The 72089-nt window shown below is 41.4% G+C and overlaps 1 protein-coding gene and 1 pseudogene across 1 annotated transcript; one reads left to right on the top strand and one right to left on the bottom strand.

Moving 5' to 3' along the window:
- Positions 1-20554: 20554 nt before the first annotated feature.
- LOC138365717 (dnaJ homolog subfamily C member 17 pseudogene) lies at positions 20555-21304 on the top strand (annotated as a pseudogene).
- Positions 21305-44950: 23646 nt separating this feature from the next.
- On the bottom strand, positions 44951-47298 carry LOC138365558 (golgin subfamily A member 6-like protein 2). Its single transcript, XM_069326031.1, has 3 exons — positions 47187-47298; positions 45972-46235; positions 44951-45141 (listed from the first exon to the last, which is right to left on the bottom strand). Exons 1-3 carry the CDS (start codon positions 47296-47298, stop codon positions 44951-44953), a joined length of 567 nt encoding a protein of 188 aa, XP_069182132.1.
- Between the last annotated feature and the right edge of the window lie 24791 nt (positions 47299-72089).

Here is a 72089-nt window from a genome sequence, read left to right as displayed (position 1 = left end):
ACAGTCCGCATTCCACCAGGGAACGCACTTCCGTGGACCCCGAGAGCAAGAGCGAGGAATAGAGCGGAGGGCAGCGTTGAAGACAGTGTCATGAAAAAGGAGGAGAGCGCGAGAGAGAGGCAGAAGGGAGAGGTCAGGGAGAGCAGCACTGAGGGTAAAGAGGGTCCAGTCTGCCTTAGCAAACTGCCACCTAGGGAAAGAGAGGGAAGGGCGAAAAGAGAAAAAGGAAACAAGGATGGGGAAATGATCACTTCCATGGAGGTCAACAAGAACCTGCCACGTGAAATCTAAGTAAAGAGAAGAAGAGCAGAGAGAAAGATCAAGACAAGAAAGGGTGCGAGTCCGAGAGTCCAAATGAGTGGGCTCACCAGAATTCAGAAGAGACAGGGAAGAAGAGAGGAGAAACGGCTCAAGGAGGCGACCCCGGGTATTCGTCAGAACGTCACCCCAAAGAGAATGACGACAATTGAAGTCACCCAGCAGGAGCAAAGGCTCCGGCAAGGAGTCCAGGAGGTGTTTCAAATCAGGAAGAGAGAGCGGGACACTCGGGGGGAGATAAATGGAACAAACTGTGAACCATTTCCCCACAAAGATACGAGCAGCAGAACAATGGAGAGGCGAAGGAAAAAGTAAAGGAACAAAGGGAACATCAGCCCGAATCAAAAGAGCAGAAGAATTAGAAGCCCCAGCAATGGCTGGGGGGGGGGGGGTGAGAGAAAGGAATAGCCACGAAAACGACCAGGACGGGCACCAAGCATTGGCTCCTGGAGACAGACACAAAGGGGCGAAAACCGCGAAATCAGAAGTTGGAGTTCGAGGAAATTGGCGTAATAACCTCGAACGTTCCATTGAAGAATGGACAACGACGAGAAGAGAAAGGACAAAAACAGAGAACAAGGAAGAAACAAAGGCGAAAGAGCAACAGAGCACGTTAAAGAATATCAGGGTCGGGATCAGGGTCAGCAAAGTCAGGGTTAGGGGGAATTGGGTAAACTGAGCAAAGACGGAGGGAAGGAAACGGGAGAACAGAGCAGAGGTGGGCGGGCAGGGTCTGGAGGAGGAGGAGGAGGAAGAGGAGGAGACAACGGAGAGGAGCCGTCAAGGACAGCAGCAGGAGGAGGGGGAGTAGAAAGAGGGGAGCGCACCCCAGCAAGAGCAGCAACCAAAAGGGAAGCAGGGGCCAAAGAAACCTCCATAGCAGGAACAGGGGGCGCAAGCACTGAAACGGGAGGGGAAGGAGCAACAGAGCCAGGAGGAGGAGCTGAGGAAGAAAGCGAAGCTTTCTTACCCGCCGGGGAAGAGGAAGGAGAGGAGCCAGGCTTACGCTTCTGACTTAAAGAGACCGGTGTCCCAGCAACTACGTACCGGGCAACGGATTCCAGTGTCTCAACAGGAGAAGCCGAACGAGAGCACACACGACGGCCGTTAGGAGAGCGATGGACATCCGCCCGCACCGACAGGCGGTGGGGAGAGCCAATAGATGGAGGAAGAGGATGGGAAGGAGGATCGGAGGGGGACGAGGAAGAAGACACAGAAGACACGACAGACCGGGTAGAAGGAAGGGGAACCCCAGACAGAGGACCAGGAGGAGGATCCTTCGGGAGAGAACCCAAAGGAACAGAGGAGGGGGCAGTGGGCGCATCAGGGTCCAAGGCCTGGAAACGGTTGTGAGTCTGAGGAAGGCGGGAAGGACGAGGAGAGGAAGAGCGCAACACGCGAGCATAAGAGATATTAGCATAAGGCGGGAGTCGGCGAACCTGGCGCCTCGCCTCAGGAAAAGATAAACGCTCCCGGTGCTTCAGGTCGAGGACGGCTGCCTCAAGCTTGTAATGGACACACGCACGGGAGAAGGTAGGATGGGCCTCACCGCAGTTGAGGCAACGAGCCTGGGGAGAAGTGCACTCCGACTTAGAGTGACCTTCGCCACCACACAAAGGACAGAGAGAGACAGTCCCGGAGCAGCGGAGGGCACCATGCCCAAACCTCCAGCACTTGTTGCAGAGCCGAGGAGAAGGAATGTACTCCTGGACAGAGCACCTGGCACCAGCAAGAATGACAGAGGGTGGAAGGGTCCTACCATCAAAGGTAATCTTCACAACCCGGAGGGGTTGACGGCGACTACCACGAGGGGGACGAGTAAACGTGTCCACCTGGAGAATAGAATGGCCCTGGGCAGCGAGGATATGGCGAATATCGTCGTGGCAGTCGCGCAGGTCCCGAACACCGGTTGCAACATGGGGCGGGAGCAAAATAGTGCCAACACTGGCATTCAACTGAGCGTTCTTCGAGACCCGAACAGGGGTCTCGCCAAGGCAGGATAAGGCAGCCAAGCGGGAAGCAGCATCCTGAGAAGGAGCAGCAACGACACGTGTACCGAGACGAGTGGGGTTGAAAGTAATGGAGGCATCCACGGAATCAATGAGATGTCGATGAAGGGAGAAATCGTCAGGAGGCGCAGAATCAAGAGGGAGGAGATCAAAATATTTGGCCCACGAAGCGGGACCAAACAAGGCTTGATAGGTAGCAGAACTGGAAGGAATCGAGCGAGGGCGGCCGTGACGAGGACGGCGGTGAGAACTCCCAGAGAGAGAGGGGTTAAAAGGCGCAGTAGTTACAACTAGAGAAGGAGCCGCGCCAGGGGACGAGGTAGTCACCACTGGGGGCTTGGGGCTCGACCCAACCACAGAGAAGGGAGGGGAGCCAGGGGAAGGAGTCAGAGAGGCCAAAGGAGGAGCAAGGTCGGGGCCCAATGCAGCGGAGGCTACAGAGCCCGGTCTTCCAATACGGACCGACTCGGGGGCTTGGTCGCCCACCCCACGAGCCTGAAAAGGTAAGCCAGAAGCAGCCGAAACGGGTTATCATCTTGACGAAATTAAGAATTCACTCACGAATGTGCCCCCACACCCACCATGGAGCCACAATTAGAGGCAGGACACCCAACAAGAAGCTATCGCCGATCTTGTCGGGACCTCCTAGGGGTGCGTCGTGAGTATACGCCCCACAAACGCCACCTTAAGAAACCGACAGTCCGTCGAGATCGGGTTCAGTGACGAAGTGGGGATTGACAATAAAAGGTTCCCCTCGCTCTCGATGTCGGGTACTGCAGTTCTACGCGTGCATGAGTATGCCTCCTCAAGCACCCGGGCGTCAAAATAGAAGAAGTCCATGGAAGAACCAGAACGAGCAAAAGGTCGGCAGGAAACGGCAAGCAGATAGGAGAAGAGGGGGGAGAAAAACGAAACAGAAGGAAAAGAAAAAGGTGCCCAGCAGAATTGGAGAGGACGGCAGCAGGAGCACAAGGCTAGAAAAGGACAGAGGACTGTCCTAAGGAGCATCACACTCCAGCAGCCGCCCACGAAGCCCCCACACGGCGACAACGAGCTGAGCGGGGAGGGGGTCCCCGGTGAAAGGCCGCCATCATATGTTATCCTTATGCACTTATGTGGACATAAGTCATTAGCAAGACAATAAGTGATGAGGAAGGTGTCTTCTGCTCTAGAAATCAGTTCATCTGAGCAGTCGAAAACTCCTGGCTTGTTCCATCAAGGACAAGTGGTGGCTGTGTGTAGAGACAGTGCTTTGTCTTGGAATTGTTATTGGTTGGCCTGACGTTCCCAGGATAGGCGAAGTTCAATTACGAGACGGCAGGACTGGCCGTTTGTTGAGAAGTTTGTCTTAGTGTGTTGCTGGATACTTCTGCCAGGGTGCACTTCTGCCCGGGTGAAAAAGCACTTCGACTTGTAGAGACGAAGTAGGGTGTCTGACACAGTGACGTTACGATGTAGGACTAGCCCATGTTGTGTTGAGTAGGGTGAACTCACCTGTGTGAGGACCACTGAGCGTGGGTGACGTATAACTTAAGACAGTGGACTCCCAGCAGAAGAAGACTGCAGAATTTGTCGTATTAGTGTCCTGTGCAAAAGTGACACTCGCAATATTCATATGTAAATATATAGTGATTATACAGTATATATTATATCTGGGAAAGTGCCGATTAGTATTGTCTACCCCCCCCCCCCTTTTCCTTTCACGATTATTTGCTGCTGCCAATTCTCTATAACTTACTATTCACTTGAGGTGGGGTGAATGAAGAAGACACATCAAGCCCATTAGCAGCGACTGAGATAAAGAACCCGGTCACTGGTCGAGTGAGGCCATAACACCTTCCGTGTGAGGCATTGATTGTAGTGGATGAATAGGCATAATAAGGGAGATATTAATAAGGTATTATATATTTCACTGAAGAGAACGTGAAAAAATATATATATTGAACAAGTTTAGATTTAGGAAAGACCTGAGTAAATACTAGTTTGGTAACAGCGTTGTTGACTTGTAGAACAAATTACTGGGTAATATAACAGCATAGGATCTCTGGAGTTTGGGAGGATAATAATAGGAGCTGCTTCGTATGGGTCAATAGACCTTCTGCAGTTTCCTTCATTCCTATGTTCTTATGTTTTAATTCTTGTTGCCGATTTGTTCAGGTTCTATCAAAATAATTCCATGATTACGAGATTCAAACATACTGGAATAATATACACACGGCTTTAAAAACGTATCTTATAACACCATAAGTCACTTCAAAGAATATTAATAATTGAATATTATGTCCGCTTGACCTTCACTATGCTTGTGAAAATATTTAGTTTAATATTTGAAACATTTTCAGTAGATATTTCTTTTGTTGTCAGTCTTTGAACATTATTAACAGCATCTTCATCATTAATATAAGACTAGTAAAATCTCCTCGAGTTCTTTTACTGATGTCTAATGCACAATGATACGAAACATCTGAATTGATGTTAATACAACCAATGTTGTCCTCAATGATTTAAAACCTACATCACTTGTATACTTATCATACCTGCAATGTGTTCCTGCATTGTAACCCGAGCTACCTCTCACACCTCTAGCGTCCTCGCACATACCTGTAGTGATATACATATCATACTCGCACATACAGGTATATGCAGGTATGATATACATATACCTACAATGTGTTCCTATATTGTAACCTGAGCTTCCCCACGTGTTGCGAGAAGTGGTTTTAACAGCAGTGACCATGTGGAGGGCACGGTGGACATTACCTGTAGTTCCCTCATACACACCTGAAGCACCCTTGCACACACCTGCAGCTCCAACACACCTGCAATAGAAAAGCCCTTATAAGTATATTTCGAGCAAATTAATTAGTGCATAACATTTAAAATGTATATATAAATCATACAAGTACATAAAGAGAGAGAGAGAGAGAGAGATAAAGAGTTAAAAAGAGAGAGATAAAGAGAGAGATAAAGAGATAGAGAAAGAGATAAAGAGAGAAACAGAGAGAGAGAGGAGAGTGTGTGTGTACTCACCTAATTGTGCTTGCGGGGGTTGAGCTTTGGCTCTTTGGTCAGGCTCTTTGTGTGTGTGTGTGTGTGTGTGTGTGTGTTTGTGTGTGTGGGTGGGTGTGTGGGTGGGTGTGTGGGTGGGTGGGTGGGTGGGTGGATGGGTGGGTGGATGGGTGGGTGGGTGGGTGGGCGCGTGCGCGCACGCTCGCCTATTTGTGCTTGTGGGGGTTGAGTTCTGGCTCTTTGGTCCAGCCTGTCAACCGTCAATCAACAGGTGTACAGGTTCCTGAGCCTATTGGCCTCTATCATATTTACACTTGAAACTGTATGGAGTCAGTCTCCACCACATCACTTCCTAATGCATTACATTTGTCAAATAATCAGAAAACTTGTTTAGTGTCAAATATCTCTGTGGCTCACTTGGGCACTCATTTTCCCCCCGTCCCCCCTAGTGCGTGTGCCCCTTGTGTTAAATAGCCTGTCTTTGTCTACCCAATCAATTCCCTTGAGAATCTTGAATGTGTTGATCATGTCTCCCCTAACTCTTCTGTCTTCTAGCGACGTGAGGTTTAATTCCCGCAGTCTCTCCTCGTAGCTCATACCCCTCAGCTCGGGTTTGTCTGGTGACAAACCTTTGAACCTTTTCCAGTTTAGTCTTATCCTTCATTAGATATGGACTCCATGATGAGGCTGCATACTCCAGGATTGGTCTGACGTGTGTGGTATGCAAAGTTCCGAATGATTCCTTACACAAGTTTCTAAATGCCGTTGTTATGTTGGCCAGCCTGGCATATGCCGCTGATGTTATCCTCTTGATATGGGCTGCAGGGAACGAGTCTGGCGTGATATCAACCACCAAGTTTTTTCTCTGACTCGAAGAATTTCATCTCCCAGATGATACCTTGTATCTGGCCTCCTGTTCCCTACACCTATCATCAATACATTACATTTGTTTGGGTTTAACTTACAACCATTTGTTCGACCATTCCTTCAGCTTGTCTAGGTCTTCTTGAATCCTCAAGCAGTCCTCCTCCTGTCTTAATCCTCCTCATAATTTTGGCATCGTCACCAAACATTGAGAGAAATGAGTCTATACCCTCCGGGAGATCATTTACATAAATCAGAAACAAGATAGGACCGAGTACAGAGCCCTGTGGGACTCCACTGGTGATTTCACGCCAATCTAAGGTCTCACCCCTCACCGTAACTCTGCTTCCTATTGCTTAGGTACTCCCTTATCCACTGGAGCACTTTACCAGCTACTCCTGCCTGTCTCTCCAGCTTATGTACCAGCCTCTTATGTTATACTGTGTCAAAGGCTTTCCGACAATCAAAGAAAATGCAATCCGCCCAGCCTTCTCTTGCTTAATCTTTGTCACTTGATCGTAGAATTCTATTAAGCTGTCAGGCAAGATTTACCTTCCCTGAACTCATGTTGGCGATTTGTCACGAAGTCCCTTCCCTCCAGATGTGTTACTAGGTTTTCTCAGGATCTTCATCTCCTTGCATGGTATACAAGTCAAGGATACTGGCCTGTAGCTCAGTGCCTCTTCCCTGTCGCCTCTTTTTTTGTGTATTGGGACCACATTCGCCATCTCCCATATTTCTGGTAGGTCTCCAGTGACCTACTATACACTATGGAGAGTGGCAAGCAAAGTGCCTCTGCACACTTTTTCAGTACCCATGGCAAGATACCATCTGGACCAAGAGCCTTTCTAACATCCAGACCCAGCAGGTGTCTCTTGACTTCATCTCTCGTAATTTCGAACTCTTCCAAGGCCCCTGGTTTACCTCCCTTTCTCCTAGCACAGTGACCTCACCTTGTTCTATTGTGAAGACCTCCTGGAACCTCTTGTTGAGTTCTTCACACACCTCTGTCATTCTCTTTATACCTGTCCTCGCCTGTTCTAAGTTTCATTCTCTGTTCTCTCACTCTTGTCTTCCTCCTGATGAGACTAGAATAGCTTTGGTTCGGTCTTGGCTTTGTTTGCTATATCATTTTCATAATTTTTCTCTGCCTGCCTTCTCACCCTGACATACTCATTTCTGGTTCTCTGGTATCTCTCTCTGCTTTCTGGTGTTCTGTTATTCCGAAAGTTCCTTCACACCCTTTTGTTCAGTTCCTTAGCTTCCATACATGCCCTATTATACCATGGATTCTTCTTTTGCTTCTCGGATTTTTCCTTTTGGGCCGGGATGTATCTGCTTACTGCCTCCTGACACTTTTGGGTCACAGTCCATCATATCTTGTACAGACTTAGCTCTGAGGTCTGTGTCCCAAGATATTTCCCTTAGGAAAACTCATCTCCTAATTCTCCCTTTAATATGCCAGCCTTTTGTTTCCTAGTTCTTTTTTTTTGGGGGGGGGGGGAGATCTGGATAAATCTGATCTGATCTTTTGGGAAGCAGGATAAAATTGTGTGTGTGTGTGTGTGTGTGTGTGTGTGTGTGTGTGTGTGTGTGTGTGTGTGTGTGTGTGTGTGTGTGTGTGTGTGTGTGTGTGTGTGTGTGTGTGTGTGTGTTTTCGATCCCTTGTAACGATTGGGTGTGTGAAGCTTTGACAATCTAGTAAATCTTTGAGTTCACACTCATCAACATTGTGCGATTAGAATGGGCTGAACAGTCCAATGCATTGCATTTACATGCTTACAATGCAATGTATTTACATTGCAGTGTTGCATCCTCAACGGTGCTGTTTTCGACCTCAGTGTAGCATTCTTCCACTACATGCTGCGGCCGGGACTGAAGCAGGTGCTGGGGCTCTTCCTGGATGAGGAAGCGGGGCCAGTGTGGTCGTTGGTGCTGCCCATCCTCACACCATCTTCAACATATTGTGGGTCTAGCCACTCTTCGTGCTCTCCAGGATCAACACCATATGGTTCCAACACATAGCTGACAGTGCATATCGCGAGCGCCAAGGACGTCCCCACCTGATCAGCAGCATCAGTAAACTTGTAGCCGATTCTCATCTCCATCTTTGTCCAGTTTCTTTTTCTCATACAGGCTAGCTTGATGAAGCTGGTGCCTCTGGTGGGTGTAGATGTGATCCTGAACGGTATTCACCTGTGTATGCTTAATGCACTATGCCTTTGAGTACAGATGGTTCAACATGGGTTGGGAAATATACAAGAGATTATGTTTCATCGAGGATAACTGGTCGCACTTCATTGGCTTTGGCCTTCCCCTGGCACTTGTCACAATGTATCAATCTTCAATGTAGATTATTGGATGTCTCTTTGCTTTGTCACTTCCTGTTTTCATCATCAGTGCCAACGAGGCTGATCTAGTGTTCAACTCCAATGGTTGCCAAATGCATTTGTTTTCTTTGGTGGTTGGTGTGTCCAACCACATCATCCAGACTCTTGTCACAAGATATCCTCCACCGACCCCCAGCAAGACTCCTCAGTTATCTCCTCATCGCTCTACTTCCTTTCTTCCCAGTAGACGTTTGAAAGATTTTTTTACTCAATGGGAATTGCTTCAGACATTTGAAGCTGTTTTATTGTCTGTGACTAAAGCAAAAGTTGCTTCACCAAAGATGCAACAATATTTCATATTAATATTGCTTGGCCGGCAGTTGTTCTGCTGTATACTAAGAATTATTTTGACCACATGTTGATTGATGATGATTTAGAGATACCATCTCTCTTCCCCAGAAGAGAAGCTACATGTATTAATCCCCATGGATTTTTTATATCCACATAACTTGGTCAAATAGGTCATCGAAGGGGGTGATGTCTTACGCCCCCTTACTCACTCACTTGAACTTGTTCCATCAGCTAAGAGTGTTATTTGGCTGCCTCTCTTGCCATCTTGTGCAAGGGACTATAGTTAGCAATAGTATCTGAGGAAAATATGCGAGTGTATAGTAATTTTAAGGTTTTATGAGTGGCTTGTGAAGTCTATGAGAAATATAGAACAAGAATGTGAATGTACTTAAAATAGTAAAATGGAGCGAGACATTGACAGTATGTGAAGAATTTGTAAGCTGATAAATGACTCATGAGTAAGTGGATGTAAGGAAGCCAGACAGCTGAATGGACAGCGCTTCGGATTCGCAGTCCTGAGGTTCCGGGTTCGATCCTCCGGTGGAAGCGGAAACAAATGGGCTGAGTTTCTTTCACCCTGATGCATCTGTTCACTTAGCAGTAAATAGGTACCTGGGAGTTAGACAGCTGCTACGGGCTGCTTCCTGGAGATGTGAAACAAAAAATGAGGCCTTGTTGAGGACGCTAAGCCCCGAAATCATCTCAAGATACATGCCAGTTTATATAATCATAATATTAATTGGAGAGAGCCAAAACATATTGCTAAGTGAAGGAGTTTTGATGAACGCAATTTGATCAAGTCAGCCCAAATTAACCAATGTCACAATATTTTTAATGTTAACATTGACCTGCACAAACTAGACCATTATTTATATATTGTAGTTACAAATTGTAACTACCTACTTAGTGAGGAAGGCAGGCTCGTGATTCGTCTATCTTCACCTGACCACAGTACAGTGAGGTAACGACATAGGGGGGGGGGTCAGTTATATGAAATTTCTCTCTAAGCTCTTCACTCTTAAAATGTCAGCCCCCCTCCCATCCTGGCGTTTTATACCGGGAAGAGCCGGAAGGCCTTCGTCAGTGATGTGAATTGGCGATCGGAGCACTATACAGATAGAAAGCTTTCTTCCATTGGCACTGACCCGATGAAGGGGACTTTCTTCACTCCTGGTGCCAGTTAAACATCACCATGTTCCACCCAATCAAGGTTCGGTTCCGAGGAACCTACACCAAGGCCGAGATTCTAGCCCTCTTGACGGCGAACTCATAGGACAAGTATTATTTTCCGGGAATTGTCTTCCTGGGGTCTGGGCCTAACCTAACTTCCACTATTTTAGGAACTCCTTGACCTTAGCTATTACATAAGAACAAAGGCAACTGCAGAAGGCCTATTGGCCCATACGAGGCAGCTCCTATTTATAACCACCCAATCCCACTCATATACATGTCCAACCCATGCTTGAAACAATCGAGGGACCCCACCTCCACAATGTTACGCGGTAATTGGTTCCACAAATCAACAACCCTGTTACTGAACCAGTATTTACCCAAGTCTGTCCTAAATCTAAACTTATCCAATTTATACCCATTGTTTCGTGTTCTGTCTTGTGTAGATATTATTAATACCCTATTAATATCCCCCCTGTTATGTCCATTCATCCACTTGTAAACCTCTATCATGTCACCCCTAACTCTTCGCCTTTCCAGTGAATGCAACTTAAGCTTTGTTAATCTTTCTTCATATGAAAGATTTCTAATTTGGGGAATAAACTTAGTCATCCTACGTTGGACACGTTCAAGTGAATTTATATCCATTCTATAATACGGCGACCAAAACTGAACTGCATAATATAAATGGGGCCTAACCAGTGAAAGATATAGCTTAAGAACCACACCACGTGTCTTGTTACTAACGCTTCGATTAATAAATCTCAGTGTCCTATTCGCCTTATTACGAACATTCATGCATTGATCCTTTTGTTTTAAATTCTTACTAATCATAACTCCCAGATCCCTTTCGCAATCCGACTTCGCAATCTCAACACCATCTAGCTCGTATCTTTTAACCCTATCATCATTACCTAGCCTCAGAACTTTACATTTATCAGCATTAAACTGCATTTGCCAATCCTTTGACCATTTCAATACCCTATCTAGATCAACTTGAAGTGATAGCGAGTCCTCCTCCGAATTAATTTCCCTACCGATTTTCGTATCATCGGCAAATTTGCAAATGTTGCTACTCAAACCTGAATCTAAATCATTTATATATATTATAAACAACAGAGGTCCCAGGACAGAGCCCTGAGGTACTCCACTAACATTATCCCACTCTGACTTAACCCCATTTATACTAACTCTGTTTCCTTTGGAATAGCCATGCCCTAATCCAAGTTAATATAGCACCCCCAATACCATGAGCTTCTATTTTTTTAATTAGTCTTTCATGTGGCACTGTATCAAAAGCTTTGCTAAAGTCAAGGTACAAAACATCACAATCTTTACCACTATCAACTGCCTCAACTATGCTGGAATAAAAAGTTAGCAAATTTGTTAAACATGAACGGCCATTTGTAAAACCATGTTGCGACTCATTTATTAATTTATGCCTTTCAAGATGGAGACGAATTGCATCTGCAATTATTGATTCAAGTAACTTTCCCACAATAGACGTTAGGCTAATTGGCCGATAGTTTGACGCAAGTGATCTATCTCCTTTCTTAAAAATTGGTACCACATTAGCTACCTTCCATAACTCTGGCACTCTGCCTGACTCTATTGATTTATTAAATATGGTAGACAGTGGGTCGGAAAGCTCCTCTTTGCATTCTTTAAGCACCCTGGCAAACACTTCATCCGGCCCTGGGGATTTGTTTGGTTTTAGTTTTTCTATTTGTTTAATTACATCCTCCCTGGTAACTGCTAAACTAGTCAACCTGTCCTCATCCCCACCCACATAGACTTGTTCGGCTGAAGGCATATTGTTAAGTTCTTCTTTAGTAAATACAGATATAAAATATTTGTTAAAAATACTACTCATCTCCTTGTCATTATCCGTTATTTGACCTGTCTCAGATTTTAATGGACCTATCCTTTCCGTAGTCTTAGTTCGATATAACTGAAAAAACCCTTTAGGATTTGACTTTGCTTGCTCTGCTATGCGAACTTCATAGTTTCTTTTTACTTTCCTAATCTCTTTTTTAACATTTCTAACCAGTTGTATGAATTCCTGTTCTAACCTGACTTCCCCATTCTTAATCCTTTTGTACCAAGCTCTCCTGTTACCTATAAGGTTCTTTAAATTATTTGTTATCCACTTTGGGTCATTAGTATTCGACCTATTCAATTTGTATGGTATACTAAGTTCCTATGCTTTGTTTAGAATATTCTTAAATAAGTTATATATTATTTATGAGTGCAACACAGCACTCGTATTAGAGGACGAGTGCTGTGTTGTACCTGTTGTTCAACGAGTTGGCAAAGACAAAGTAACGAGGAGCATTAAAGCGCAGGTCCCTCAAACTGCTCAAAAGGAAAAGGGAGAATCGAAGGGAATTTTGGTTGTGGGAGATTCCCAGTTGAGGTATTTAGACAGAACGTTTTGTGCCAGAGATAGGGGGAACAGATTAAGGGTTTGCTACCCGGGAGCTGGAATTGGTGATATTGTTGGAAACATGAATGATATTATGACAGGAAATGGGAACAAACCCATTATTTGTGTTAGTGCAGGGGGTAATGATGTTGGACGAGTTAGGAGTGAGGAACTAATACAGAGATTCAGGACAGCCATTGAATTAGTTAGGAGCAAGGGAGGAATCCCGATCATATGTGGCATTCTTCCAAGAAAGGGAGTGGGAAATGAATGGATGTCAAGGGCACTTGGTGTCAATTGGCGGCTGGAAAGATATTGCAAATCAAATGCAATATCTTTCATTGACAACTGGGAACACTTCTATGGAAGAAATGAAATGTATGCTCGTGATGGGGTGCATCTATCGAGAGCTGGGGTTGTTGCTGTTGCGAACTCGTTGGAAGAAGTGGTTACAGGTGTTTGTTTGGATTTAAACTGTTAGTAGATAGAGGTATGGGAATTGATTTGAAGGAAGGAGATAATAAAAGTATGTGTTTGTGGGAGAAAGGAATTGGCAAAATGATCAGGGAAAGAGAAGGGCCTCAAAATAACAATTCACTTAGGGCATATTACACTAACAGTAGAAGTCTAAGAAATAAAATTAACGAATTAATTGCTCTTGTCTGCACAGAAAAAATAGATATTATTGCACTTACCGAAACGTGGATGAATGTAGAAAATAGAGAACTATTAGCTGAATATCAAATAAATGGATTTAAACTATTTCACACAGATAGATATATTAGACGAGGAGGGGGAGTAGCCATATATGTTAAGGACAATTTGAAATGTAGTCTCAAAGAGGGAATCAAAACTGAGCCACACTCAGAAACTATTTGGATAGAATTATACGAAAAAGCAAATAATATTATAATAGGAGTTAAATATAGGCCACCAAATTTAGACAGAATGGAAGCAAAGCATCTATGGGATGAAATATCTAGAGCATCTAGATTTAACAGTATTTACGTCATGGGTGACTTTAATTTTAGTGGAATAAACTGGTTGAACAAAACAGGGAATAGTGAAGCAGAAGATTTTCTAGAATTAATTGACGATTGCTTTCTTACGCAACACATTAAGGAACCAACACGGGAAAATAATATTTTAGATTTAGTGTTAACTAACAGGGAAACACAAATTAATGACATCGAAATAGGGAGTGAGCTAAGGAACAGTGATCACAAAGAAATCAGATTGAGCATAGAATGGAATAGACCTGTAGGAGAAAATTCTGTTTAAGTGCCAGATTTTCGAAAAGCTGATTTTAATAGCCTAAGAAATTCTTTGGGTCAAATTGATTGGAAAGTCTTGGGTATGGGGTGTGGGCCGGTCTTGGAGCGAGACATGAACCCAGCGATAGGTGACGTAAATGGAGATTTCAATGTGAATTCAATATATAACTTATTTAAGAATATTCTAAACAAAGCACAGGAACGTAGTATACCATACAAATTGAATAGATTGAATACTAATGACCCAAAGTGGATAACAAAGAATTTGAAGAACCTTATAGGTAAAAAGAGAGCTTGGTACAAAAGGATTAAAAATTGGGAGGTCACTTTAGAACAGGAATTCGTACAACTGGTTAGAAATGTTAAAAAAGAGATAAGGAAAGCAAAAAGAAACTATGAAGTTCGCATAGCAGGGCAAGCAAAGAAATCTTAAAGGTTTTTTTTCAGTTATATCATACTAAGACTAGGGAAAGGATAGGTCCATTAAAAACTGAGACAGGTCAAATAACAGATAGTGATGAAGAGATGAGTAGTATTTTTGATAAATATTTTGTATCTGTATTTACTAAAGAGGAACTTAACAATATGCCTTCAGCCGAACAAGTCTATGTGGGTGGGGACGAGGACAGGTTGACGAGTTTAGCAGTTACCAGGGAGGATGTTCTTAAACAAATAGTAAAACTCAAACCAAACAAATCCCCAGGGCCGGATGAAGTGTTTGCCAGGGTGCTTCAAGAATGCAAAGAGGAGCTTTGTGACCCACTGTCAACCATATTTAATAAATCAATAGAGTCAGGCAGAGTGCCAGAGTTTTGGAAAGTTGCTAATGTGATACCAGTTTTTAAGAAAGGAGATAGATCACTTGCGTCTAACTATCGACCAATTAGCCTAACGTCTATTGTGGGTAAGTTACTCGAATCTATAATAGCAAATAAAATTCGTCTTCATCTTGAAAAACATAAATTAATAATTGAGTCGCAACATGGTTTTATAAATGGCTGTTCATGTTTAACAAATTTGTTATCTTTTTATTCTAGCATAGTTGAGGCAGTTGATAGTGGTAAGGATTCTAATGTTGTGTACCTTGACTTTAGCAAAGCTTTTGATACAGTGCCACATGAAAGACTGATTAAAAAGATAGAGGCTCATGGTATTGGGGGTGCTATATTAAACTGGATTAGGGCATGGCTATACCAAAGGAAACAGAGTTAGTATAAATGGAGTCAAGTCAGAGTGGGAAAATGTTGTAAGTGGAGTGCCTCAAGGCTCTGTCCTGGGACCTCTGTTGTTTATAATATATATAAATGATTTAAATTCAGGTTTGAGTAGCAACATTTGCTAATTTGCCGATGATACGAAAATCGGTAGGGAAATTAATTCGGAGGAGGACTCGCTATCACTTCAAGTTGATCTAGATAGGGTTTTGAAATGGTCAAAGGATTGGCAGATGCAGTTTAATGCTGATAAATGTAAAGTTCTGAGGTTAGGTAATGATGATAGTGTTACAAGATACGAGCTAGATGGTGCTGAGATTGCGAAGTCGGATTGTGAAAGGGATCTGGGAGTTATGATAAGTAAGAATTTAAAACAAAAGGATCAATGCATAAATGTTCGTAATAAGGCAAATCGGACACTTGGATTTATTAATCGCAGCGTTAGTAACAAGACACCTGGTGTGGTTCTCAAGCTATATCTTGCTCTAGTTAGGCCCCATTTAGATTTTGCAGTTCAGTTTTGGTCGCCATATTATAGAATGGATATAAATTCACTTGAACGTGTCCAGCGTAGGATGACTAAGTTAATTCCCCAAATTAGAAATCTTTCATATGAAGAAAGATTAACAAAGCTTTAGTTGCATTCACTGGAAAGGCGAAGAGTTAGGGGTGACATGATAGAGGTTTACAAGTGGATGAATGGACATAACAAAGGGGATATTAATAGGGTATTAAAAGTATCAACACAAGACAGAACACGAAACAATGGGTATAAATTGGATAAGTTTAGATTTAGGAAAGACTTGGGTAAATACTGGTTCAGTAACAGGGTTGTTGATTTGTGGAACCAATTGCCGCATAACATTGTGGAGGTGGGGTCCCACGATTGTTTCAAGCATGGGATGGACATGTATATGAGTGGGATTGGGTGGTTATAAATAGGAGCTGCCTCGTATGGGCAAATAGGCCTTCTGCAGTTGCCTTTGTTCTTATGTTCTTATTAAATCCACATCGAAATCCCCTTTTACGTCAACTATCGCTGGGTTCATGTCTCGCTCTAAGACCGGCCCACACCCCATACCCAAGAGTTTCCAATCTATTTGACCCAAAAAATTTCTTAGGCTATTAAAATCAACTTTTCGAAAATCTGGCACTTTAACAGAATTTTCTCCTACAGGTCTATTCCATTCTATGCTAAATCTGATTACTTTGTGATCACTGTTCCCTAGCTCAGTCCCTATTTCGATGTCATTAATTTGTGTTTCCCTGTTAGTTAACACTAAATCTAAAATATTATTTTCCCGCGTTGGTTCCTTAATGTGTTGCGTAAGAAAGCAATCGTCAATTAATTCTAGAAAATCTTCTGCTTCACTATTCCCAGTTTTGTTCACCCAGTTTATTCCACTAAAATTAAAGTCACCCATGACATAAATACTGTTAGATCTAGATATTTCATTCCATAGATGCTTTGCTTCCATTCTGTCTAAATTTGGTGGCCTATATATAACTCCTATTATAATATTATTTGCTTTTTCGTTTAATTCTATCCAAATAGTTTCTGTGTGGGGCTCAGTTTTGATTCCCTCTTTGAGACTACATTTCAAATTGTCCCTAACATATATGGCTACTCCCCCTCCTCGTCTAATATATCTATCTGTGTGAAATAGTTTAAATCCATTTATTTGATATTCAGCTAATAGTTCTCTATTTTCTACGTTCATCCACGTTTCGGTAAGTGCAATAATATCTATTTTTCTGTGCAGACAAGAGCATTTAATTCATTAATTTTATTTCTTAGACTTCTACTGTTAGTGTAATATATCCTAAGTGAATTGTTTTTTTGAGGCCCTTTTCTTTCCCTGATCATTTTGCCAATTCTTTTCTCCCACGAACACATACTTTTATTACCTCCTTCCTCCAAATCAATTCCCATACCACTATCTACTAACAGTTTAAACCCAAACAAACACCTCTAACCACTGGTTCCAACGAGTTCGCAACAGCAACAACCCCAGCCCCCGATAGATGCACCCCATCACGAGCATACATTTCATTTCTTCCATAGAAGCATTCCCAGTTTTCTTTGATTCTTAAACAAATAGTAAAACTCAAACCAAACAAATCCCCAGGGCCGGATGAAGTGTTTGCCAGGGTGCTTAGAGAATGCAAAGAGGAGCTGTGTGACCCAATGTCAACCATATTTAATAAATCAATAGAGTCAGGCAGAGTGCCAGAGTTTTGGAAAGCTAACCAGTCGCAACATGGTTTTATAAATGGCCGTTCATAAGAACATAAGAACAAAGGCAACTGCAGAAGGCCTATTGGCTCATACGAGGCAGCTCCTATTTATAACCACCCAATCTCACTCATATACTTGTCCAACCCGCGCTTGAAACAATCGAGGGACCCCAACCTCCAGCACGTTACGCGGTAATTGGTTCCACAAATCAACAACCCTGTTACTGAACCAGTATTTACCCAAGTCTTTCCTAAATCTAAACTTATCCAATTTATACCAATTGTTTTGTGTTCTGTCTTGTGTTGATACTTTTAATACCCTATTAATATCTCCTTTGTTATGTCCATTCATCCACTTGTAAACCACTATCATGTCACCCCTAACTCTTCGCCTTTCCAGTGAATGCAATTTAAGCTTTGTTAATCTTTCTTCATATGAAAGATTTCTAATTTGGGGAATTAGAAATCTTTTCAATCGAAAATTTCGAAAATCAGATTTACGAAAAGCTGATTTTAATAGCCTAAGAATTTTTTTGGGTCAAATAGATAGGAAACTCTTGGGTATGGAGTGTGGGCCGGTCTTGGAGCGAGACATGAACCCAGCGACAGGTGACGTAAAAGGGGATTTCGATGTGGATTTAATATATAACTTATTTAAGAATATTCTAAACAAAGCACAGGAACGTAATATACCATACAAATTGAATAGATCGAATACTAATGACCGAAAGTGGATAACATAATTTAAAGAACCTTATAGGTAAAAAGAGAAATTGGTACAAAAGGATTAAGAATGGGGAAGTAAGGTTAGAACAGGAATTAATACAACTGGTTAGAAATGTTAAAAAAGAGATTAGGAAAGCAAAAAGAAACTATGAAGTTCGCATAGCAGAGCAAGCAAAGTCAAATCCTAAAGGGTTTTTTCAGTTATATCGAACTAAGACTACGGAAAGGATAGGTCCATTAAAATCTGAGACAGGTCAAATAACGGATAATGACAAGGAGATGAGTAGTATTTTTAACAAATATTTTATATCTGTATTTACTAAAGAAGAACTTAACAATATGCCTTCAGCCGAACAAGTCTATGTGGGTGTGGATGAGGACAGGTTGACTAGTTTAGTAAGAACATAAGAACATAAGAACAAAGGTAACTGCAGAAGGCCTATTGGCCCATACGAGGCAGCTCCTATTCTATAACCACCCAATCCCACTGATATACTTGTCCAACCCGTGCTTGAAACAATCGAGGGACCCCACCTCCACAATGTTACGCGGCAATTGGTTCCACAAATCAACAACCCTGTTACTGAACCAGTATTTACCCAAGTCTTTCCTAAATCTAAACAAAGTCTTTCCTAAATCTAAACCTAAATCTTTCCTAAATCTTGTAGTTACCAGGGAGGATGTAATTAAACAATTAGAAAAACTAAAACCAAACAAATCCCCAGGGCCGGATGAAGTGTTTGCCAGGGTGCTTAAAGAATGCAAAGAGGAGCTTTCCGACCCACTGTCTACCATATTTAATAAATCAATAGGGTCAGGCAGAGTGCCAGAGTCATGGAAGGTAGCTAATGTGGTACCAATTTTTAAGAAAGGAGATAGATCACTTGCGTCAGACTATCGGCCAATTAGCCTAACGTCTATTGTGGGAAAGTTACTTGAATCAATAATTGCAAATACAATTCGTCTCCATCTTGAAAAACAAATTAATAAATGAGTCGCAACATGGTTTTACAAATGGCCGTTCATGTTTAACAAATTTGCTAACTTTTTATTCCAGCATAGTTGAGGCAGTTGATAGTGGTAAGGATTGTGATGTTGTGTACCTTGACTTTAGCAAAGCTTTTGATACAGTGCCACATGAAAGACTAATTAAAAAAATAAAAGCTCATGGTACTGGGGGGTGCTATATTAACTTGGATTAGGGCATGGCTATTCCAAAGGAAACAGAGTTAGTATAAATGGGGTTAAGTCAGAGTGGGATAATGTTGTTAGTGGAGTACCTCAGGGCTCTGTCCTGGGACCTCTGTTGTTTATAATATATATAAATGATTTAAATTCAGGTTTGAGTAGCAACATTTACAAATTTGCCGATGATACGAAAATCGGTAGGGAAATTAATTCGGAGGAGGACTCACTATCACTTCAAGTTGATCTAGATAGGGTTTTGAAATGGTCAAATGATTGGCAAATGCAGTTTAATGCTGATAAATGTAAAGTTCTGAGGCTAGGTAATGATGATAGAGTTACAAGATACGAGCTAGATGGTGTTGAGATTGCGAAGTCGGATTGCGAAAGGGATCTGGGAGTTATGATTAGTAAGAATTTAAAACAAAAGGATCAATGCATAAATGTTCGTAATAAGGCGAATAGGACACTGGGATTTATTAATCGAAGCGTTAGTAACAAGACACCTGGTGTGGTTCTTAAGCTATATCTTGCACTGGTTAGGCCCCATTTATATTATGCAGTTCAGTTTTGGTCGCCGTATTATAGAATGGATATAAATTCACTTGAACGTGTCCAACGTAGGATGACTAAGTTAATTCCCCAAATTAGAAATCTTTCATATGAAGAAAGATTAACAAAGCTTACGTTGCATTCACTGGAAAGGCGAAGAGTTAGGGGTGACATGATAGAGGTTTACAAGTGGATGAATGGACATAACAGGGGGGATATTAATAGGGTATTAAAAATATCAACACAAGACAGAACACGAAACATTGGGTATAAATTGGATAAGTTTAGATTTAGGAAAGACTTGGGTAAATACAACAAACAGGGTTGTTGATTCGTGGAACCAATTGTCGCGTAACGTGGTGGAGGTGGTGTCCCTCGATTGTTTCAAGCGCGGGTTGGACAAGTATATGAGTGGGATTAGGTGGTTATAGAATAGGAGCTGCCTCGTATGGGCCAATAGGCCTTCTGCAGTTACCTTTGTTCTTATGTTCTTAATTAAGTTAGTCATCCTACGTTGGACACGTTCAAGTGAAATTATATCCATTCTATAGTACGGCGACCAAAACTGAACTGCATAATCTAAATGGGGCTAACCAGAGCTTTATTCTTATGATCCTATGTTCAAACCTGAATCTAAATAATTTGTATATATTATGATTAACAGAGGTTCCAGGACTATGTTTTTACATTGAGAGAGATGCTACATGTCTCCTCCCAGTGAGATGTACGTAGGATATAAATTAACTAACATTTGACGTCTTTACATATGACTGTTGACAGCAAGCTGAGGACAGAGATCATTCGCTCCAGAAACGCGTAATAAAACATAAGAAGCAGCTGTCGAAAATATTAGCTCTTGTGAAAGTGGTATTGACGCATTGAGGACGTTATGTCGCAGGAACATAATACGAAACTATCGAAACTGGACTTCTATCAAATTCTGGGGATAACTATTGATGCCGAGGAAAAGGAGATTAAGAAATCGTACAGACAAAGAGCTCTTAAATGTCATCCGGATAAGAATCCAGATAACCCATTCGCTACTGATGAATTTGACAAACTTAAGAAAATTCTTGAGATTTTGTTAGATCCAGGAACACGTAAAGCATATGACAAGACCCTCAAGAGTCGTAAAGCAGCAGCTGCCAGAGCCCGTGAACATGTTACCAGATCACAGAAACTAAGGTCAGATTTGGAGGAACGGGAACGACGTGTTCAACGCAGTAGGGAACAGCAAGATATGTCACAAGAAGAACAGTTTCGACGTGAATTGAAAAGATTGGACAAGGAGGGCGAGCAACTTATTTTGGAGGAACTGGATCGAGTAAATAGGGAGGTAGGGGCAGAGCTTTTTCGGAGTTCATCTAAAGTCTCCAAAAGCAGTGAACCTCCAGCTATGGACACACGGGGTCACAAAGTTAAAGTTAAGTGGATGTCAACAGACGATTGGCCAGGGTATTCCCAGCAGGAAATTAACCAACTCTTCTATAAGTGGGGAGACATCAATGCTCTGGTTATGGTGCAGAAAAATAGAAAAGGAACAGCATTAATAGAATATAAGACCAAAAATGCAGCGGATATGGCAGTGCAGTTTGAGAGAGGTCAAACTGGCAAACCAGTAAAAGTTACACACATGTGAGAGGCACCTCACAAAAAGCCTCATATCCTCCAAAAAAAATCCTAAAAATTATGAGTGTAAGGACAAATCTAATTTAAACTTTGAATCTAGTTGTCGTGAATCAGTAGAAAATGTGAGCCAAACCAGTTAAATGTTTCTCAATCAAATTTTATAATAATAAACAAGTTGTTTGATTGCTTTGGATGAAAATAATCTTTTATAATTTGTACAAAAATATATATCTCATGTTGTCTTGATTTGTCCAAGAAACCGACCTTCAAATACTTCTTACTTAGTTTTATTTTCCCATTATGTGTGTTGCATGTCTCTGTCTGCGGAGGCATACTTCTCTGTTCCTTAGAGAAGGGTGGTAGACACCACAAGAGTGGTAGGTGGGAACTGCTAGAGTGATAGACACTCAGATCCCTACGTCTGGGATACTCTTGGATGTAGGTTCGATTAATATATTCCCCTTTATTATTAATTATTAATTACCCCTCACAGAGCAGCCATGAGACCCCCCATAACAGTAGATCTACTTTTGAAGCGAAGGGGGGAAGGTGCGAAATGGACGGCATTTGTGAACACTGGCAGTAAAGGAAATTTCACGAAAAATTCAGCCTTCAACAAGTTGAGACATTTTACCTTAGGAGTTGTGGAAATAATTTGACTGGGCAAAAATTTAATGGGCAAAAGATAGACATCTTGGGACAAGATAACTTTGACATAAGTAAGTTTTCTAGAGACATTTTAATCGGTATGGATTTCTTGAAAAGATTTGATTACTCCTAGTCTGCACAAAAGTTGCGAGGAACTGCAGATTGTAGCTGGGAAAGATTTTTTATGTTGAAATGGTCGACCATCCTCCATTAGTGGCTTTAATTAAAAGGAAGCAGAAGTATAGCGTAAATTACCCAAAATTACTTTTCATGTCTCTTCCAGACACTAATAAGAGGTCATGTGGGATGTATGCACTGACCAAGCAAAAGTTGCCCACCACATTTTGTAAAATTCATTAAAGTGTCCGTGGGATGTCACATCCTACCAGGAAATACCCTACAGGTGCCTGGAAGATGTCAAGTAATAATTCCTCACCATCTAATTGTGGTGCTTGATTAAGGTGCACTTATTCCAATAAACTCAACGACACTGAAGCCGCTCCCGTCCCGAGAGAGAGGGAGAGACCGTTGTACATCTACGTCCTGTTCTACTGTGGTCACCTGTTGTTTCAGTCTCATCCATCATTACTGTTTTGTGACCTCGAGTTGAAAATTGAGCCGTGTCTCTTTAGCAAGGTTCACCCAGCAGGCTGCAGCCAGCCACAGACTGTCACCTGTCGGTCGTGCTATCTGGTCGGATAGTTCTATCATTCTTCAGCAGAAACCGGAATGGTGTACAAGAGGACGAGGATTCTCCACATTCTAAAATTGGTGGTCGTCGAAACTACAATCAACTACACGTCACTGGTCTAACAGATTTTTTTTTTAACATTTGTTGTGTAATAATGTTAAAATGTTATGTTTGCTCTATTTTGTTATTGTATTCAATTTCTGAAAAAATTAAGATCTCTGAATACCTAGGAATGTAATTTTGGAAAACCTAAATGTTGAAAACTAGAAATATAGTAGTGAAATTCTATTAAAGTGGAAATGTACAATTTTTTCACATGGACCCGTTCTCGAGATAGAGCTCTCTAGTATGAGAGTTATTGCAATGTGTCTAGGACGTAGGCTCTGGAAAATGATAATTGTCATTTTCTTGCTCCACATTCATTGGTGCAAGAGGGGTTGACAACATTAACTTTATACTCTTAGCTGGAAGTATGTACACATTTTGTTGCTGCGTACTCATTTGAGAACTGTGATATTAAAAGTAGTATTGATAATAAACACATTTGTAAGATTGTCAGAATGTCATTTTGGACATTGATTTTGAATGTTAGGTTTGATAATTAAGTGACATGTGGCAAAAAGTGACCACAGATGGTGACTGGAACACATGAATGAACTTGAAGAGTTCAGTGTTCTTCTCCTGAAGCAGTCAGACTTCAGCATGTATTGGAATTCTTGTGTTACGCGTTCATGACGAAACACGTTGATGGACGCCGATGGCCAATGATATTTGTTGGCCAGATTTTGTGATAGTGGTTGCAATATTGAATTTAGTTATATCAATTCTGAGTATTGAATTTTTCTTCCAGGTGTATTGGGAAGATTGCTGGACTATAAACAGCATTACAGTCGGGTGTCAGATAACTGGATTCAGCATTTGAATTATGCCGATTATTTCGATACAATCTGCAGATTTTAAATTCTATAGATAGGGTAGATTTTGAATATTTTTTTGAGGCACTGGTTAAATTTTTATATAAAATAAAGGATTGGGCTGGTACCGCTACCTCAAAGTCGACCAAGGCATTCAATATCCAGGCTGAAGCCTTCCCCAGACCTCCCTACAAGAGGCATCTCGAGTAGTGCCTCCACACACCTTAACTACTTGACGAGTAACTCCCGCGGTAGTAGCAAATCTCAGACCCAGGCGTCACCACTCACCCAGCCCAGCCAAACACCACCCAGGCGTCACCAATCACCCAGCCCGGCCAATCACCGACCCAGGCGTCACCAATCACCCAGCTCGGCCAAACACCACCCAGGCGTCACCACTCACCAGTAGTGTAAACCAGGCCATAACGTGTCCGTTTTGCTTTTCCTAAGGGACACGTTATGGCCCCATGTTTTTTCGTTACCCCGGTGAGATTTAAGGGACACGTTATGGCCCCATGTTTTTTCGTTACCCCGGTGAGATTTAAGGGACACGTTATGGCCCCATGTTTTTTCGTTAGCCCGGTGAGCCATGCACGGGCATTGCTAATGGTCAATGACGTCATCAACTTACCTGGGGATTAAAAGGCCGGCTCCTGGCCCCATCATATTTCGCACAGGCATTGCTAATAGTCACCCCGTATTCTTCTTCCCTGAATAAGTCCGTTTTCTGTTATAGTATGTTTATTCCCATTTTTAATGTTTATAGCAAAGGGGGATACAAATGCTGCCTTCTGTCAAGCCTAATGTGCAATGGTGTTAATCATTATAAGCTCGTTTTTCTCAATAAGGTATTGCCGTACGGTTTCCCATTGTCTAAGATCATTTTATAGCTAAGATTACATAATAACATAAGAAATGAGTTCAAACCCTGTTTACAGAACCAGTATTTACCCAGGTCTTTTTCCTAAATCTAAATCTAAAACTTATTCCAATTTATGTCCATTGTTTCATGTTCTGTCTAGTGTTGATAATTTTAATAGTCTATTAATATTCCCCCTTTATCATGTCCATTCATTCACAGCTCTATCATGTCACTTTGCCTTTGTAGAGAATGTAATTTAAGCATTGTCAATCTTTCTTCAGAAATTGCTTATTGAGCATAGGGCAAAATAAAAATGAAAACTTACTATCTTTCATTTGTATGAAAACAGTCCCCTGCCAGGCGTGGTGACTTCAATGCGATTTCAGTACTAATCCAATATTACTGTATAAACTATCAGTCTCCTGCCAGGCATGGTGACTTCAATGCGATTTTCAGTAGTAATCCAATATTACTGCATATATATATGCAGTAATATATATATATATATATATATATATATATATATATATATATATATATATATATATATATATATATATATATATATATATATATATATATATATATATATATATATATATATATATATATATATATATTATATATATATATATATATATATATATATATATATATATATATATATATATATATATATTATATATATATATATATAATATATATATATATATATATATATATATATATATATATATATATATATATATATATATATAATATATATATATATATATATATATATATATAATATATATATATATATATATATATATATATATATATATATATATATATATATATATATATAATATATATATATATATATATATATATATATATATATATATATATATATATATATATATATATATATATATATATATATATATATATATATATATATATATATATATATATATATATATATATATATATATATATATATATATATATATATATATATGTCGTACCTAGTAGCCAGAACGTCGTATTCGGCCTACTATGCAAGGCCCGATTTGCCTAATAAGCCAAGTTTTCCTGAAATAATATATTTTCTCTAATTTTTTTCTTATGAAATGATAAAGCTACCCATTTCATTATGTATGAGGTCAATTTTTTTTTATTTGAGTTAAAATTAACGTAGATATATGACCGAACCTAACCAACCCTACCTAACCTAACCTATCTTTATAGGTTAGGTTAGGTAGCAGAAAAAGTTAGGTTAGGTTAGGTTAGGTAGTCGAAAAACAATTAATTCATGAAAACTTGACTTATTAGGCAAATTGGGCCTTGAATAGTAGGCTGAGAAGTGCGTTCTGGCTACTAGGTACGACATATATATATATATTTATGACAATGTCAGACCACGGAGGAAAAATGAAACAGGAAATTTCCTTAAGTACTTTCGTATATTAAATACATCTTCAGAAGGTAGTTTGAAAAATTTATGCCTTTCCCACCTAAATTTTACCTAATTTATGCCAATTTCCACCGAATATACCCAAATGTTTTGAATCTTAGCATGGTCAAAGTTCATTTCACCCAAGTTTTTCACCTATTCCATCTTACCTTACACAGCCTTACCTAACCTGACCTAGCATATCCCAAGCTAGATTTGATTAGAGTTCGTGGAAGATAAGGAAAATAAGGTAAATGGTAATTAAATAGTTTTGGTGAGTTATATCCCTTTCTAACTAAGGTTAGGTTAAGGATGGTTAAGTCGAACTGATGTAGAGAAAATTCCCATTATTATCATGTTTTCCATTAACCTTCCTCCCTCAGGTAATAGAGGTTAGGTTGAGGATGGATGAATTATGTGAAATAAAATATGCTACGAGTATGATGCAATGTTGAACCAAGATTCGTGTATCAGAGGTTAGGTCCAGGGAGGTTAGGTTGATGCATAAACAACACCTTCTTCCCATAAATACAATAAATTTGAAGTTTGATAAATGGAGGTTAGGTCAAGGACGGTTGGGTTGTTGCACAAACAACACGTCCTTCCATATTTACGATAAATTTGAAGTTAGAGGAAGGGAGGTTAGGTCCAGGACGGTTGGGTTGATGTGTAAAAACTAAACACATACCCAACACTATATCTACAATATTGAACACAGTTCCAAGTTTTAAAGGAGAGGGGCTCTTAGGTCCATATCCAAAACATCACTTTTCTATGAATATGGTTACAATGTTCAACAAAGAACCTAGCAGGTTAGGCACAGTGCGGATAGGTTCATATCCAAAACTTCAATTTTTGAAGAAAAATAGATAAAATATTCAACAAAGCTCCAAGACTCTTGCAGGTTAGGCACGGGCATTTAGGTTCATATCCAAAAAACATCACTTCTCTGAGTATATGTAGTATCAGAGGCTAGGTCCAGGTTTAGATGGAATGGATGAAAATGTGGGTAAAATGGGTTTTGGCTGTGCTATGATACACAACAATTAGGCATATTTGGTGGAAATTGTCTCCAATTTGATGGCGATAGCTTAAATTAACCCAACTTTAATCAAATCTGCTAGGTCAGGGATAGGTAAGGCTATGTAGGGTAGGTTGGAATATGTGAAAACTCGGGTAAAATGGTCTTTGGCTGAGCTATGTAACAAATCATTTTGGGTATATTGGGTAGAAATTGTCTTAAATTAGGTTGAATTTAGGTGAGTCAGCATAAATTTCACGAACTCTAATCAAATCTAGCTTGGGATATGCTAGGTCAGGTTAGGTAAGGCTGTGTAAGGTAAGATGGAATAGGTGAAAAACTTGGGTGAAATGAACTTTGACCATGCTAAGATACAAAACATTTGGGTATATTCGGTGGAAATTGGCATAAATTAGGTAAAATTTAGGTGGGAAAGGCATAAATTTTGCCAACTATAATCAAATCTGACTTTGGATATGCCAGGAGAGAATGGGTAGGGTTGTCTAGGGCAGGTTGGAATAGGTGAAAACTCAGCTAAAATGAGCTTTGGCCGTGCTATGTTCCAAAACATTTTTGGGTATATTTGGTGGAAATTGTCTTAAATTAGGTCAAATTTATATGGGATAACTTAAATTTCGCCGACTTTAACCAAATCTAGGTTTGGATATGCTAGGATAGGTTAGGTAAGGTTGCGTAGGGTACGATGGAATAGGAGAAAATGTAGGTAAAAATGGGCTTTGGCAGTGCTGTGATACAGAACATTTGGATATATTTGGTGGGAATTGCCTTAAATTAGATAGAATTTAGGTGGGATAGCTTAAATTTCGCAGACTTCAACCAAATCTAGGTTTGGATATGGTAGGATAGGTTAGGTAAGGTTGCATAGGGTAGGATGGAATAGGAGAAAATGTAGGTAAAAATGGGCTTTGGCAGTGCTGTGATACGCAACATTTGGGGATATTTGGTGGGAATTGCCTTAAATTAGGTCGAATTTATGTGGGATAGCTTAAATTTCGCAGACTTTAACCAAATCCAGGTTTGGATATGATAGGTTAGGTGAGGTTGTGTAGGGTAGGATGGAATAGGAGAAAATGTAGGTAAAAATGGGCTTTGGTAATGCTATGATACACAAAATTTGGGTATATTTGGTGGAAATTGCCTTAAATTAGGTCATATTTAGGTGGCATAGCATAAATTTCGCCAACTTTAACCAAATCCAGGTTTGGATATGCTAGGTCAGGTTAGGTGAGGTTGTGTAGGGTAGTATGGAATAGGAGAAAATGGGCTTTGGCAGTGCTATGCTACGCAACATTTGGGTATATTTGGTGGAAATTGCCATAAATTATGTCGAATTAAAGTGGCATAGCTTAAATTTCACCAACTTGAACTAAATCTAGGTTTGATTATGCCAGGTCAGGTTAGGTGAGGTCGTGTAGGGAAGGACATATATAATATCTTAGGGTAATGAACTAGCATGTTTATGAAATAGTGTAAATTTTCCTATTTGGGGTTCGAGCTATATGGCAGACTCATATAATGTATGGACAGAGGCGACATAGGCTTGTATGTGAAGATATGGGATGCTCATATTTAGTTTAGCTAGGTTGAATTTAGTCAAATTTGCGAAGTATATTTTTTATAGATTTAGATGAATTTAAGTTTTAACAAGATGCATTTTGATAAGATATAGCAAATTTGTCTAAAATTATCATAGAAAATACTGACTTCACCTAACCCCACCTGCCCTAACATAACTAAGGCTAGAACAAATAAGTCTGTTAGATGATTTGAATAAATACATAAATATGGGTGGTCTGATTGGAGAGGATGTAACAAGGAAGGTATTAATTAGACATTAAAACAGTGGACATATGTTAGATGAATAGTTTAGCACTAATAATGTTGATATCTTAATGGAAAAAGAATGTGTTATATATTGAGATAGGAAGTCATATGCACCATTTTTATATGTGAAATTCTGACTTTTGGGGAGTTGGTTAAACTCAGCATATTATAATTAATGTCCTAAATATACCCAGAAAAATATCATGCAAATTGTGTATTGTTTGACCTAGTTGGTTGTGTTTGTACATATATAGCACAATTAATATACTTGTGTATTAATTGTGCAGATTATGTATTTTGCATAAGTTGTATGATTATTGCAATTATGCATTGATTATATTTCTATAAATTGTGTATTGTTTTGTGAAAGTTGTATGTATTAATTGTATATGTTTTTGTATGTGTATTTGCGGAAATTGCTTAGTTGTGTATTTAATGAATATGTGCTAGTTATGTATTGTTCATATTTGGTAAGTTGTGTATTGTTCATATTTTGGTAAGTTGTGTATTGGTTATATTTTTGAGCGAGTTGTGTAAATGTCGCAATTGTATTTGTGTAAATCGTGTATTTATGCTAGTTGTGTATTTTCGTATTTGGGGTAGTTGTGTATTGTACGTATTTGTGCTAGATATGCATTTGTACAAGTTGTGTAATAATTATGAAAGATGTGTAATATTTGTATAAGTTGTGTATTAATTGCGCATGTTGTGTAATTGCATATGGACGAATTGTTTATTTATACCTTTGTGTATTGATTGTCATTGTGCAAGTTGAGTAATTATATAGCAAGTTTTCTTGTATTAATTGTGCAAAGATGTAAAATAATTACACAAACTGTGTAATAATTGTCCATGTTTTATAATAATTTTTGTGATAATAGTGCATTTATGCAAGTAGTGTTTTTAATATTTGTTGAAGTGGAACTGGTGCAACTGTATTTGTGTGTGAATATTGTGTATTTTGTGTAAGCTCTGTAATCTGATAAAATAGATCTTCATGGTGTAAGTGTATTTTGGTTTATGAGACAATGTGTGGGTATTTCGTGAAAATTATGTTTGTGAAATTGTGTAATTTTAGTGAAAGCGCATTTTTGATTGTCTAAATGCATAAGCATTTTGATATATTTGTGCAAAATACTGTACTTTGTGTAAATGTCATACTCTGAGTGTCCATGCAGTATTGTGTAAATGCTACATTTTCATGTCCAACTGACATATTTTTGCATGTAAATGTTATATTTTTGTCTATAAATGACATATTTTTGTGTGATGGCATATTTTGAGTGTAAATAATATATTTTGCGAATAAATGGCATATTTGGTGTGTAGATGCTGTATTTTCTGTGTGCATGGCATAAATTGCATCTGATTAATGGGGAAATGGTGGCAAAAAACTAGGCTATTCTCTATGAATGTATAGGTTGTGGAGTATGAGTAGGTATGTATGCTTGTATTTGCGACTGTTGGTTTAGAAACAAGTTACCTGATTTGCGTAGCAAATCTAGGATTTTTTGAGGTGTAGAAATGATTAGCCTATGAATATAGTGGCTAGCATCCAGCTGAGTTGCTAGATGGATGAATTGAGGTGCGACATTTGGATAGCTATTTGATGGATGTGAGGACAGTTGACTAGCCTATGAACACAGCCACTAATCCGCTGTACTGCCAGATGTGTGGTAACTACTTGTGGATTATAGTAGAATATCTAGCTATAGGGTTTCATAATTGCTGTTGTGTATAAAACTAGAATAAGAGCTATTTATTAAAACTATTATTGTAAACAAATGCTTTAAGTGGGATCCCTTGGTTGTTTTAAGCATAGGGTGGACATGAATGAGATTGGGTGGAAATATATAGGAGCTGCCTCGTATGTGCCAATAGGACCTCTGCAGTTACCTTTATTCTTATGTTCAGCTCACCTGCTATGCTGCCAGATGTACGATTCTGCTTAAATTGCAGTACGACATTTGGGCTGCTGTTATACTTTTGAACTTATCACTGAATAATGATTACAGTTGTGGATGACTAAAATGTATATTCTTAGTCCTCTGATTAGGTTAGGTGGGGATGGCTAGTCTACTCATTTTTGAATAATAACATTAAATACATATGTCAGTAGAACGCTAAAGGCCGCATTGGTCAATGGCCAGCAATATCTTATCCCTATACCTGAGGTCGCTTTTCGTGATGTCGCCAAACAAAAACAACAATACCTGGTTTGTAGAATGCATTTGTTTGTTATATATAATAAGTTAGGTTAGGTTAGGTTAGAATGGTTTGATTGGGTTTATGAATATCAGAAAATATGAGCAATGAGCAAAAATACGAGCCATTGTAGCTGAATATCAACTTTGATGAAGCACAGAGTACAGTTGAGGTATTAAGCCAGATTAAGAGTTCACACTTATGTGTGAACCTCCTGGGATCCGCATTTACGGCGTTGGCGCCTCGCACCGCATTAGGGATGATGACGTTAGAAAAAGAAGGCAACTGCAGAAGGCCTTATTTAAGAAACATGAGAGGCTTGCTTTTACTGAATGTAGTATTCCTATATATGTACACCGAATGAGTATTTTGATTTGTTATATGCTACCGCAAGGTGTAAGGGAGGTATGTTCTTGAGTGAATGTGAGATGCGCATATCCATTTATGAGTTTATGCAGTAATATTGGATTACTACTGAAATTGCATTGAAGTCACCATGCCTGGCAGGGGACTGTTAGTTTATACAGTAATGTTGGATTAGTACTGAAATCGCATTGAAGTCACCACGCCTGGCAGGGGACTGTTTTCATACAAATGAAAGATAGTAAGTTTTCATTTTTATTTTGCCCTATGCTCAATAAGCAATTTCTGAAGAAAGATTGACAAAGCTTAAATTACATTCTCTAGAAAGGCAAAGAAATAGAGGTGACATGATAGAGCTGTGAATGAATGGACATGATAAAGGGGGAATATTAATAGACTACTAAAATTATCAACACTAGACAGAACATGAAACAATGGACATAAATTGGAATAAGTTAAAGATTTAGGAAAAAGACCTGGGTAAATACTGGTTCTGTAAACAGGGTTTGAAGTCATTTCTTATGTTATTATTATGTAATCTTAGCTATAAAATGATCTTAGACAATAGGAAACAGTACGGCAATACCTTATTGAGAAAAACGAGCTTATAATGATTAACGCCATTGCACATTAGGCTTGACAGAAGGCAGCATTTGAATCCCCCTTTGCTATAAATATTGAAAATGGGAATAATTACACTGTAACAGAAAACGGACTTATACAGGGAAAATGAAGACGGGGGTGACGTCATTATCCATTAGCGATGCCTGTGCAGGGTTGCTCAGGTAACGAAATATGATGGGGCCAGGAGCCGGCCTTTTAATCCCCAGGTAAGTTGATGACGTCATTGACCATTGGCTATGCCTGTGCATGGGTCAGGCCTTGAAAGAAAATTCGAGAAAACCCTGGGGCCAATGACCGGCTTTTTAATCCCCTTTAACATGCCTGTGCAGGGTCACTAAGCTAACGAAATTTGGGGATGACTGGAGGCGGCCGTTTAATCCCCTTGAGCGAAAATGGCAGGGGCCATAGAGCGACTTGTATAAAACCCAGGGTGCGTAGACCAGCCCCTGAAAAAACGGACGGTCTAAAAGTTGAAAATAGCCCGGCGCCATAGACCGGCCGTGGGAAAAAGCAAAAGGGACGGTCTAAAACGTTGAAAATAGACAGGCCGTGGGAAAAAGCAAAACGGACGGTCTAAAAAGTTGAAAATAGCCCGGCCGTGGGAAAAAGCAAAACGGACGGTCTAAAAAGTTGAAAATAGCCCGGCCGTGGGAAAAAGCAAAACAGACGGTCTAAAAAGTTGAAAATAGACCGGTCGTGGGAAAAAGCAAAACGGACGGTCTAAAAAGTTGAAAATAGACCGGCCGTGGGAAAAAGCAAAAGGGACGGTCTATGGCCCGGTTTACACTACTGTAGAGGGGGGCTGGAACTACAGGTCCAGGACCAACCCCATGCCAATAGAGGGGGGGGGGGGACTGGAGCTACAGGTCCAGGACCACCCCCTTGCCAGTAGAGGGGGCTGGAGCTACAGCTACAGCACCAACCTCCTGCCAGTAGAGGGGGCCTGGAGCTACAGGTTCAGCACCAACCCCCTGCCAGTAGAGGGGGGCTGGAGCTACAGTTCCAGCACCAACCCCCCTCCTAGTAGAGGGGGGCTGGAGTTACAGGTCCAGCACCAACCCCCTGCCAGTAGAAGGGGGCTGGAGCTACAGGTCCAGCACCATCCCCCTGCCAGTAGAGGGGGGTTGGAGTTACTGGTTCAGGACCAACCCCACCCTGCCCGTAGAGGGGGCTGCAGCTACAGGTCCAGCACCAACCCCCTGCCAGTAATAGGCGGGGCTAGAGCTACAGGTCCAGCATCAACCCCCTGCCAGTAGAGGGGGCTGGAGCTACAGATTCAGGGCCAACCCCCTGCCAGTAGAGGGGGGCTGGAGCTACAGGTCCAGCACCAACCCCCTGCCAGTAGAGGGCGGAGTGGAGCTACAGATTCAGGGCCAACCCCCTGGCTATAGAGGATGGCTGGAGCTACAGGTCCATCTCCAACCCCCTGCCAGTAGAGGTGGGGGGGCCTAGAGCTTCAGGTCTAGCAGGAACCCCCTGCCTGGAGAGGGGCCTGGAGCTACAGGTCCTGCACCAACCCCCTGCCAGTAGAGAGGGGGCTTGAGCTATAGGTCCAGCATCAACCCGCTGCCAGTAGAGGGGGGCTGGAGCTACAGGTCCAGCACCAACCCCCTGCCAGTAGAGGGCGGAGTGGAGCTACAGATTCAGGGCCAACCCCCTGGCTATAGAGGATGGCTGGAGCTACAGGTCCATCTCCAACCCCCTGCCAGTAGAGGTGGGGGGGGCCTAGAGCTTCAGGTCTAGCAGGAACCCCCTGCCTGGAGAGGGGCCTGGAGCTACAGGTCCTGCACCAACCCCCTGCCAGTAGAGAGGGGGCTTGAGCTATAGGTCCAGCATCAACCCGCTGCCAGTAGAGGGGGGCTGCAGCTACAGGTCAAGCACCAACCCCAGCCAGTAGAGGAGGGCTAGAGCTACAGGTCAAGCACCAACCCCCTGCCAGTAGAGGAGGGCTGGAGCTACAGGTCAAGCACCAACCCCCTGCCAGTAGAGGAGGGCTGGAGCTACAGGTCCAGCACCAACCTCCTGCCAGTAGAAGAGGGCTGGAGCTACAGGTCAAGCACCAACCCCCTGCCAGTAGAGGAGGGCTGGAGCTACAGGTCCATCACCAACTCCCTTCTAGTAGAGGGGGGCTGGAGCTACAGGTCCAGCAACAACCCCCTGCCAGTTGAGGGGCTAGAGCTACAGGTCCAGAACCAACCCCCTGCCAGTAGAGGGGGGCTGGAGCTACAGATCCAACACTAACCCCATGCCAGAAGAAGGGGGCTAGAGCTACAGGTCTAGCACCAACCCCCAGCCAGTAGGGAGGGGGTTGGAGCTACAGGTCCAGCATAAACCCCCTGAGAGTAGAGGGGGCTGGAACTATTGGTTCAGCACCATCCTCTTGACAGTAGAGGGGACTGGAGCTACAGGTTCAGCACCAACCCCCCTGCCAGTAGAGGGGGGCTAAAGTTACAGGTCCAGCACAACCCCCTGCCAGTAGAGGGGGGCTGAAGCTACAGGTCTAGCACAACCCCCCTTCCAGTTGAGGGGGGCTGGAGCTACAGGTCCAGCACCAACCCCCTGCCAGTAGAGGGGGGGGTTGGTGCTACAGGTCCAGCACCAACCCCCTGCCAGTAGGGGGGGGGGGCTGGAGCTACAGGTCCAGCATAATGGGGCTGTCACTGACCACAGGTGATAATGGGGCTGACACTGACCACAGGTGATAATGGGGCTGACAGTGACCACAGGTGATAATGGGGCTGACTCTGCCCACTGGTGATAATGGGGCTGACACTGTCCACAGGTGATAATGGGGCTGACACTGACCACTAGTGATAATGGGGCTGACACTGACCACAGGTCATAATGGGGCTGACACTGACCACAGGTCATAATGGGGCTGACACTGTCCACAGGTGATAATGGGGCTGACACTGCCCACTGGTGATAATGGGGCTGACAGTGACCACAGGTGATAATGGGGCTGACACTGACCACAGGTGATAATGGGGCTGACACTGACCACAGGTCATAATGGGGCTGACACTGACCACAGGTGATAATGGGGCTGACACTGACCACAGGTGATAATGGGGCTGACACTGACCACTAGTGATAATGGGGCTGACACTGACCACAGGTCATAATGGGGCTGACACTGACCACAGGTGATAATGGGGCTGACACTGACCACAGGTCATAATGGGGCTGACACTGACCACAGGTCATAATGGGGCTGACACTGACCACAGGTCATAATGGGGCTGACACTGACCACTAGTGATAATGGGGCTGACACTGACCACAGGTCATAATGGGGCTGACACTGTCCACAGGTGATAATGGGGCTGACACTGACCACAGGTGATAATGGGGCTGACACTGACCACAGGTGATAATGGGGCTGACACTGACCACAGGTGATAATGAGGCTGACACTGCCTACTGGTGATAATGGGGCTGACAGTGACCACAGGTGATAATGGGGCTGACTCTGCCCACTGGTGATAATGGGGCTGACACTGACCACAGGTGATAATGGGGCTGACACTGACCACAGGTGATAATGGGGCTGACACTGACCACAGGTGATAATGGGGGCTGACACTGACCACTAGTGATAATGGGGCTGACACTGACCACAGGTCATAATGGGGCTGACACTGACCACAGGTGATAATGGGGCTGACACTGTCCACAGGTGATAATGGGGCTGACACTGTCCACAGGTAATAATGGGGCTGACACTGACCACAGGTGATAATGGGGCTGACACTGTCCACAGGTCATAATGGGGCTGACACTGACCACAGGTCATAATGGGGCTGACGCTGATCACAAGTGATAATGGGGCTGACACTGACCACAGGTGATAATGGGGCTCTCTCTGCCCACTGGTGATAATGGGGCTGACACTGTCCACAGGTGATAATGGGGCTGACACTGACCACAGGTGATAATGGGGCTGACACTGTCCACAGGTAATAATGGGGCTGACACTGACCACAGGTGATAATGGGGCTGACACTGTCCACAGGTGATAATGGGGCTGTCACTGCCTACAGGTGATAATGGGGCTGACACTGTCCACAGGTGATAATGGGGCTGACACTGACCACAGGTGATAATGGGGCTGACACTGACCACAGGTGATAATGGGGCTGACACTGACCACAGGTGATAATGGGGCTGACACTGACCACAGGTGATAATGGGGCTGACACTGACTGTGGGAACCGACCTGTGAGATTTATATTTATTTAATTTATATGAATATATATTTACGTTAATTTATATACTTCGATAGCAATTTGTATAATGTTAAGTGGACTGTATTTCTGCAATAATCTCATAATCTCACAAATCGATCCTCTACACATTAGGGGGGTTTATATTTATATATATGCAGCCAATCAAACTACAGTATTAACTACATACATTGAAAAGGTTCCTTATCTTATAGTACAGCAGGTTAGTCCACCAGGTATAACTAGGGTGTAGACACCAAATTATCCTCTTTGAGGTAGCTTCCTCACCCAGTAACTGGTGCACAAAGTCTTCCATCCTCGTCTTGACCTGTCAAAAGTGCGCTAGCTGTGAAGCCAGAATCCTATATATGACAAGCTATATCAGAGAAAACACTATACAGTACATGGAACATTGAAGACCTGGCTTAATTACCTTTAGTTTGAGGCTTCCACGTGATCTAACCGGGTCACCCTATATCCTGACATTAATGGCCATAAATGAATGATAAACGGGTTTCGGATAGACACTTAACTTGAATTTGTAGACAGCGTGTTGACAATGGTACACCTTTGGTTTCCATAACACTACGTCCAAGTAAATTTAACAGGAGCTGAATTTGCTCCCGTGTGAGCCTCTGGTCTCGATATAAACAATGGCTGCCCTCCTTCTCACTCTGACGCCTGGCTTACATTGTCCACATTTCAGAAAGTGATAGAAGGGTCACATTTACTCTACTTTAATATTGATAATTAAGTTAATTTATATAAGATGGTTTTATGATGGTAAAGTCCAAAGACTAATGTATTTAAGAATAATTCCCAGCAAAATAGCTGGTGAATTATAATAGTATGTGGTGATGATATCCCGTTTTCTATAGACGGTAATTCCACTACAAGTTACGTTTTCTATGGGTAACTTGTTTATACAATACAGCTATTATCTGTATGATATTAAATGGTGTCGGATTTTCCGACACTGACCACAGGTGATAATGGGGCTGACACTGTCCACAGGTGATAATGGGACTGACACTGACCACAGGTGATAATGGGGCTGACACTGTCCACAGGTAATAATGGGGCTGACACTGACCACAGGTGATAATGGTGCTGACACTGACCACAGGTAATAATGGTGCTGACACTGTCCACAGGTGATAATGGGGCTGACACTGACCACAGGTGATAATGGGGCTGACACTGTCCACAGGTAATAATGGGGCTGACACTGACCACAGGTGATAATGGTGCTGACACTGTCCACAGGTGATAATGGGACTGACACTGACCACAGGTGATAATGGGGCTGACACTGACCACAGGTGATAATGGGGCTGACACTGTCCACAGGTAATAATGGGGCTGACACTGACCACAGGTGATAATGGTGCTGACACTGTCCACTGGTGATAATGGGACTGACACAGACCACAGGTGATAATGGGGCTGACACTGTCCACAGGTTGAGGACCTCCGCAGGATGAGGGAGCCCGTCAAGAGGCTGGTGGAGGCTGGCCGGGTGTTGGCCGTCCAGGAAGACCAAGATGGCCCCCGCTCCGCCAGGATAACTCTACAAGACGGACAGCTGTACCTCCACCCACTCCTGCGTCAGCCCACGCCCGCCGACGCCCACGCCCTCCAGGATACTTTATTACACCCACTAGTCTTACTGACATTACTGATTTACTGAGTTATCATAACTAATATGATAACATTTTGTTATAGTTATCAGCATGATTTATTTCATTTCCTGCAGGAGAGTGAGGTTGTGGGCGTGCTGGAGCCCTCCTGCACCCTGGCGTTCCTTGACCTCAGGTGGGCGGGGTCAACAAGAGGGCGGGTCACCATCCGGCTGACCCCTGACACTCCGCTGGCCAGACAGTTTGTGTTGTTGTGTACGGGCCAGCGGGGCCACACCTACCGCAACACTAAACTGTTGGAGGTGTGGCACAAGGGTGAGCCGGGGGAGTGTGTGGGGGGCGGAGACTACGAGAGTAATGATCGTAAGGGAGGAGCCCCACTGCTGCCTGACCTCCAGGGGCAGTACCGGGAGTCAGCCCGGGCAGGAGCTGTGTTGGCCAGGTCGCGGCCGGGTTGTCCCAGGAGTGCCCAGTTCGCCATCACCACCAGGGACCTCCAGGGTGGTGTCCAGTGGTTAAATGTCTTCGGTGATGTGGTGAGCGGCCTGGATGTGGTGAGGGCAGCAGTCAACCACAGTGACATTACGGAGGTGACTGTGGTGGACTGTGGTGTTGTGCTGCCACTCTAGTTCACTGTACTACCACCATCACTACTGTGGTGTTGTGCTGCCACTCTAGTTCACTGTATCACAACCATCACTACTGTGTTGTTGTGCTGCCTCTCTAGTTCACTGTACCACCACCATCACTTCTGTGGTGTTGTGCTGTCACTCTAGTTCACTGTACCATCACCATCACTACTGTGGTGTTGTGCTGCCACTCTAGTTCACTGTACCACCATCATCACTACTGTGGTGTTGTGCTGCCACTCTAGTTCACTGTACCATCACCATCACTACTGTCGTGTTGTGCTGCCACTCTAGTTCACTGTACCACCACCATCACTACTGTGGTGTTGTGCTACCTCTCTAGTTCACTGTACCACCACCATCACTACTGTGGTGTTGTGCTGCCACTCTAGTTCACTGTACCATCACTACTGTGGTGTTGTGCTGCCACTCTAGTTCACTGTACCATCACTACTGTGGTGTTTTCCTGCCACTCTAATTCACTGTACCATCACCATCACTACTGTGGTGGTGTGCTGCCACTCTAGTTCACTGTACCATCACCATCACTACTGTGGTGTTGTGCTGCCATTGTAGTTCACTGTACCACCATCATCACTACTGCGGTGTAGTGCTGCCACTCTAGTTCACTGTACCATCACTACTGTGGTGTTGTGCTGCCATTCTAGTTCACTGTACCACCACCATCACTACTGTGGTGTTGTGCTGCCACTCTAGTTCACTGTACCATCACCATCACTACTGTGGTGTTGTGCTGCCACTCTAGTTCACTGTACCATCACTACTGTGGTGTTGTGCTGTCACTCTAGTTCACTGTACCATCACCATCACTACTGTGGTGTTTTGCTGCCTCTCTAGTTCACTGTACCATCACCATCACTACTGTGGTGTTGTGCTGCCACTCTAGTTCACTTTATCATCACTACTGTGGTGTTTTGCTGCCACTCTAGTTCACTGTACCATCACCATCACTACTGTCGTGTTGTGCTGCCACTCTAGTTCACTGTACCACCACCATCACTACTGTGGTGTTGTGCTGCCACTCTAGTTCACTGTACCACCACCATCACTACTGTGGTGTTTTGCTACCTCTCTAGTTCACTGTACCACCACCATCACTACTGTGGTGTTGTACTGCCACTCCAGTTCACTGTACCATCACTACTGTGGTGTTGTGCTGCCACTCTAGTTCACTGTACCATCACTACTGTGGTGTTGTGCTGCCACTCTAGTTCACTGTATCACCACCATCACTACTGTGGTGTTGTGCTGCCACTCTAGTTCACTGTACCACCACCATCACTACTGTTTTGTTGTGCTACCACTCTAGTTCACTGTACCATCACCATCACTACTGTGGTGTTGTACTGCCACGCTAGTTCACTGTACCATCACCATCACTACTGTGGTGTTGTGTTGCCTCTCTAGTTCACTGTACCATCACTACTGTGGTGTTGTGCTGCCACTCTAGTTCACTGTACCATCACCATCACTACTGTGGTGTTGTGCTGCCACTCTAGTTCACTGTACCATCACCATCACTACTGTGGTGTTGTACTGCCACGCTAGTTCACTGTACCATCACCATCACTACTGTGGTGTTGTGTTGCCACTCTAGTTCACTGTACCATCACTACTGTGGTGTTGTGCTGCCACTCTAGTTCACTGTACCACCACCATCACTACTGTGGTGTTGTGCTTCCACTCTAGTTCGCTGTACCATCACTACTGTGGTGTTGTGCTGCCACTCTAGTTCACTGTACCATCACTACTGTGGTGTTGTGCTGCCACTCTAGTTCACTGTACCACCACCATCACTACTGTGGTGCTGTCCTGCCACTCTAGTTCACTGTACCACCACCATCACTACTGTGGTGTTGTGCTGCCACTCTAGTTCACTGTACCATCACCATCACTACTGTGGTGTTGTGCTACCACTCTAGTTCACTGTACCATCACTACTGTGGTGTTGTGCTACCACTCTAGTTCACTGTACCATCACTACTGTGGTATTGTGCTGCTACTCTAGTTCACTGTACCAGCACCATCACTAATGTGGTGTTGTGCTACCACTCTAGTTCACTGTACCATCACTGTACCATCACTACTGTGGTGTTGTGCTGCCACTCTAGTTCACTGTACCATCACCATCACTACTGTGGTGTTGTGCTACCACTCTAGTTCACTGTACCATCACTACTGTGGTGTTGTGCTGCCACTCTAGTTCACTGTACCATCACCATCACTACTGTGGTGTTGTGCTGCCACTCAAGTTCACTGTACCATCACCATCACTACTGTGGTGTTGTGCTGCCACTCTAGTTCACTGTACCACCACCATCACTACTGTGGTGTTGTCCTGCCACTCTAGTTCACTGTACCACCACCATCACTACTGTGGTGTTGTGCTGCCACTCTAGTTCACTGTACCATCACCATCACTACTGTGGTGTTGTGCTACCACTCTAGTTCACTGTACCATCACTACTGTGGTGTTGTGCTACCACTCTAGTTCACTGTACCATCACTACTGTGGTATTGTGCTGCTACTCTAGTTCACTGTACCAGCACCATCACTAATGTGGTGTTGTGCTACCACTCTAGTTCACTGTACCATCACTGTACCATCACTACTGTGGTGTTGTGCTGCCACTCTAGTTCACTGTACCATCACCATCACTACTGTGGTGTTGTGCTACCACTCTAGTTCACTGTACCATCACTACTGTGGTGTTGTGCTGCCACTCTAGTTCACTGTACCATCACCATCACTACTGTGGTGTTGTGCTGCCACTCAAGTTCACTGTACCATCACCATCACTACTGTGGTGTAGTGCTGCCACTCTAGTTCACTGTACCATCACCATCACAACTGTGGTGTTGTGCTACCACTCTAGTTCACTGTACCATCACCATCACTACTGTGATGTTGTGCTGCCTCTCTAGTTCACTGTACCATCACTACTGTGGTGTTGTGCTGCCACTCTAGTTCACTGTACCACCACCATCACTACTGTGATGGTGTGCTGCCACTCCAGTTCACTGTACCACCACCATCACTACTGTGGTGTTGTGCTGCCACTCTAGTTCACTGTACCACCACCATCACTACTGTGGTGTTGTGCTGCCACTCTAGTTCACTGTAACACCACCATCATTAATGTGGTGTTGTGCTGTCACTCTAGTTCACTGTACCATCACCATCACTACTGTGGTGTTGTGCTGCCACTCTAGTTCACTGTACCATCACTACTGTAGTGTTGTGCTGCCACTCTAGTTCACTGTACCACCACCATCACTACTGTGGTGTTGTGCTGCCACTCTAGTTCACTGTACCACCACCATCACTACTGTGGTGTTGTGCTGCCACTCTAGTTCACTGTACCATCACCATCACTCTTGCATCACTGCGTGTTTTGATGCCAATGTAATTTAAGGACAGACTTTTTTCACAATATCATCATAACTTCACTATCTTTGGTATTATACTTTGGTATCATATACCTGACAATCACGGCTGTATCACCATCAATGCTATATCTTCCCAGTCCTGTAACCTATCATTGCTGTATCACTATAGCTTCACTATCACCTCTATATATCACCATCACCTCAGGCCCCACACTTGGGGTCATATACGGACCATGTTGAATAACAAATTGTTGGTGTCACTATATGACAGCTATTGTCACTGTTATATCACCAACAGCTCACTATCACATAACACTATCACTGCTACACCAACATCATTTCACTTTCTCTGCATTATCACCTCACACTGATATATTTCCTCCTTATATTCACTGATATATCACTATCACTGCTACAGCATCACTACCTCACCATCACTACTGTATCACCATCACTGTCAAATCACCATCACCTCACTACCACTGCTATACTACCATCACTTCACTATCACATGGGTGTGTTGTGATATTACCATACTGGACCATGGTGTGTTCTGATATTATCATACTGGTCCCTGGTGTGTTGTGATATTACCATACTGGTCCATGGTGAGTTGTGACATTACCATACTGGTCCATGGTGTGTTGTGATATTACCATACTGGTCCATGGTGTGTTGTGATATTACCATACTGGTCCATGGTGTGTTGTGATATTACCATACTGGTCCATGGTGTGTTGTGATATTACCATACTGGACCATGGTGTGTTGTGATATTACCATACTGGTCCATAGTGTGTTGTGATATTACCATACTGGACCATGGTGTGTTGTGATATTACCATACTGGACCATGGTGTGTTGTGATATTACCATACTGGTCCATAGTGTGTTGTGATATTACCATACTGGTCCATGGTGTGTTGTGATATTACCATACTGGTCCATGGTGTGTTGTGATATTACCATACTGGACCATGGTGTGTTGTGATATTACCATACTGGACCATGGTGTGTTGTGATATTACCATACTGGACCATGGTGTGTTGTGATATTACCATACTGGACCATGGTGTGTTGTGATATTACCATACTGGTCCATAGTGTGTTGTGATATTACCATACTGGACCATAGTGTGTTGTGATATTACCATACTGGTCCATGGTGTGTTGTGATATTACCATACTGGACCATGGTGTATTGTGATATTACCATACTGGTCCATGGTGTGTTGTGATATTACCATACTGGTCCATAGTGTGTTGTGATATTACCATACTGGACCATAGTGTGTTGATATTACCATACTGGACCATGGTGTGTTGTGATATTACCATACTGGTCCATGGTGTGTTGTGATATTACCATGCTGGACCATGGTGTGTTGTGATATTACCATACTGGTCCATGGTGTGTTCAGATATTACCATACTGGACCATAGTGTGTTGTGATATTACCATACTGGACCATGGTGTGTTGTGATATTACCATACTGGTCCATGGTGTGTTGTGACATTACCATACTGGTCCATGGTGTGTTGTGATATTACCATACTGGACCATGGTGTGTTCAGATATTACCATACTGGACCATAGTGTGTTGTGATATTACCTTACTGGACCATGGTGTGTTGTGATATTACCATACTGGTCCATGGCGTGTTGTGATATTACCATACTGGTCCATGGTGTGTTGTGATATTACCATACTGGTCCATGGTGTGTTGTGATATTACCATACTGGACCATAGTGTGTTGTGATATTACCATACTGGTCCATGGTGTGTTGTGATATTACCATACTGGTCCATGGTGTGTTGTGATATTACCATACTGGACCATGGTGTGTTGTGATATTACCATACTGGACCATAATGTGTTGTGATATTACCATACTGGACCATGGTGTGTTGTGATATTACCATACTGGTCCATGGTGTGTTGTGATATTACCATACTGGTCCATGGTCAGTTGTGATATTGCCATACTGGTCCATGGTGTGTTCAGATATTACCATACTGGACCATGGTGTGTTGTGATATTACCATGCTGGACCATGGTGTGTTGTGATATTACCATACTGGTCCATGGTGTGTTCAGATATTACCATACTGGACCATAGTGTGTTGTGATATTACCATACTGGACCATGGTGTGTTGTGATATTACCATACTGGTCCATGTTGTGTTGTGATATTACCATACTGGACCATGGTCGGTTGTGATATTACCATACTGGACCATGGTGTGTTGTGATATTACCATACTGGACCATGGTGTGTTGTGATATTACCATACTGGTCCATGGTGTGTTGTGATATTACCATACTGGTCCATGGTGTGTTGTGATATTACCATACTGGTCCATTGTGTGTTGTGATATTACCATACTGGTCCATGGTGTGTTGTGATATTACCATACTGGACCATGGTGTGTTGTGATATTACCATACTGGACCATAGTGTGTTGTGATATTACCATACTGGACCATGGTGTGTTGTGATATTACCATACTGGTCCATGGTGTGTTGTGATATTACCATACTGGTCCATGGTGTGTTGTGATATTACCATATGGGTGTGAGGTGGTGTTATGACCACACATACACCAGTATGATCATACTGTAGCTGGTGTATGATGTGCTCAAACTGTATAGTGATGTCTTGGCTGATTAGCCTAGTATCACGAATATTAATTTATGTAGTTATTCTTTTTTCGTCAACACACTAGAAATAATTGTGTATTGCCAATGTATTCCACATATATCTATGTATATTATATATCTATACCATAAATCCTTGCCATGTATTTGTGGATATATATTAGAAGTCTAGTGAATAGCAGTAGCCTAATGTCATGTAGCTTGAAAAACATCCGTATATGCTTATATTATGGAATGCTACATAATGCTGTATAGGAAATATTATGTGAACTATGATGGAGAATGTATAAATTTAGGTCTCGGATGTATTACTCTCATGTATACTGTGTAATTTCCCTTTCATTATTGTTCATTACATTGTCCTCTAACATTAAATTAGATTATGGGATTGTGAGATGTATACCACATAGACATAGTTTTGATACACATGTTGTATATATATATACTTTATATTGTATTCATGTATACTTATGTATAATGGTCTGAAGGCCCTTCCTTGCCTCCCTGTCCACCTACACCCGTCTCCTCTACACCTACACCCGTCTTCTCTACACGTACACCCGTCTTCTCTACACGTACACCCGTCTCCTCTACACATACACCCGCCTCCTCTACACCCACACCCGTCTCCTCCACACCTACACCTATCTTCTCTACACCTACACCCACCTCCTTTACACCTACACCCTCCTCCTCTACACCCATCTCCTCTATACCTACACCCTCCTCCTCTACACCTACACCCACCTACTCTACACCTACACCCGTCTCGACACCTACACACGTCTCCTCTACACCTACACCCGTCTCCACACCTACACCCGTCTCCTCTACACCTACACCCGTCTCCTCCACACCTACACCTGTCTCCTCTACACCTACACCCGTCTCCCCTACACCTACACCCGTCTCCCCTACACCTACACCCACCTCCTCTACACCTACACCCTCCTCCTCTACACCTACACCCATCTCCTCTACACCTACACCCTCCTCCTCTACACCTACACCCACCTCCTCTACACCTACACCCGTCTCGTCTACACCTACACCCGTCTCCTCTACACCTACACCCGTCTCCTCTACACCTACACCCGTCTCTACACCTACACCCGTCTCCTCCACACCTACACCCGTCTCCTCCACACCTACACCCATCTCCTCTACACCTACACCTGTCTCTTCTACAGCTACACCCACCTCTACACCTACACCTGTCTCTTCTACACCTACACCCTCTTCACCACCTACACCCACCTCTACACCTACACCTGTCTCTTCTACACCTACACCTGTCTCTTCTACACCTACACCCTCCTCCTCACCACCTACACCCACCTCTACACCTGTCTCTTCTACACCTACACGTCTCCACAACACCTACACATTTCTCCTCTACACCTACACCCTCCTGCTCTACACCTTCACCTGTCTCCTCTCCACCTACACCCACCTCCTCTACACCTACACCCGTCTCCCCTACACCTACACCCGTCTCCTACACCTACACCCTCCTCCTCTACACCCACACCCTCCTCCTCTACATCTACACCCTTCTCTACACCCACACCCGTCTCCTCTACACCTACACCCGTCTCCTCTACACCTACAACCTTCTCTTCTACACCTACACCCGTCTCCTCTACACCTACACCCGTCTCCTCTACACCTACACCCGTCTTCTCTACACGTACACCCGTCTCCTCTACACCTACACCCGTCTCCTCTACACCTACACCCGTCTCCTCTACACCTACACCCGTCTCCTCTACACCTACACCCGTCTCCTCTACACCTACACCTGTCTCTTCTACACCTACACCTGTCTCTTCTACACCTACACCTGTCTCTTCTACACCTACACCTGTCTCTTCTACACCTGCACCTGTCTCTTCCACACCTACACCCTCCTCCTCTACACCCGTCTCCTCTACACCCGTCTCCTCTACACCTACACCCTCTTCCTCTACACTTTCACCTGTCTCCTCTACACCTACACCAGTCTCCTCTACACCTACACCCTCCTCCTCTACACCTATACCCGTCTCCTCTACACCTACACCTGTCTCTTCCACACCTACACCTGTCTCTTCTACACCTATACCCTCCTCTACACCTACACCCATCTCCTCTACACCTACACTCTCCTCCTCTACACCTTCACCCATCTCCTCTACACCTACACCTGTCTCTTCTACACCTATACCCTCTTCACCTACACCCACCTCTACACCTACACCTGTCTCTTCTACACCTACACCTGTCTCTTCCACACTTACACCCGTCTCTTCCACACTTACACCCGTCTCCTCAACACCTACACCCTCCTCCTCTACACCCGTCTCCTCTACACCTACACCCCTCCTCCTCTACACCTTCACCCGTCTCCTCTACACCTACACCCGTCTCCTCTACACCTACACCCGTTTCCTCTACACCTACACCCGTTTCCTCTACACCTACACCCGTTTCCTCTACACCTACACCTGTCTCCTACACCTACACCTGTCTCTTCTACACATACACCTGTCTCCTCTACACCTACACCCGTCTCCTCTACACCTACACCCGTCTCCTCTACACCTACACCCGTCTCCTCTACACCAACACCCGTCTCCTCTACACCTACACCCGTCTCCTCTACACTTACACCCGTCTCCTCAACACCTACACCCTCCTCTACACCCGTCTCCTCTACACCTACACCCCTCCTCCTCTACACCTACACCCATCTCCTCTACACCTACACCTGTCTCTTCCACACCTACACCTTTCTCTTCTAAACCTATACCCTCCTCCTCTACACCTACACCCATCTCCTCTACACCTACACTCTCCTCCTCTACACCTTCACCCGTCTCCTCTACACCTACACCCGTCTCCTCTACACCTACACCCGTCTCCTCTACACCTACACCCGTCTCCTCTACACCTACACCCACCTCCTCTACACCTACACCCGTCTCCTCTACACCTACACCCGTCTCCTCTACACCTACACCCGTCTCCTCTACACCTACACCCGTCTCCTCTACACCTACACCCGTCTCCTCTACACCTACACCCGTCTCCTCTACACCAACACCCGTCTCCTCTACACCTACACCCGTCTCCTCTACACCTACACCCGTCTCCTCTACACCTACACCCTCCTCCTCTACACCTACACCCGTCTCCTCTACACCTACACCCGTCTCCTCTACACCTACACCCTCTTCCTCTACACTTTCACCTGTCTCCTCTACACCTACACCAGTCTCCTCTACACCTACACCCTCCTCTACACCTATACCCGTCTCCTCTACACCTACACCTGTCTCTTCCACACCTTCACCTGTCTCTTCTACACCTATACCCTCCTCCTCTACACCTACACCCGTCTCCTCTACACCTACACTCTCCTCCTCTACACCTTCACCCATCTCCTCTACACCTACACCTGTCTCTTCTACACCTACACCCTCTTCACCTACACCCACCTCTACACCTACACCTGTCTCTTCTACACCTACACCTGTCTCTTCCACACCTACACCCGTCTCCTCAACACCTACACCCTCCTCCTCTACACCCGTCTCCTCTACACCTACACCCCTCCTCCTCTACACCTTCACCCGTCTCCTCTACACCTTCACCCGTCTCCTCTACACCTACACCAGTCTCCTCTACACCTACATCCTCCTCCTCTACACCTACACCCGTCTCCTCTACACCTACACCCGTTTCCTCTACACCTACACCCGTTTCCTCTACACCTACACCTGTCTCTTCTACACCTACACCTGTCTCTTCTACACCTACACCTGTCTCTTCCACACTTACACCCATCTCCTTAACACCTACACCCTCCTCTACACCCGTCTCCTCTACACCTACACCCCTCCTCCTCTACACCTTCACCCGTCTCCTCTACACCTACACCAGTCTACTCTACACCTACATCCTCCTCCTCTACACCTACACCCATCTCCTCTACACCTACACCTGTCTCTTCCACACCTACACCTGTCTCTTCTACACCTACACCCTCTTCACCTACACCCACCTCTACACCTACACCTGTCTCTTTTACACCTACACCTGTCTCTTCCACACCTACACCCGTCTCCTCAACACCTACACCCTACTCCTCTACACCCGTCTCCTCTACACCTACACCCCTCCTCCTCTACACCTTCACCCGTCTCCTCTACACCTACACCATTCTCCTCTACACCTACATCCTCCTCCTCTACACCTACACCCGTCTCCTCTACACCTACACCCGTTTCCTCTACACCTACACCCGTTTCCTCTACACCTACACCTGTCTCCTACACCTACACCTGTCTCTTCTACACCTACACCTGTCTCTTCTACACCTACACCTGTCTCTTCCACACTTACACCCGTCTCCTCAACACCTACACCTGTCTCTTCCACACTTACACCCGTCTCCTCAACACCTACACCCTCCTCTACACCCATCTCCTCTACACCTACACCCCTCCTCCTCTACACCTTCATCCGTCTCCTCTACACCTACACCAGTCTACTCTACACCTACATCCTCCTCCTCTACACCTACACCCATCTCCTCTACACCTACACCTGTCTCTTCCACACCTACACCTTTCTCTTCTACACCTATACCCTCCTCCTCTACACCTACACCCATCTCCTCTACACCTACACTCTCCTCCTCTACACCTTCACCCGTCTCCTCTACACCTACACCAGTCTCCTCTACATCTACTCCCTCCTCTACACCTACACCCACCTCCTCTACACCTACACCCGTCTCCTCTACACCTACACCCGTCTCCTCTACACCTACACCCGTCTCCTCTACACCTACACCCACCTCCTCTACACCTACACCCGTCTCCTCTACACCTACACCCGTCTCCTCTACACCTACACCCGTCTCCTCTACACCTACACCCGTCTCCTCTACACCTACACCCGTCTCCTCTACACCTACACCCGTCTCCTCTACACCCGTCTCCTCTACACCTACACCCGTCTCCTCTACACCTACACCCGTCTCCTCTACACCTACACCCGTCTCCTCTACACCCGTCTCCTCTACACCTACACCCGTCTCCTCTACACCTACACCCGTCTCCTCTACACCTACACCCGTCTCCTCTACACCTACACCCGTCTCCTCTACACCTACACCCGTCTCCTCTACACCTACACCTGTCTCCTCTACACCTACACCCGTCTCCTCTACACCTACACCCGTCTCCTCTACACCTACACCCTCCTCTACACCTACACCTGTCTCCTCTACACCTACACCCGTCTCCTCTACACCTACACCCATCTCCTCTACACCTACACCCGTCTCCTCTACACCTACACCCACATACAATATAAATAAATCAAAATAAAAACGCTTGCATAGGTTAATCAACATTACCTAGAACATCGTCAGTGGAGAACAATTGATATTACTGAGGAACAAGTAAGTTGAGAGCCAAGAACATTCTCATGAAGAACACTCTGGCGTAGAACAATGAACATTTCCCTGAACACTCTGAGAAGCAGGTGAGGAAACACCTCAGGAGGAGTTTTTTCTCAGATGTTTCAAGAATACATGTCTGAAGATTTTCAAAGTTATTTTTTTTCAGTTCAGTGTTGAAGCGAAAGTCTTTTATGCCTTTGATAAATTACAAAAAAGAGAGTAGGTAGTATAATAAAGTTTTTATGGAAGTATTTTAGTAATATTTCATGAAAAAAGGTCCTTTTTGACGAGTACGATAGCAAGGACTCTACGCCGGGGCGGCAACACATAAAACAAAACAAAAAAGCCAAACTGCATGCAACAAACAAAAGACTTTTCTCTTAATGCCTGGTAAGAATTGCTACAAAAGTTCGATTTTTAGAGCTTGTTGGAACAAAGAAAGAACTTTAGAGCTGTTGTCCTGCGACCTTTGAAGAAACGGGTTGTCTGGGAGAACTGACGGAGAACACTGCCCTAACTTTCTCACTCTCAGTCACAGCAATGTCTCGTGGTTACGAATGTTGCAGGTCACTGCTCGTGTTGGCCTTGGTGAGTTTCTGTATTTACTACTAGCTGTACCCGGCCATGCGTTGCTGTGGCTCAGCAACCCTTCCCTGTCCTCTCGTCCTCCCCGCCATTCCCCACTCTCCGGTCCCCGGTCCCCCTCGTCCTCCCTACTATTCCCCACTCCCTCGTCCCTTGTCCTCCCACCATCCCCCACTCTACTCCTTCGTCATCCCCACCATCCCCAACTTCCCCATCCCCTCGTCCTCCCTGCCATTCCCCACTCCCTCGTCCTCCCTGCCATTCCCCACTCCCTCGTTCCTTGTCCTCCCCACCATCCCCTACTCTATTCCCTTCGTTCTCCCCTCCATTCCCCACTCCCTCATCCGATGCATTCCCAAATGATCTGATGAGCACCCACTGTACACAGCCCACCTCACCACCGTAGGGGCGAGTGCCATTTCGTTCCTCCCTTCTGCTTAGCTGTGACTCCGTAAGCTCCTTTGCCATCACCTGGGAGAGAACCTAACTCACTTTTGTGACCCAGAAGCACAACGCACGCTGCCTCCTCTGCGTCCCACTGCGCTGTCCCACCCGAGCACGCTAAGAGGTTAGGACAGCGGGAAATTCTCTTAAAGTTTCAAAACGTCATGAAAAAACGTTAATTGAAAGTTTCCTCTCCTAACCTTACCGAGTAGGCCGGACGACTCAAACAGAAAACGGGACAGTACGTCACTTTCATGAGCCGATTTCATTTCATATTATGTCCAATTTTGGCCAAAGCAGACGAGCGAAAAGCGACATTACTTTAAGAGGACGGGATGTAGTGTTATCGTGTTTGTCTGTCTGCGTGACGAGGTTAATTGAAGAGTCAGTGAAGTAAATTAGTTGTCATTAACTGTCCGGTGAGGCAGTGTAATTAGCGTAATTATGTGAGGTGACACATTCTTGTTTGGGAAGCTGTCTTGAGTGATATAGTTGTGTTAATGTAATTTGTCTTGATTAAGCTGTCCTCCGTGTGTCAGTACTAATTACTTACTGATTGTTTAATTGTCTTGATGACAGAGTAATTACTGTTAATTATTGCTTCAGTTGTCGGACTGAGTGACAGGTGGTCATTAACGTAAATTACTGTTGTTGTTAACTGTCTGGATGACAGTAATTAACGTAATTAATCATTGTAAATATCCCAAATTGTGGTTTTGATTAAACTGATTTGTAGTCAACTGTTCTTATCTGTGTGATACGAACAGATAAAGTAATTGTTTTGATTGTCGTCCTTAATGACATGTATTAAGGTAATTTGTGAGGGTTTACCACCCTGGAAACACAAACCGAAACTGTCTCTATTTTCCGCTTGTTACAGCTTGTAATAACGTGGTTACATCGTGTTTATAACGTATTAGAACGTTGTTACAACTTGCTATATTGGTTGTTATAACTGGTTAGGTGTTAAAACTTGTTCCAACGTTGTACCAACGTCGTAGTTTCGGTGTGTGTTTGGTCTCCATGGAGACCGTCTCAGTGACCCAAATTCAAATTTAAAATTCAAATTAAAATTTTTATTGAGGAAAAGTACACACACATAGATGATTTACAACATAATGTTGTATTTATAGATAGAGCTAGTACATACATTACCTAGAGCCACTAGTACGCAGCGTTGTAGGCAAATAACATTGTTGTTATTGTTTTGTTGCAATTGTTTGGAGTTGCATCTTGAGTGCAAGTGAGCACCCGTATTGTTGAGTCTAGTTCAGGAGCCAGATTCACGAAAGCACTTACGCAAACACTTACGAACCTGTCCATCTTTTCTTAATCTTTGGCGGCTTTGTTTACAAATATTAAACAGTTAATGAGCCCTGAAGCACCAGGAGGCTGTTTATAACAATAACAACAGTTGATTGGCAATTTTTCATGCTTGTAAACTGTTTAATAAATGTAACCAAAGCCGTCAAAGATTGAGCAAAGATATACACGTTCATACGAACATACGTTCATACGAACATACGTTCATACGAACATACGAACATACGTTCGTATGTTCACTCAGCCACCGGCCCCCTGTGTGTGTGTGTGTGTGCTTGCAGGGGTTGAGCTCTTGTGGGATATTTGGGGCTTGATTGTGATTATTTAAATATTAATGTAGTAAATTAAATTACGAAGGACCACCCGCTTTTATAGTAAAGAGGGAAACTGAGAATTTCTGATCATTAGATAATTCCTAGATGAACCAGTAACTATGGATAAAATACTAGAGAATATGATCATAGAAATAATTAATGGGCTGTATAATTAAATGAATCAAACCCTCAAACACCTACATTGGGGGGTTATTACTGGAGGTAAGTACGTCCAGGAATTAGTGTGGTTCGTTCACTAATTCAATTAATAATTATCTAATCCTATAAATTTTATATTGAAACTGATATCATTACCATAAATGAGAACATAGATTATAAGTATAGTAATGAGAGTTACAGTAAACACATATTAATCCTGAGGAATTCTGCACATAAAGAATTGCAATAGATTCATGAAAGAATATAAAATCTTAGCTTAATGATGATTCCTCTAGACAAGCCATGGAGTTTCCTCTTATTCTCTGGACTCGGTTGGCTGACGAATGGGACGGATTAACATGGGAGAAGGCGGCAGGAAGAATTCTTCTCACGTGCTGCAAGACAAATATTTACAGTAGCAACTAATTTAACTACTGAATCTCTATATTCAAGAAATTGAGAGTTACAGGTGACAAAATTTAATCACCTGTTATTAGATGTTATCATGCGTCATAACGGTCAATCACCCAGCTACTACAAAACTCTTTACTAGATGCATCACATAAAGGGAATATACTTAGCTGAAAGGGCACTGTATAAGTTTTAAGATTGCCGGAATTCGCGTCCCCAGGCTCCGGCTAAGCCTATCCTGGATAGTGGCGCACTTCGCTGGCTGGTCACGTGTCGTCAAGAACCAGGTTAAAAGGTTCCTTATCTGACACCAACACCAGCTGAAGATATTATCTGCAAGGTTATTCACGCCTTACAGTGGCGACTTTCATCTGAGGATGGATAACGTCTGCCCTAGTGGCTGGGCAATGGCGTCTCCTTGTGAGTACGGTATGCGCAGGTCTGCCTCTGAGCGGCTTCACACGTGTACTGAGTTGGTCCTCTTCAACCCACGCCGCGTCGCGCGTTCATAAAACAAATTATGTCACGAACATTAATATTTCTCGCATTTACGCTTGAAACGTTGAAGACTGGACGGGTTTATTATTTAGAGGAGGAAATTATTATTATTTACCACTTTAAGAATAGTAAATATATAAGGGAGAGGAATTAATGTCTCCCCATGGCATTCACTGGTGACGTTAGCTTTATTACGAGATAAACGTTATGACTCCAACGCTCTATTCGGCTTTTAGTTGGAAGTCAATTCATATGCAATTAGTTATCATACAGAATGCCTTAGTTATAGAGAATCGAATTTAATTCTCACATACATTGGATATAATGTGTTTACTGTAAGGAAATCTGACGCAATACTGGCATCAGGTGACGTGAGAATTCTAGCCTACTGTACAGATGGAATTATTAGTACATGAGAATTCTACGTGTTGTTAATTTTACTTACTACAATAATTAATATAGTAATAAGTAATGAAAATACAACAGTGTTGTATTCGGTGTTGGAAATATCCAACATAACTCCGGTTGGAGGATTCTAGGGTCGTAGTGTACTGTGTAGTACTGACCTATCCCAAAGTGATATTAAGATTAGTACATTAGTATGTTAATATGTTAGTACACACATAACAAACGTCCCGGATTTATCAATGGCTTACAAGAACTTGAGTCTTGCTATTTACATGTCAAATGAAACATGTTGCCTACACAATATTTATAGAATTTAACTCTCCCAATTTAAACTAACAGAATCTACGGTGATGCGATATCCTGGGTCATAGTGACGTGTAATGTTTCGTTACGTGATATCACATCGTAGTATCATCATAGTTATCTCAGTGGGAAGTGAAGGAAATTACTCTTCTTCAGAGTTGTAATAGGCTTGCTGTTTCCCTTAGTGGAAACATGCATGAAATATTGAAACATTAAATGATTAAGTTATCGGCAATCAGGAACACTCTAAAGCTCACAATAAACTCAACAACTAGGGTCGCAGTGACATGTAATGGTGTATTACGTAGCGGCTGAATCGTAGGTAAACTCAGAATAAGCTCCTAAGAACTGATAACACTATTGTATGATTATACAGTAAAGTGTTATTAGTCATTTAAGATCAAGGGGACTATGACACTACAGTAAGGTCACTGTCTAGGGTCGCTGTGACTTGTAACTATTGAGTTACTAGACAATAACATCACGCAGCATCACGATCACCTCAAATTCAAATGAGGAAATTGAATTAAATGTGCACTGTCGTGCAGTAGTCATGCTGACTGATGGTACAACTAATTTGCTAACTAGCTAAATAATAGAAAAGTAGAGAACTGAAAAGTTTATTCATTAAAATCATGGAAAATTCTGAGTCGACAGTGAGATTAGTAGCCTAGTCATTCTGACTTATGAGCTAATTAAATGGCAGCTCATAGGCTTGACACTGTAAACTATTTAATACGAAATCACTTTTATATGAATTTGGATTTATTAAATCAGTCTCTATAAGTATAGTCAACTGTAATTAATGGTGAGTACTGATTAGGCTAGTACTCAGTTGACACTATTAAAGTCCCTAAGCCTACCTAAATAAATGGTTTGAATTTCTAACCTACCTAAGTAAGGGACTAAGCTAAATGTGAGCAAAAATGTACTCGAATTAACATTGTGAGCAGTATTGAGTTCATTAACAGGTCGAGTTATATTAAACTCTTGAACATGGTGAGCTGCAGTGAGCTCGTCAGCAGTGCTGACAGGGTGAGCTACAGTGAGCTCGTTAGCTAGTGCTAACAGGGTGAGTTACAGTGAACTCGTCAACAGTGTTGACAGGGTGAGCTACATTGAGCTCGTTAGCTGGTGCTAACAGGGTGAGCTGCATGGAGCTCGTTAACAGTTAACAGGGTGAGTTACCTTGAACTCGTCAACAGTGTTGACAGGGCGAGCTACATTGAGCTCGTTAGCTGGTGCTAACAGGGTGAGCTGCATGGAGCTCGTTAGCTAGTGCTAACAGGGTGAGTTACAGTGAACTCGTCAACAGTGTTGACAGGGTGAGCTACATTGAGCTCGTGAACAAGTTGAGCTATATTGAGCTCGTTAACATGTGGAGCTATATTGAGCTCATTAAGCATGTTAACAAGGTGAGCTATATTGAGCTCGTTAGCTGTGCTAACAGGGTGAGCTGCATGGAGCTCGTTAGCTAGTGCTAACAGGGTGAGCTGCATGGAGCTCGTTAACCGTTAACAGATAGAGTTCAGTGAACTCGAATTAACGAGGTGGAGTTTTGTCATTCAATTGCCATGGCGAGCAATATTAAGCTCGTGCGCATGGTGAACGAGCACTCATATTATTACGTTAATTCTAAGGGGAGCTATGTTAAGCTCAGGAAGCATGTTAATTAACAATGCTAATGTTTAACGATAATGCATTAAACATATTAGTTCTCTGTAAATTCACTCACATATTAGTAAGTTTGCAAGTTTGTTCGTGCTGCGTTCCTACACTAAATAAGCAGAAACGAAAGAAAAACAACTCAAACAATTAATGCAAGTATTTATCACTAACTCTTAGTGCAGAAAACATGGTATTAAGGTTTTCTTGGCAAACCTTTAAGCGCAAGTATAGTGGACCAGTGGTCCTAGTGAATTTGTAATTACTGAAGTTGCTTGATGACTTCTTAGAATTACTAAATTCAGGAAATGCCTGTGGCAATAAGTGCTAGATTCTCTAGCCTAACGTTATTAATTCCTAGGGAGTACTAGATTCTCTAGCCTAACATTACAATTTAACTAGGAAGACTGAGTGTGGTCAATTACTACTTGTCGAGAATAATTCTAGGTCTGCAGTGAATTCAATGGGTTGGTCGCTGTGACTTGTACTTGTTTGAGTACGGACCATTGGTTTTCACTGAGAGCTATGAAACATCTCGGCGAGTATCAATTGCACTACATTCAATCTGAGTTTATTACTCAGCTGCGTTTCTCCCTTTAGCTTGCTGCTGGAGAATTGATTTACAGCTGACTAATTTATTATTGGCAGGCTTAGGCTTGTTCACATTCAGAACTTTACCAGTAAGTAAGTAACCTCCTGCAGATTGGAGCATATTCATTCCCAATCGTTTAACATGTCCAGTTATGAACTGGTAATAGTAGTCGGCTCCTACTAGTACATCTACATTGTTAAGGCGGTCAGACATTAATTTGTTGTCAGCCAAATTAATTTCACGTTCCTGCAGGAAGTGGGCTGTGTACCCCAGACCCTTAATATGTAAGTCTAAAGGTATTTGATCTACAACAATGGCTTGGACAGCCTTGGCTTGACTACCTAGTCGTACAAGCGGTTGAACTACTGTGTATTCATGGGTTCCTCGATTTATCATGGACCCTGACAAGTTTAATTTTACTTGTCCTATTGGTTGTAAATTAAGTGCCTCTGCTGCCCTTTGAGTAATGAAAGTTCTCTGGGAACCTTGATCAAATAGTCCACGGATGGTAATCTTGGCTCCTCTGTTCTTCACTTGAAGTTGGGCAGTAGGCAAAGCAGCATCCACTTGAGATGCTTGTGAAGTTACGCTGTACACATCTCGCACCTTGCAGCACTGTACTGGTGTAGATTCTCTACGTCCTATTCTAGGATTGACATAATTAGTCCTAACTAATTTGCACAGTGCAGCATGATGCTTGCCCCTTCTACACCTATTGCAGGTGTTCAGTGGGGTGTCACAGTTGTTAACATTATGTGGTTTGAGACACCTAGTACATTTGTGTAACTGTTTGAGTCGTCTGACTCTTGTGTCTCTATTAGGATAATTAGTACATTTGTACAGAGAATGTTTTTGATTGCAAAACAAGCACATTCCCCATCCTACAGATCGTTTAGGGGTTACCAATTTAGGTAAAACAGTATTTGTAGGTGGTGATGGTTTTGCTGCTTGTATTTGCTTGTTATTTATTCTCTTGTGAGTACTTGGTGTACTCTGAGGAACCATTAACAGGCTCTTGGGAGTGCTCTTTGGACTATTAGATCTCTTAGGAGCACCTGTGGGACTCTTAGGCCTCACTGATGAATCAGTGTTTGACTGATTCTGGTTACATGGATTATTAACAGTGCTCTTTGGACTATTAGGTCTCTTAGGAGCACCTGTGAGACTCTTAGGCCTCACTGATGAATCAGTATTTGACTGATTGTTGTTACATTGAGTATTAGCACCTTGGTTACCTAGTGACAGTGTCACTTTAGGAGTTTCAGGTAAGGAAACTGATGTAGGTACAGTTTTGGTGCATTCAGATTTAGCATTTATTGCTTGGTCTGCTGTATGATTGCTCATATTACGCAAACCTGTAAATATATCCTGTATTGACAGGGTATTACCATTCTGGCATACATATAGTTTATTAAGTGTGTCACCAGACAATTTTCTCTGGATGATAATTTTAGTCATCCACTCAGTAGTTGGGTGATCTACCTCTTTACTGAAAGAATTTATCAGTGACTCAAGCTGAAAACTAAAGGTTTGTAAAGAGTCAACTGATTGTTCTGGTGAAGATAAATTTAATAATTGGTGTACAAGGTTTATAATAGTCTTCTCATTGTCAGCACTTACTTTAGAAGGCTGTTGGGAGCAATTGTGACCATTACTTGTGTTGCTTAAGGCTTCTTGTTTAGCCTCAGCTTTGATTACAGCTTCGACTGCTGCTGCAGCATTAGCTTTATCATTTTCTGGTTCAGATTCACTGATCATTGCAGCTTCACTTGTTTCATCTGCAGCTTCACTTGTTTCATCTGCAGCTTCACTTGTTTCTCTGGGTTCTGGTGATAAGCTAGTTAATTCAGTAGCATTATGTATTGAACTTATAGAATCCAAGGAACATTGAGAAGAGTGGTCTGAAATTTGATCAGACTCTGTAAACAAATCATCACATGAAGCTGTCTTAGATGAGAGGTTAGAAAATGAAGGTTGATCTTCAGTTGTTGATCCTGTATAGTGATCAGTATTGACTAGAGGATTCTCCTCGTCTTGATTTAGCTCATGTATTTCATCTGAGCAGTGTGCTTGCTCGGTTGTAGTTTTTCTACAAAAACGTTCTATCCAATCAGGATCATTTTGTTTCGCAAGCACTCTTTTATAGTGATCTAGCTTTTCTTGAATGGTATCTTCATATTCATCAAGATCATATTCGATCTGACTTAATTCGTCTGGGTCAGTATTACTGCTAAAGAGTTTGTCTTTATAAGCCTCGATGGTCTCCTTCACCTGGACGTATTTTTCGTTAGCTGCCTCTGTGTAGAGGTTGAACTCAAAGAAGTCAATTGGATTGTTTTCTAAACAGTTATCGCAGTCGTTAAGTCGTCTTGATAGGTACTTTTGGAGACTTCTCAAGATAATACTGATTCTCTTTAATATTTCAGAAGTATCCATTCTGGATGTAAATTTGAGCCTTATAAGGCTTATATAGCTAGTGGTATAGCTAGGGTGTCTGCTCCCTGATGCAGAGCAGGTATAATTATTGACAGCCTGATAGGGCTTATGTAGCTAGTGGTATAGCTATGTTGTCTGCTCCTTGATGCAGAGCAGGTATAATTATTGACAGCCTAATATTTCTTGAGGCTGGTTGTAATTTACCTCATTTAGAGGTTAGCTACCTACCTAATAATAAGTAACTAAGATTTGAGTGGTACCTTGGTCTCACTACAGGTGTTCCTCAGCTTAGCTCTTCTAAATCAGCCTCGGATGGGTAGTGGACTTACAGTAACACTCAAAGACATACATAGAAATATGCAATAAAATAATTACACAATAAATGGTTAATCCCACCCTTGATAGGGTCAGCACAAAAGAATAATATATGTCACTAACTAGCTCAAGCTTAGTCGTGAGAATTTCTACTTGAGAAACTACTACTATATTTAGTCTGTGCTTGTGCCAAATTCAACACAATCACAGCCTAAATTGCTACCTACTGAAGGTTGGCAAAGATTGTATTATGGTGCAGTAATGTGCAAATAATTGTGCTGTGTTTTTGGGTTTTTGTATTTTATATAATATACACTTGTGTAATTATGTGCATAAGAAATTAAATGAACACAAAAGAATTAATTGTGTTTGGCAAGTATTCTACTGCCGTAAATATTATCTAACTCCTGAATGTACTCCTAATTGTGGAATAAAATATTATCAGGGTTAGTAATGATTAACTAGTATGAGATCAGTAATTTATATTAGTATTCTGGATCCCTAAATGTTAATGATCCACTGACTTGAGTGAATCAGTAATTATAACATGGATTCAGGCTATAATGGACAGTCTGCTGACAGCCATGTATTGAAACATTGGTATAGCCTAAATGGTTAACACTTAATTGGTGTTAGTGATTAATATAAGGTTATGAGCTGTTGCTCTTGGTGACCTAAGGATTCTACTTCAGTATGAAGTGTAGGTCTAAATGTTGTGGGTAATTGGCTATGACCCACTAAAGCTATGTATAAGGTAGCTGTTAGTGTGATCTAGGCTAACTGATGTGTTATACTGTTAGTTGACACAATTAATTAAATAGTTAGTCTAGCTTCTATCACACAAGGATTAGTTATTAATGGTTAATATTTTAATTATAAATTTAATGCCTATCCGGTTCGAAGGACCATAATGTGGGATATTTGGGTTTGATTCTGATTAATTAATAATTAAAGTAGTAAATTAAATTACGAAGGACCACCCACTTTTAAAGTAAAGAGGGAAACTGAGAATTTCCGATCATTAGGTAAAATTCTAGAGAAAACCAGTGACTATGGATATGACTAGAAAGTATGATCATAAGAATAATTAATGGGCTGTATTATTAAAACCAAACTTCAAACACCTACATTGGGGGGTTATTGCTGGAAGTCAGTACGTCCAGGAATCAGTGTGGTTCGTTCACTAATTCTATTAATAATAATCTAATCCTATAATTAATGTTGAATATAATATTATTCATACAACGAAGAACATGAATATGAGCATAATAATGAGTTACAGTAAATCACACATTATGTTATACATTCTGAATGTATCAAATTGCAAAGTTATGAGTAAAAGAAATAAGCCTTAGCTGGTAATAGATTCCTTTAGATAACCCTGGTAGTCCTCTTAATCTCCAAGTCTGGTACACCGACGTAAGACACAGTTAGCATGGAGAAGACAGCATGAGGAATTCGTCTCTCGAGCTGCAAGATAAATGACTACCAGTAGCAATTGACTTAACTGCTCAATACATATTCAAGATTATTGATAACTACAGATAAAATTCTAATCACCTGTTATTAGGTGTTGTCGTGCCGCGTGACGCGCAATCACCCCGCTATTATTAAACCTGTAAATGATGCATCAAATAAAAGGTACTTAGCTGTGGGCACTGTATAAGTATTAAGATTGCCGTAATTTCGCATCCCAGGCTGGATGGATGCGTTTCAAGTTGGCTGATCACGTGTCGTCAGGAACCAAGTCTAGGGGTCCCTTATTTAACACCAGCACTAGTTGAAGATACTATCTGCAAGGTCGTTCACGCCTCACAGTGGCGGCTTTCATCTGTGGATGGACACACTTGTCCTATTTGCTGGACAATGGCGTATTCTTATGAGTACGTTAAGCGCAGGTCTGCCTCTCTTCGGTTCCCCACGTGTACTGAGGATGGCATGGCGTCCCTCCTACCCACGCCGAGTCGACGTTCATTACACAAATTATTGGCATGAACATTAATATTTCTCGCATTCGCGCTTGAAACTCTAAAGACTGGACGGGTTTATTATTTAGAGGAACGGAATATTATTATTTAACTATTTAAGAATAGTAAAGATACAAGGGAGAGGAATTAATGTCTCCCCATAGCATTCATTGATGACGTTAACACTACCGCGAGGTAGACGGTATAATTCTAACGCTTTATTCGGCTTTTAGATAGAGAACAATTCGTCTGCAATCAGTTGTCATACAGAATGCTTTAATTATGGAGAATCGTATTTAATTCTCACACAAATTGTATATAATGTGTTTTACTGTAAAGAAATCTGACGCAATACTAGCGTCAGATGACGTGAGAATTCTAGCCTAATGTACAGATGAATTATTAGTACAGGAGAATTCTACGAGTTGTTAATTTTACTTAATACAATATTAATATGGTTAGTAATAAGTAATGAGAATACAACAATGCTGTATTCGATGTTGGAAATATCCAACATCCTGGGTGTGTGTGTGTGTCTGTGTGTGTTTGGAATTTTTTTTTATTAGTTATTAATAATTGATTGATTTTCAGTTGAGAGGCGGGCCGAAAGAGCAGAGCTCAACCCTCGCAAGCACAACTAGGTGAACACAACTAGATAAATACTAACAAACCACGATCTCGTACAATCCACTACACACACAACCCGACCTCCCCGCCAACTCCCTAAATCACTCTACCTAAGTCATTAAAATTTTTTAAACAAATCAATTAATACACCAAAAATACTAACTATAAATAAAGGAACCAAATTTGGGACATACAGCGACTTCAGCGTGGTCTAGTCGGAAGAGAACGTGTTCTCATCTGAATAGATTGCGATCGAGCCTGTCGGAACGGGTGTGTAACTGCAGGGCACAAATATTTGTGTGTCCCCTCCTGTAGCTGCCTCTGTTTCGACAGGTTTCCTGGATAGCTGGAATTGACCTGGCCCTTGGAAAGTGGGGAAGGGGTGAAATCCGTTGGGCCCACGGATGGATACCTTGGATCCATGGACTTACGGCAGGTCTAATCACCTGGGATTCGAACCCACGGTGGGAATAAGGGAGGAGATATGGGGAGGGCAAGGGGAAGGATGTTTCCTGGAACCAAACCTCACACAAACCCGGACACTCACACACACACACACCCTCACCCGAACACTCACAGGGGCACTCACACACACCCATAGACTGTGATAAGGGAGACCATCTGAGGGGACACAGATGGCCTCGTGGACCCACAGGCATAACCGGACACACACTCACACGGACACTCACAGGGATAAACACACACACATCCATAGACACAAACTGTGATAAGGGAGACCATCTGAGGGGACACAGATGGCCTCCTGGACCCTCAGGTATATATCAATATTTAAATATACATACATATTTATAAATATAACATATTTTTTAAAAATAAATAAATAAAATAAAAAATAAATATATATATATATGTATATATATATATATAAATATATATATATATAAATATATATATATATATATATATATATATATATATATATATATATATATATATATATATATATATATATATATATATATATATATTTATATATATGTATATCACGAAAATAAACACGCGATTAGGAATGTGACAATGTCAGACCACGGAGGAAAATGAAATAGGAATTTCCTTAAGTACTTTCGTATATTAAATACATCTTCAGAAGGAATCTTCCTTCTGAAGATGTATTTAATATACGAAAGTACTTAAGGAAATTCCTGTTTCATTTTCCTCCGTGGTCTGACATTGTCATATATATATATATATATATATATATATATATATATATATATATATATATATATATATATATATATATATATATATATGAAACAGGAATTTCCTTAAGCACTTTCGTATATATATATATATATATATATATATATATATATATATATATATATATATATATATATATATATATATATGCGAACAAGCCTGAATGGTCCCCAGGACAATATGCAACTGAAAACTCACACCCCAGAAGTGACTCGAACCCATACTCCCAGAAGCAACGCAACTGGTATGTACAAGACGCCTTAATCCACTTGACCATCACGACCGGACAAAATGAGGTGATAGCCGTGGCTATTTGAACCACCCCACCGCCGGCACTCGGATAGTAATCTTGGGCATAGCATTTTACCAAATCACCTCATTCTTTGGGGCACACGTGAGGAACACAAATGCGAACAAGCCTGAATGGTCCCCAGGACAATATGCAACTGAAAACTCACACCCCAGAAGTGACTCGAACCCATACTCCCAGAAGCAACGCAACTGGTATGTACAAGACGCCTTAATCCACTTGACCATCACGACCGGACAAAATGAGGTGATATCCGTGGCTATTTGAACCACCCCACCGCCGGCACTCGGATAGTAATCTTGGGCATAGCATTTTACCAAATCACCTCATTCTTTGGGGCACACGTGAGGAACACAAATGCGAACAAGCCTGAATGGTCCCCAGGACAATATGCAACTGAAAACTCACACCCCAGAAGTGACTCGAACCCATACTCCCAGAAGCAACGCAACTGGTATGTACAAGACGCCTTAATCCACTTGATTAATCCACTTAATCCACTTTTATATATATATATATATATATATATATATATATATATATATATATATATATATATATATATATGTATATATATAAATATATATATATATATATATATATATATATATATATATATATATATATATATATATATATATATATATGTCGTACCTAGTAGCCAGAACTCACTTCTCAGCCTACTATTCAAGGCCCGATTTGCCTAATAAGCCAAGTTTTCCTGAATTAATATATTTACTATATTTTTTTCTTATGAAATGATAAAGCTACCCTTTTCACTATGTATGAGGTCAATTTTTTTTATTGGAGTTAAAATTAACGTAGATATATGACCGAACCAAACCAACCCTACCTAACCTAACCTAACCTAAATATATAGGTAAGGTTAGGTTAGGTAGCCAAAAAAAGCTAGGATAGGTTAGGTTAGGTAGACGAAAAAAAATTAATTCATGAAAACTTGGCTTATTTGGCAAATTGGGCCTTGCCTAGTAGAATGAGAAGTGAGTTCTGGCTACTAGGTACGACATATATATATATATATATATATATATATATATATATATATATATATATATATATATATATTTATATATATACATATATATATATATATATATATATATATATATATATATATATATATATATATATATATATATATATATATATATTTGTCGTACCTAGTAGCCGAAACGCACTTCTCAGCCTACTATGCAAGGCCCGATTTGCCTAATAAGCCAAGTTTTCCTGAATTAATATATTTTCTCTAATTTTTTTCTTATGAAATGATAAAACTGTTCATTTCATTATGTATGAGTTAAGTTCTTTTCATTTGAGTTAAAACTAATGTAGATATATAACCGAACCTAACCAACCCTAAAATGGTTAACATAAATTGATTGGAATATATATGTGGACGCTCAGTTAGTGTTACTGTAATTTATATGGTTAACGTTTGAATGACATAGTTTCCCCTCATTGTCACATTTTTTGTTACTATTTCGCTGTTCATTCTCACTCTCTCTGAATCCCGTGGACTAATTGTGCTCACGAGTGTTTGTTTAAGGTACAGTAACCATAGGCTTTTCACACAATAATTTGCAACTATTTGCGAAGAAACATTTCTAAAGATTATCGAAGTTTCTAATAAATATTCTTTTTCCTAACATACAAGTCAATCACACAGTACCTAACTTCAGTCAGAAACACTTTTCTTACTATATCTCGCAACGTCTTTTGCATATATATCCTATCTTAAAAAAATAACAATTTTAATTCATAACTGGCAACTCCCCTCCCTTCCAGAGCTTTCAAGGCCACCAAACGTCATTCCTTTCCCTTAACCTCTCCCAAATTATCTTTTGCACTAATACACAAACTAGGGGGCTTTATTGCTGAGTGGACGTCGCTCCCGACTCGTAATCCTAGCTCATTCGATCCCCCGGTGATGGCACCAACGGAAATCAGCAGAGTTTCTATCATTCTGATGCCCTCTGTTACTTAGCAGTAAATATGTAAATGAGCGTTAGACAGCTGTTGCGGGCTGCTTCCTGGGTGTGTGTGTGTGTCTGTGTGTGTTTGGATTTTTTTTTTATTAGTTATTAATAATTGATTGATTTTCAGTTGAGAGGCGGGCCGAAAGAGCAGAGCTCAACCCTCGCAAGCACAACTAGGTGAACACAACTAGATAAATACTAACAAACCACGATCTCGTACAATCCACTACACACACAACCCGACTTCCCCGCCAACTCCCTAAATCACTCTACCTAAGTCATTAAAATTTTTTAAACAAATCAATTAATACACCAAAAATACTAACTATAAATAAAGGAACCAAATTTGGGACATACAGCGACTCCAGCGTGGTCTAGTCGGAAGAGAACGTGTTCTCATCTGGATAGATTGCGATCGAGCCTGTCGGAACGGGTGTGTAACTGCAGGGCACAAATATTTGTGTGTCCCCTCCTGTAGCTGCCTCTGTTTCGACAGGTTTCCTGGATAGCTGGAATTGACCTGGCCCTTGGAAAGTGGGGAAGGGGTGAAATCCGTTGGGCCCACGGATGGATACCTTGGATCCATGGACTTAGGGCAGGTCTAATCACCTGGGATTCGAACCCACGGTGGGAATAAGGGAGGAGATATGGGGAGGGCAAGGGGAAGGATGTTTCCTGGAACCAAACCTCACACAAACCCGGACACTCACACACACACACACACCCTCACCCGAACACTCACAGGGGCACTCACACACACCCATAGACTGTGATAAGGGAGACCATCTGAGGGGACACAGATGGCCTCCTGGACCCTCAGGTATATATCAATATTTAAATATACATACATATTTATAAATATAACATATTTTTAAAAAATAAATAAATAAAATAAAAAATAAATATATATATATATGTATATATATATATAAATATATATAAATATATATATATATATATATATAAATATATATATAAATATATATAAATATATATATATATATATATATATATATATATATATATATATATATATATATATATATATATATATATATGTATATCACGAAAATAAACACGTGATTAGGAATGTGACAATGTCAGACCACGGAGGAAAATGAAATAGGAATTTCCTTAAGTACTTTCGTATATTAAATACATCTTCAGAAGGAATCTTCCTTCTGAAGATGTATTTAATATACGAAAGTACTTAAGGAAATTCCTGTTTCATTTTCCTCCGTGGTCTGACATTGTCATATATATATATATATATATATATATATATATATATATATATATATATATATATATATATATATATATATGTCGTACCTAGTAGCCAGAACGCACTTCTCAGCCTACTATGCAAGGCCCGATTTGCCTAATAAGCCAAGTTTTTCTGAATTTATATATTTTTTCTAATTTTTTTCTTATGAAATGATAAAGCTACCCATTTCATTATGTATGAGGTCAATTTTTTTTATTGGAGTTAAAATTAACGTAGATATATGACCGAACCTAACCAACCCTACCTAACCTAACCTAACCTATCTCTATCGGTTAGGTTAGGTTAGGTAGCAGAAAAAGTTAGGTTAGGTTAGGTTAGGTAGGTTAGGTAGTCGAAAAAACATTAATTCATGAAAACTTGGCTTAATAGGCAAATTGGGCCATGCATAGTTGGCTGAGAAGTGCGTTCTGGCTATTAGGTACGACATATATATATATATATATATATATATATATATATATATATATATATATATATATATATATATATATATATGTCGTACCTAGTAGCCAGAACGCACTTCTCAGCCTAATATGCAAGGCCTGATTTGCCTAATAAGCCAAGTTTTCATGAATTAATGTGTTTTCGACTACCTAACCTACCTAACCTAACCTAACCTAACTTTTTTGGCTACCTAACCTAACCTAACCTATAAAGATAGGTTAGGTTAGGTTAGGTAGGGTTGGTTAGGTTCGGTCATATATCTACGTTAATTTTAACTCCAATAAAAAAAAATTGACCTCATACATAATGAAATGAGTAGCTTTATCATTTCATAAGAAAACAATTAGAGAAACTATATTAATTCAGGAAAACTTGGCTTATTAGGCAAATCGGGCCATGCATAGTAAGCTGAGAAGTGCGTTCTGGCTACTAGGTACGACATATATATATATATATATATATATATATATATATATATATATATATATATATATATATATATATATATATATATATATATATATATATATATATATATGGCAATGTCAGACCATGGAGGAAAATGAAACAGGAATTTCCTTAAGTACTTTCGTATATATATATATATATATATATATATATATATCGTACCTAGTAGCCAGAACTCACTTCTCAGCCTACTATTCAAGGCCCGATTTGCCTAATAAGCCAAGTTTTCCTGAATTAATATATTTACTATAATTTTTTTCTTATGAAATGATAAAGCTACCCTTTTCACTATGTATGAGGTCAATTTTTTTTATTGGAGTTAAAATTAACGTAGATATATGACCGAACCTAACCAACCCTACCTAACCTAACCTAACCTATATATATAGGTAAGGTTAGGTTAGGTAGCCAAAAAAAGCTAGGATAGGTTAGGTTAGGTAGACGAAAAAACATTAATTCATGAAAACTTGGCTTATTAGGCAAATTGGGCCTTGCCTTATATATATATATATATATATATATATATATATATATATATATATATATATATATATATATATATTTGTCGTACCTAGTAGCCGAAACGCACTTCTCAGCCTACTATGCAAGGCCCGATTTGCCTAATAAGCCAAGTTTTCCTGAATTAATATATTTTCTCTAATTTTTTTCTTATGAAATGATAAAACTGTTCATTTCATTATGTATGAGTTAAGTTCTTTTCATTTGAGTTAAAACTAATGTAGATATATAACCGAACCTAACCAACCCTAAAATGGTTAACATAAATTGATTGGAATATATATGTGGACGCTCAGTTAGTGTTACTGTAATTTATATGGTTAACGTTTGAATGACATAGTTTCCCCTCATTGTCACATTTTTTGTTACTATTTCGCTGTTCATTCTCACTCTCTCTGAATCCCGTGGACTAATTGTGCTCACGAGTGTTTGTTTAAGGTACAGTAACCATAGGCTTTTCACACAATAATTTGCAACTATTTGCGAAGAAACATTTCTAAAGATTATCGAAGTTTCTAATAAATATTCTTTTTCCTAACATACAAGTCAATCACACAGTACCTAACTTCAGTCAGAAACACTTTTCTTACTATATCTCGCAACGTCTTTTGCATATATATCCTATCTTAAAAAAATAACAATTTTAATTCATAACTGGCAACTCCCCTCCCTTCCAGAGCTTTCAAGGCCACCAAACGTCATTCCTTTCCCTTAACCTCTCCCAAATTATCTTTTGCACTAATACACAAACTAGGGGGCTTTATTGCTGAGTGGACGTCGCTCCCGACTCGTAATCCTAGCTCATTCGATCCCCCGGTGATGGCACCAACGGAAATCAGCAGAGTTTCTATCATTCTGATGCCCTCTGTTACTTAGCAGTAAATATGTAAATGAGCGTTAGACAGCTGTTGCGGGCTGCTTCCTGGGTGTGTGTGTGTGTCTGTGTGTGTTTGGATTTTTTTTTTATTAGTTATTAATAATTGATTGATTTTCAGTTGAGAGGCGGGCCGAAAGAGCAGAGCTCAACCCTCGCAAGCACAACTAGGTGAACACAACTAGATAAATACTAACAAACCACGATCTCGTACAATCCACTACACACACAACCCGACCTCCCCGCCAACTCCCTAAATCACTCTACCTAAGTCATTAAAATTTTTTAAACAAATCAATTAATACACCAAAAATACTAACTATAAATAAAGGAACCAAATTTGGGACATACAGCGACTCCAGCGTGGTCTAGTCGGAAGAGAACGTGTTCTCATCTGGATAGATTGCGATCGAGCCTGTCGGAACGGGTGTGTAACTGCAGGGCACAAATATTTGTGTGTCCCCTCCTGTAGCTGCCTCTGTTTCGACAGGTTTCCTGGATAGCTGGAATTGACCTGGCCCTTGGAAAGTGGGGAAGGGGTGAAATCCGTTGGGCCCACGGATGGATACCTTGGATCCATGGACTTACGGCAGGTCTAATCACCTGGGATTCGAACCCACGGTGGGAATAAGGGAGGAGATATGGGGAGGGCAAGGGGAAGGATGTTTCCTGGAACCAAACCTCACACAAACCCGGACACTCACACACACACACACACACCCTCACCCGAACACTCACAGGGGCACTCACACACACCCATAGACTGTGATAAGGGAGACCATCTGAGGGGACACAGATGGCCTCCTGGACCCTCAGGTATATATCAATATTTAAATATACATACATATTTATAAATATAACATATTTTTAAAAAATAAATAAATAAAAAAAAAAATAAATATATATATATATGTATATATATATATAAATATATATAAATATATATATATATATATATATATATATATATATAAATATATATATAAATATATATAAATATATATATATATATATATATATATATATATATATATATATATATATATATATATATATATATATATATATGTATATCACGAAAATAAACACGTGATTAGGAATGTGACAATGTCAGACCACGGAGGAAAATGAAATAGGAATTTCCTTAAGTACTTTCGTATATTAAATACATCTTCAGAAGGAATCTTCCTTCTGAAGATGTATTTAATATACGAAAGTACTTAAGGAAATTCCTGTTTCATTTTCCTCCGTGGTCTGACATTGTCATATATATATATATATATATATATATATATATATATATATATATATATATATATATTGGGCCATGCATAGTTGGCTGAGAAGTGCGTTCTGGCTATTAGGTACGACATATATATATATATATATATATATATATATATATATATATATATATATATATATATATATATATATATATATATATGTCGTACCTAGTAGCCAGAACGCACTTCTCAGCCTAATATGCAAGGCCTGATTTGCCTAATAAGCCAAGTTTTCATGAATTAATGTGTTTTCGACTACCTAACCTACCTAACCTAACCTAACCTAACTTTTTTGGCTACCTAACCTAACCTAACCTATAAAGATAGGTTAGGTTAGGTTAGGTAGGGTTGGTTAGGTTCGGTCATATATCTACGTTAATTTTAACTCCAATAAGAAAAAATTGACCTCATACATAATGAAATGAGTAGCTTTATCATTTCATAAGAAAACAATTAGAGAAACTATATTAATTCAGGAAAACTTGGCTTATTAGGCAAATCGGGCCATGCATAGTAAGCTGAGAACTGCGTTCTGGCTACTAGGTACGACATATATATATATATATATATATATATATATATATATATATATATATATATATATATATATATATATATATATATATATATATTTATATATATATATATATATATATATGTCGTACCTAATAGCCAGAACGCACTTCTCAGCCTACTATTCAAGGCCCGATTTGCCTAATAAGCCAAGTTTTCATGAATTAATGTTTTTTCGTCTACCTAACCTACCTAACCTAACCTAACCTAGCTTTTTTTGGCTACCTAACCTAACCTTACCTATAAATATAGGTTAGGTTAGGTTAGGTAGGGTTGGTTAGGTTCGGTCATATATCTACGTTAATTTTAACTCCAATAAAAAAAAATTGACCTCATACATAGAGAAAAGGGTTGCTTTATCATTTCATAAGAAAAAAATTATAGTAAATATATTAATTCAGGAAAACTTGGCTTATTAGGCAAATCGGGCCATGAATAGTAGGCTGAGAAGTGAGTTCTGGCTACTAGGTACGACATATATATATATATATATATATATATATATATATATATATATATATATATATATATATATATATATATATATATATATATATGGCAATGTCAGACCATGGAGGAAAATGAAACAGGAATTTCCTTAAGTACTTTCGTATATATATATATATATATATATATCGTACCTAGTAGCCAGAACTCACTTCTCAGCCTACTATTCAAGGCCCGATTTGCCTAATAAGCCAAGTTTTCCTGAATTAATATATTTACTATAATTTTTTTCTTATGAAATGATAAAGCTACCCTTTTCACTATGTATGAGGTCAATTTTTTTTATTGGAGTTAAAATTAACGTAGATATATGACCGAACCTAACCAACCCTACCTAACCTAACCTAACCTATATATATAGGTAAGGTTAGGTTAGGTAGCCAAAAAAAGCTAGGATAGGTTAGGTTAGGTAGACGAAAAAACATTAATTCATGAAAACTTGGCTTATTAGGCAAATTGGGCCTTGCCTTATATATATATATATATATATATATATATATATATATATATATATATATATATATATGCGAACAAGCCTGAATGGTCCCCAGGACTATATGCGAATGAAAACTCACACCCCAGAAGTGACTCGAACCCATACTCCCAGAAGCAACGCAA

Source organism: Procambarus clarkii, chromosome 17, assembly GCF_040958095.1.
Source record: "Procambarus clarkii isolate CNS0578487 chromosome 17, FALCON_Pclarkii_2.0, whole genome shotgun sequence".
Classification (NCBI taxonomy): Eukaryota; Metazoa; Arthropoda; class Malacostraca; order Decapoda; family Cambaridae; genus Procambarus; species Procambarus clarkii.
Note: the sequence above shows the minus strand (reverse complement) of the source record. Positions and strands in the feature narration are given on the sequence as shown.

Coding starts and splice junctions, on each gene's coding strand:
- LOC138365558 (XM_069326031.1), bottom strand. CDS start 47,298: ATGGGTGTAGGTGTAGAGGAGGAGGGTATAGGTTTAGAAGAGAAAGGT. Junction 46,236..47,186: donor AGGTGTAGAGGAGGAGGGGT/GTAGGTGTAGAG, acceptor AGACGGGTGTAG/GTGTAGAGGAGACGGGTGTA. Junction 45,142..45,971: donor TGTAGGTGTAGGAGACGGGT/GTAGGTGTAGGG, acceptor AGGTGGGTGTAG/GTGTAGAGAAGATAGGTGTA.